Source organism: Ursus arctos, unplaced genomic scaffold (assembly GCF_023065955.2).
Source record: "Ursus arctos isolate Adak ecotype North America unplaced genomic scaffold, UrsArc2.0 scaffold_1, whole genome shotgun sequence".
Lineage (NCBI taxonomy): Eukaryota > Metazoa > Chordata > Mammalia > Carnivora > Ursidae > Ursus > Ursus arctos.
In genome coordinates this window covers 98,560,582-98,623,798 of record NW_026622763.1, presented here as the reverse complement: position 1 = coordinate 98,623,798, position 63,217 = coordinate 98,560,582, and the positions used below count along the sequence as shown (strand labels likewise).

Here is a 63,217-nt window from a genome sequence, read left to right as displayed (position 1 = left end):
TTAAAAAAAAAAAAAAAAAAGAAGATATATCCAGGCACTCAGCCTCCAGAGTCCACATACAGCTCACTTACACCCTACTAAACTCCAGATGAAAATGAAGTGAGGGTATCATCACTTCTTTTACAATCTTAAGTATCTAAACACTTATTTTTTAAGTAGCTTAAAAAATAATACTGGAGGGGCGCCTGGGTGGCTCAGCCGTTAAGCATCTGCCTTCGGCTCAAGTCATGATCCTGGGAAACAAACTGAGGGTTTCAGAGGGGAGGGGGGTGGGGGATTGGGATAGGCTGGTGATGGGTATTAAGGAGGGCACGTATTGCATGGAGCACTGGGTGTTATATGCAAACAATGAACCATGGAACACTGCATCAAAAACTTATGATGTACTGTATGGTGACTAACATAACATAATAAAAAATTTAAAAAAAGAAAAAAGGGTCCTGGAATAGAGCCCTGCATCAGGCTCCCTGCTTGGCGGGAAACCTGCTTCTCCCTCTCACACTCCCCTTGCTTGTGTTCCCTGTTTCACTGTCTCTCTCGGTCAAATAAATAAATAAAATCTTTTAAAAAAAAAGAAAAAGAAGAAAATAATACTGGAAGAAGTACAAACTTCCAGTTATAAAATAAGTCACACAGATGAAAAGTACAACATAAGGAATATAGTAAATAACATTGTAATAATGTTGTATGTGACAGATGGTGACAACACTTCTCACGGTGAGCCCTGAGTAATGTATAGGATTGTTGAATCACTATGTTGTTCATCTGAAACTAATATTACATTATATGTCAACTACACTTCAATAATAAAAGAAATACTACTGGACTGTTAAGCATCCAACTCTTGATTTTGGCCCAAGTCATGATCTCAGAGTCATGAGATCGAGCCCCACCGGGGGCTGAGAATGGTGGCTGCTTAAGATTCTCTCTCTCCTCTCCCCTGCCCCTCACCCCAGCTCATGCATGTGCACTCTCGTGCTCTCTCTTAAAAAAAAAAAAATACTATTGGAAACCTTAGTAAGTATCCTATGAAGAAAGATTTCTTCAACACATAAAAATTGGAGGAAACTTAAGAAAAATTCGAGGAACCTTTTCTGACTGAGGGGTTCCTACAGCTAAAGAGATCCGTGAGGTGCACATTGGCTCTCTCTGTTGAATGATGCGACCAAATAGGACTGCCACCTTCCCTAAAACCATCAAACAATCAGAGAGGAAGAGTCAATGTCAACTTCTTGGTTTCATAAGAAGTAACTAAATTTTGGCCCAGGTCTTCTTGGCTTCGCCATCTCTGAACATCCTCCTTCCACCAGCGGCACTGAAGTTTTTGTTTGGTTTACTCTTGATTTATTTTTCTTCTTGGGTGCTAGACATCCATAAGATCTGAGGGGAATTCTCAGCCCCAACCTTCCTACCCATACACCTGATACTCTTCTCCTATGATTGTTCATTTAAGCACAAAGTGTAATGGAGCCAGAGTCCCTAACACGTGGTGTCTTTGCTAGACTAGTTCACTTCAGTGTGACTCACCTTCCTCATTTTCAGATCAGGACTGTTACCTGCTCGGAAAGAGTTGCCGGGAGGGTTGCATGGATGATCCGCGTGGCATAGGTAGACAGTGTCTGGCAGGAGACACGCACTCAGCCACCCAGACCACTGTTGTTGTTATTAAGGAAATGACTCCATGAGATTCTCAGACATTCTCTTGCTCTGGGTTCAATCATCGCTGGTTTTATCTTGCGCTTTATCTTGTAACAATAATTTTTAATATGCATTATAGCACTTTTACATAGAAAAGCCTTTTTAAAAAATAGTTTTTAGTATTTCAGCAGCAATTGGGTTGGTGTTTGATGATTTTCCCTGGTACCTCAATTGTTTTCTATCCATATTTTTTAATTCAATAGTTCAAAGGTCTATTCTGTTTAACTTTTCTTTTGGAGAAAAACCTGCCCATATATTTTATACCCACTATGAATTCAGGATGTATTTACTAGTGAGTAAGGTCCAAATTTCGCTTTCCCTGTATTGCTGCCCTCATTTTACTCAGTGTAGGTTGTCAAGTTTTTTTCTGCAGGAAGGAGGTATAGATATACTTTTGAGTACAAGGGAAGGAAGATTAGGCCAATCTTCCCTTTCTCATTCTTAGCCACACAAAGTAAAATCACTAAAGAAGTAATACAACTTCTAGTCAAATTCTAAACCAGCACAGCCACTATGCAGCATGGAGTTTCCTCAAAAAATTGAAAACAGAACTACCATATGATTCAGCAATTCCACTTCTGGGTATTTCCCAAAGAAAATGAAAACACTGACTGGGAAAGATATAAGTGCCCTTATGTTCATTGCAACATTATTTACAATAGCCAAGATATGGAAACAACCTAAGTGTCCATTGATGGATGAATGGATAAGAACAATGTGGTATATAAATACAATGGAATATTACTCAGCTATAGAAAAGAAGGAAATCTTGCCATTTGCAACAACATGGATGGACCTTGAGGGCATTCTGCTAAGCAAAATAAGTCAGACAGAGAAACGCAAATACCATATGTTCTCACTCATACGCGGAACCTGAAAAGAAAAACAAAAAAGAAAAAAAAAACCACTGAACTCAAAGATAGAGAGAGCAGATTGGTGGCTTGTGGTTGCCAGTGGCAGGGCGTTGGGGGGATGGGCAAAACGGGTGAAGGCTGTCAACACGTACAAACTTCCAGTTAAAAAATAAATAAGCCTTGATCATGTCATGGACAATGTGGTGACTTTAGTTAATAATACTGTATTGTATATTTGAAAGTCGCTAAGAGAGTCGATCTTAAAAATTCTCATCACAAGAGAAACATACATCATAAATATAAATGTACAATTCACTAAAAACTACTTCCCAAAACTTGAGTCAACAGAAATTATAATAACCTTCAAAGTAGAATCTAGGAGACACACTGTTAAATCACTGCGGTTTCCTTAATCACTATCGTGAGACTACCAAAAATAAAAACAAAATTGAAATGACCAATGACATTTGCCAAACATTATGCTCTTTCCTGTCATTCCCACCAAATACTATCAAGAATGATAGAACTTTATGAGTTTTAATGGTCATATCTGTGAAGCTAAGGACAGTGTATAAATTGCTGGCTTGTGGAAAGAGAGAAAACGTGAAATATCAAAACAGCTTGCTTGCTCTCTGTGAAGCTCCAGGGCTCTGGTCTCCATTGCTAGCAAATTTTTCACCAACTGCCTTTTTCTTCAGTCAGCACCATATCCGACACGTATTATCCTTGCTACCTAATAAAACAAATTTCACCAAGTTATTTTTTCTTCATTTCATTTACCAATGCTCCCTTTTTACAAGTTGACCTTCTCTGCTTCACGGACAATGGTCCGTACACTCAATGTGACCAGCTGTGGAGTCTTTGAGCTGCTCCGGCATTTTGGGGGCAAGAATTTTTCTTTTTTTTAATGATTCCTGTCAGTCATCTATTGGGCAAGTTCATGTCCTACTCACATGTGTGAGATACACGGCATCTCAAAATTGGAGCCCTGAGAATGCAGCCTCCCCCACTTGTCATTCCCTCTGCCCTCCCCTCAAACAACGCGGTCAAGTGAAAAGACTGAGTTTGAACATCTTCAGACCTGGGAGGCAGCAGATTCCACTTCAGAACATTGCAAAATGTCAACAGAGTTTTCTCATCGTTGGTCAAATGTGAAATATGCATCCCTCCCCACTGCTCTGATAGACACTCTTCCAAAGCAGCTCTGATCGACTGCTGTCCAAGGGCGCCATTCACATTCGTCCTGCCTTTGGAAATGACCACCCCTATGGAGCAGTGCTGGGCACTGCTGGTTCTCTGACCCTCGGGAGCCAGGCACATAACATCAATATAAGAAGTATGCTGGTCCCATGGATTGGGAGAGCCTGTGAAAACTGTCCATTCCACCAAAAGACACCGCATCTTCTAAAAACACTGAATGACCACGCTGGCCACTTCCTTCCATGTGTGATTCCAGGCCCGACCTCAGGCAGTCCATGAAAACTCATGCAGCTAATCATACCCGGGTCCGTCCAGAAAAGGGGGTAGATCCATATGAACAAAGTGATTGCTCTAGTGATGACAAGACAGAAGTGTCACCCCCTTGTGTTAAGCTCCACCATCCAGCCAGCCAGTACTTAGCACTTTGGTGCTTTGGGAGACGCTAAATAAATCAGTAACGTCTTAAAGAGCTCAGGAGTGTAAATGCCAGCGCCAAAACAAGGCATAGACAACGTTCCTTCCCTAGAGTCTCCAGGATCTCCTGCGGCTCCGGGAAGAAGTACCACCCAGCTGGTCTAGCATGAACCATGTAGACTAGCAAAGGCTGGTCCTCTGACAAAGCAGCCCCGGCTTCCTTCTCCTTACCTGGCAGAAGCTTCCTACCTGAACTTCCGATGCCCCCATCACCATCTCCAACCTCTTTCCTCATCATGGGAAAGGATTTGACATTATGCTCACAATAAATTATGTGGGTTATTACAGTATTGTCTTAAGAGCACCTACATTTTAGTAATGCTCGCAAATCATAAACTCCAGATGGTAACCCCTAATTTTAGAAATTATCCACATTTAAATAGTAAGATGGAGTTTTTAGGGCAAAAAGGGAGATTATTCTCAGCACCCCTGAAGTTATAGGACTGGGAAGTTACTTAATCAGCCCAATATAGAAAGCCAGCCTTGCGCACGCGACATTTAACTTGTTAGACCAGTTAAGCAACTTTGAAATCGCTCAACACAGTACGAATCACTGGGAGTCAGGCAGATTCTGTCCTCTGTGCCCCCTTAGGGCGCCCCTAGCCCACAAGGTTTTACCACCCCATTGCCTGCCAGGGTCTCCTTCCAGAAGCACTGCACTATTATTATACCATACTCTTGTCACTTCCCACAATCGAAGTTAACCTAGTCTCAATCCAGTTCTTATAAAACATTTCTAATATAATTAATTCACAATAAATTGTTAACGGTTGAAAAATGCTCAATATGGGTTCTCTTCCCCCAAATACTAATGTGTTAGCAGGGGGCATCCAAGGAGAAAACAACTTAGCTCACAGAATAAATCTCTCATGGGCTGGAAGTCCAACTGTGCAGAACTTGGGTCCTAGCCTGTTTTAGTTACTAACACTTACCGACAACTGAATATTAACCATTCGGTGGGCACTGCCTGGGGAGATGTGGTAACCAGTAAGGCAGGCTACTGAATTCTTTGTCAAGAGCAACTAAAATGCAAAATCCACAAAGCCTTACAGTCAGAGCTCACCCCTGCGGTCCCACATGCAACTAAAATTAAATCGTGCGTGTGGGAAGCAGGGCATGCACCAGGGACCCTGGTAGAGGGGGAGGGGAGAGCAGTAACATCCTTTTGGTATTCAGCTTAGAAACTCTAATAGCCAATTGAAAAAAGGAACCACGTCTATGTGTCTCTCTCTCCCATACCTGTAATGATTATGTTGCCTTTATAGTTGAAAGCACATGAAAAGATCTCATCCGTGTGCCCTTCAAGAACCTGGAGGCACTGACCGGTCTGAACATCCCAGATTCTAGCTGTTTTGTCAGCGCTGCCAGTCAGAAGGCGATTCCCTTGGGGATTGAAAGAAATCTACAAGAGAGAAAGGAAAACGACAGGTTTGTGTAATTTGATTCCTGACGTATTTTTAATTGGCTAAAAGGGGACATGACTAAGCACCTGTCATCTTCCCAGCTTGGCATTTATTCTTACATAGAACAGTTCCTCCCTGAGGGGGGAAATTGTAGGGACTAATACATGAAGATTCAAGTCTAGACAGAAAAGTATAACTGGCCACCCCATCCCCACCCCACATTCTAAGAATCAAGACCAAACCTCCCCTCTAATTCAGGTATTCCCCACCTAGCTTCTTTCCAAAGACTCAAGATGCATACAAACAAATAGGCAGAGCCCTGGTGAGGATGAGTCCAGCTCCTTCAAACCCAAATCCCCATGTCGGGGCACCTGGGTGGCTCGATCGATTAAGAATCTGCCTTTGGCTCAGGTCATGATCCCAGCCAGGATCCTGGGATAGAGCCGGGAGTCAAGCTCCCTACTCAGTGGGGAGCCTGCTTCTCCCTCTCCTCCCTGCTCGTGCTCGCTCTCACTCTCTCTCTCAAATAAATGAATAAAATCTTAAAATATATATATATAATCCCTATAATCCAACTTTCTGTAATCAAAAGCATATAGATCCTCCTTCAATCTGTGAATGTCAGGGAGGACTTTTGTTCTACTGCCACGCAAAGTAAATTACGTTGTATAAATACGTCCTGAGTGCCTCCTACGTGCCAAGCATCGTCAAATGGTATCTGAGCGACTGTCAAAGGAAACAGTTCACTATTCCTTTGGGCCCCATGCTTACAACCCTCTCTAAATCATCATACGTAAGACAACAATTTGGGTCACGTCCTCTTTGACTGAAGGTTGGATGAAGGCAAGGCTCAAGGGTGTGGCTTTTTTTGTCCCTGTGTCCCTAGTACAATACCTAGCACAGGGAAAGCTCTCAAAAAGCATTTGCTGAATGAACGAATGAGTGAATGAATACCTTCACTTTGTATCCCATAGAAACGCCATTGCTGAATGGCAATTCAATAAGTAATGTATCACATAAGCCTAAAATGCAATAATGGAGTGTGCGAACTCTTTATATTCACACATACACAAAAATACGTGCGTTTGTTGCATGGACCACATCATGCATGTCAATGGTGATCAGATCCGTCACTCAGCAACATGGCCTGGGCTCTCTTCCCAGACTGTCTCCCACAGCCACACTTCCCTGTCTCCCTTCCTGCCAGGCCCTAGAGGCTCCTAGCCTACGGAAGAGAAGTGCTCTGTGTGGTCTCAGAGACCAACCTTGAAGGGCAGGGGCTCCTGACCACCAGCAGCAGGTGCAGAGGAGGGAGGGGGAGGGGGAGCACAGCAGGGGGTGGTTCCAGGGTCCAGGGCAGCCTTCCCGGACCTGAAGCCATCAAACTGTTCCTTTAAAAGCAAGGAGCAAATCTGATCTCAGGTACGAGACCAAGGAACTGGACTGCGCTGGGTGGGAGCTGAGAGTCACCAAGTCCCAGCCTTTGCGGAGCTTTTGGAGGACACAGCTAAACGTCAGATTACTGATCGGAAGGCCTGGCTCGGTGAATCAGCTTGTGGGAGGAGCTTAGCCAAAATCCTAAACTACAGCTTTGAAGTTTCAAAGTAGGTCATTTTAAGCTCTGTTAAGTGTTAAATATTTCCAGGAAATACTTTCTCAATTGCATCTAATTTACAAAACACTTGATACTTGCTGCACAGCGTGTTTTTTGCATAATATATACTTGTGTGTCTGCTAGGACCAGGAAAAGCACTTCATAAGTTTCTTAAAGAGCTTTAATAGGTATTTTCAGCTAACTCAGTCTTTTGCTGATGGCTGAGGAAAATGCTGTTTTATACTTTTTAAGAGGTTTTAGGAAGCATTTATTATGCTAAGTTTGAGGTCACACTTAAAAATATTGTTTTTAGGTAGCTGATTTCTAGAAAGAGCGAGATAATTGGACAAACCCTAGTGCCAACAGACCTATTTACACTAAGCATGCTATGTTTTTAAAACTAGATAAATTGCTCCGAATGAGAAAGCAACTCACCTTTGAAATTTCGCCTTCATGGCCTTCCAATGTGGTAATGCATTTTCTTGTGGCTGCACTGAAAACTCTTGCTGTCCCTTTTTGAAAGAGTGGAAATACATATAAATTCATCTGAAATACAGAACTTCGAGCCATGTGCCCTGAATTATGTAGTACCTATCCCTGTGACATAGGGACTCTGTGCTGCTTGTCTTCTTGCCTGCATCACCTAAAACTGCAAATGAAATCTGGCGCCACCGCGGGAGGAGAGGGGGAACAGGTGCCTCCCTAGCCCCGAGCTGATCAGAAGAAATGATGGGTTCCGAGGTAGAAAAGGTGGGGGAAAGAATCCAGAAAGAAAAAGTATTTTAGTGGGAAAAGGGAAAATCAAAACAAGTTTTGAGAGGCTGGTGATGAAATAAGCAGCCAGACCGGCATCACACACCAAATAGGAGTCTAAGGTTACAGAAGGTTCGAGAGGCCTTCCTGAAAAGGAGCAACAGCCACTACTCACTGGGCAAAGAACAGGCACCAGGGAAGCCTTTCTACAGAAAGAGCTGGTAGAACGGTTTGTTCCCCGTTGTATCTCCAGGGTCCAGAAATGCAAAGCTCCCAGGAGACACTCAATAGTGGATGATGGATGGATGGAGAGAGGGTGGGTGGAAGGAAGGAAGAAGTGGTATATGTATTTCCTTAGAATTAAGGAATGGAGGAGTTAAATAAATGTAAAAGGAGAAGAACAGCAGTAGTAAAATTGTCAGAAAAAAAGTTAAAATTTTTCTGGCCTGGTAGGGTAAAGGCTGCTCTGTTATTGCAATTACAAAATTACATAGAGGCAAAATAGCAACAATAGGGAATTTTGGTTACTTAATTTTCATTGACAAGAGCAAAACATCTTAGTAAATTTTTTACTCGCCCTTCTGACAATGTCAACTTCAGGAAGAAGTAGATGAAAATTGCTATGTTACGATTAATATGACTAAAAATATAAAACTTGTTAGTAGGACATTTCAAAAGCCTTAAAGTGACCAATGTGCTTTAAGAATGTGTTAATAGGGCGCCTGGTGCCTCAGTAGGTTAAGCGTCTTCCTTCAGCTCAGGTCATGATCCTGGGGTCCTAGGATCGAGCCCCACGTCGGGCTCCCTGCTCAGCGGGGACCTTGTTTCTCCCCCTCCCTCTGCCGCTCCCCCTGCTCATGCTCTCTCTCTCAAATAAATAAAATCTTTTTTAAAATATGTGTTAATATCAGGGTCCCTGGGTGGTTCAGTCAATTGAGCGTCCAACTCTTGATTTTGGCTCGGGTCATGATCTCAGGTCATGAGATCGAACCCCATGTTGGGCTCCATGCTCAGCAGGGAGTCTGCTTGGGATTCTCTCCCTCCGCCCCTCCCCCCACATGCTTGCTCTCTTTCTCTCTGTCTTTCAAATAAATAAATGAATCTTTAAAAAAAAATAGAATGCGTCAATACAACAAAAACAAATATCTTGCATCCTGTAATTCTCCAAATTTCTCAAAAGCATTTTGAAACTTCAGAAAACACAGAAATAATATAGCCTGAAACAATATTTTTTAAAAGATAGAAATATGAATAAGACACCAAAAAATACTTCAGCCTTGAGCGTAATTCCACTGAGGAAGTAAAAGGTGATAAATATGAAGAAACAGGTGCAGCTTCACAGCTTCAACTAACCCTGCTGAATGGATCCAACTTTAAGGGAATAAGGGCAAGAACCAGAGTTAAGTATACACGATTTCTCTAAGCAGCAAGACTTCGTAGAGGGCGCAGAATGAGACGAGGTTTATAAAACACACCAAAAGGAAAAAAAAATTTTTTTTTTGAAGTAGTGTCTTATTATACAAGGAAAGAATGGAATCACTGCTAGGGGACATAAGAGAGGATAGAGAAAAACAGAGGAATCATTGACCTTGCGGTTAATTCTCATCCATCCCTCAGGATCCTGATCCCCAACCCTGCTTGTTTCTCCCTCCATAGTGCTGACAATCTCCTAATATCTGACATTCTCTATATTCTAACATTCTATGGAAAACACATAACATGGTATTCTTCATTGTCTCCCTCTCCAAAATATAGCTCCCGGAGGAAAGGGATTCCTCTCTCTTTTGTTCATTGATATATCCCATGTTCCTAAAACAATTCCTGGCACAAAGTAGGTTCCCTATTCTCGTTGAATGGATTTCTTTTGGATAAGTGAGAATGATATTTAAAATGAAAAGGGTAGATTAATTACAGTTGAGGGATGATTTTAAAAAGCCAAGCTCTGTGAGAAGATGAAAAAGTAAGTAGTTACTTTGAAACATAGAGTTCTCCAAATTCAGGGCGTTTATATTCCAGGATATAGAAAGAACTTTATGTATGATCAAAGGATCACCTTTGAAAAGTCCTAGGCAGTAAAAGAACAGCATGCAAATGTAATTTTGAAAAGGGAGACGAAGGTGGAATAAAGACTCTGTAATTAAAATGAATCACTGGCAAAATTCTACAACTGATTATAACACAAAGGATAGGTGACTACTTAACAGTATGTTAGTCACAAGGAGCAAATTCAGGCAAACAAAGAACAAGTCATGTCTGAAAAAAGCATCCCATTTTGGCTAGAATTTCTTAAATGGCTGTTAAGAAGTTTACATGGACATTGAAAGAATTAGACATAATGAAACATCACGTGAGATTATCAAAGGTGTGACTTAGACACAGGGTAGGCTGATGTGTGCTGCCGCGGTGATGATATAATCATAGTACAGCATGATATGCACTCGTGGGGAGGTTCCGCGGATAGAATAGAGTGTCACAGGTGGTCATCACAGAGATGATGCAGACAGAGCAGAGCATGATGTGTGGTTGTCAAGGAGATGAAAACACACAGCGTAGCATCATACATGACATCAAACCGATAATGGAGATGTTGTGTAGAGTCATCTGTGGACTACGGGAAGATGGCACATACCCAGTGTAGCAACATATGGGGTCACCAACAGATGGCACAGATAGATTGTAGCATCATATAAGGCATGATGGATATGACATATACTGTATCATCACACACAGTGGTCTGGGAGATGAGGCCACATGGTGCAGCACTCCACAGGGTCATCACGGAGATGACGTAAACACAGTAGAACATATACAGCATATATCCCTAGGACGTGGTCAAAGACATGAATAATGGCACGCCAGTATGTATCAATAGAAACATTCAGCAGTAATGACATACCATGACACATACTTAAAAGTTGATACAGAATGTGGCTTCATATGTTTTTGTCAAGGATATGACGCAGACATCTTGAAGCATCCTTCACTGTCATCAGGGAGCTTACCCATAGGACAGCATCATCCCTGGCTATCAGGACAGGGGGAAGTCACAGTGTAGCATCAGATAGAGCAGGTTAAAAGATGACACATAGTGTAGCGTGATATGCGGTTGTCAGAAAGATGATCTTAGCATAGATTCACATATGATTATCAGAGGCATGGCTCAGACATGTCACATCCTGGGATTTGCAAAGACAGAAGTCTTCAGGCAGAAGATGCAAACATGCTGTGGGTCATACATGGTGTTATGCACCAGGTTGTATCCCCCACCAAACTCCTGTGTTGAATTCCTAACCCCGAGTACCTTACACGTTGACTTACTTGGAGAGTGAGGCTTTAAAGAAGAAATAGGTTAACATGAAGTCATTAGAGTGGGCCCTCACCCAACATAGCCGGTGCCCTTATAAGAAGAAGAGATGAGGATACAGACACATGTGGAGGGAAGACCACGTGAAGACACAGGGAGAAAACTGCCACCTGCAGGCCTCAGAAGAAACCAAGGCTGCCAACACCTTGATCTCAAACTCGTAGCTTCCAGAATTGTGAGAAAAGAAAGTCCTGTTGTTTAAGTCGCTTAGTCTGTTGTACTGTTATGGCAAATGAATACAGTTATCCAGGAGATGATGCAGCCACGGTATAGCATTACATGTGTTGGCCACAGACACACTGTAGCATCGTACATGGTGGACCAGATGGCACAGACACTCACAGCATCACACGTGACTGCCAGGAGACCACCCATAATAGAGCATCATACAGGATTATCAGAAAAACATGCACACATAGCATCTAGTTTCCTCCGTTGTCAGAGACACGATGAGACGTAGTATAATTTCATACGTGGTTGCCAAGGAGATGACCCAGAAAGAGTGTAGCATCACTTTGGTTGTCAGGGAAATGATGCAAATATAGCACAGTGACATACATCATCAGGGAGATGACACCTAGTGTAGTGTCACACGTGGTCATCAGAGTGATGACATAGACATAATTTGTGTCAGATGTGGATATAATGGACTTGACACAGACATATGTCATAAGTGCTTATCAGGAATATGAGACAGATTGATTTCAGCATAAAAAAATAGGAAAATAACACAGAAATAATGTGTCATCATACTGCTCCAAATGGCGCAGACATGGTGTGGAGTCCTACGTGATTATCATGGACATGACACAGAAGTCGTCTAGTCACATCGACGGCATCTCTGAAACGTCTGGAACATTTCATATAACGTAGCATGGTTTTCTAGGATATGACGCATAAATTATGTGGCCTCGTGTGTGGGAATCGAGGAAACGCTCACAGTAGAGAGCATCATACGTGGTTTCAAGAAGAGGATGTAGGTGTTGTGAAGAACACGACACAGACATGGTGTAACACCGTACGTGTTTTTAAGGAGATAACACAGAAATAGCATAGCATCCTAATGATTGTCGGGGCGAGGATGTGGTTATCAGGATATGATACACGGTGTGGCATCATGAACGGCGGCCAGTGAGGCAATCAGAGCATAGCATCATAAACGGAGGTCCGTGAAGTGACACACTTTAACATCACATGACCTCATTAATTGTGAGCACAGACAGCACAACATCTGAGCCCACCCTGGAGATGACACCCACTACAATATCACACATAGCACTCAAGGAGGTGACGTTAAAGGACTGTGGTAAGCAGACTTCAAAGATAGAATCCAGATATAATATGGAATCTTGTAGTTTCATAGATGAAGGGATCCAGACATAGCAGACCTTGAAGACGTGTTCGTCAAGGTGATGGGTTAGAAATATTACAGCGTCACACATACATTTCTAGGAAATGCTGAAGGTATGGTAGAGTATCATACATGCTTATAAAGGATTAGACGAAGGTACAGTGTAGCATCGTCCGTGATTTCAAGGAGAATGACGAGGACTGTAAATTAGAACACAGCAGTCGGGTCTATGACACAGACACAATACAGCATCATACATGGGCATTAGAGGGATAACGCAGACTCAGCGCAGCTCCGTACGTGACCATCAGGTGGATGACACGGGGCAGCCTTCAGGAAGAGGACACGCAGCATCATACTCTACCATCAAGGACAGAGCAGCATCGCACACGGTGGCGTGGTGTCGTGAGACGACACAGACTTAGGACAGCATCACCTGTGCGTGCCAAGGAGACGGGGAGATGACGCAGACATAGTATCACATGCAGTTGTCATGGATGTGACATAATGACATAATGACAGGGTGGCCGGCAAACGATGCAGAAGTTGCGTAGCACCTTACATACTTGTCAGGAATACGAGGTTCCCGTGAAGATGACCTGTTGTTTACTATCATAAATTATCATCCAGGACACAGTGTATGCGTAGTGTACCAACACAGATGGGTGTCAGTGAGATGCTACAGACATCACACAGCATCGTATGATGACCCAGAATATACCACGATATACAGTTACCAAGGGGATGTGAAGACCCAGTGTAACCTCAGGTGTGGTTGTCAAGGAGATGACGCAGACATTGTAACCTGCGGTTGCCAAGAATATGATGCCGACATAGCGTATTGACTGACATCACAGGGACGAGAAAGATGCAGCTTCTCTCACAGCGGGTCATCAGGTGGACGATCAACCCCATAGAATTATACATGTTTATCCAACCAGTTAAATGGATGAACAGGTGACCTACCATCAGCTGAAGCAGTTGCAATAAGTTTTCCAGTGTAATCAAAACAGCTGTCTAGTATTTCGTCATCGTGGCCTGTTAGCGTTGCCACACATTTTCCATTTGTGGCATCCCACAGCTACAATAAAAAAAGAAGGTGACTATGACTTCCCGTCTGAAGTGCAAAAATGGGAAGAAGTAGTCTTTATGGCATGCTATGGCTAGCTGAGTAACCGTGCAAGGCTGTGTGTATCGTTTTCACAGGTTCCGTTAAGTTTACCTGGATTCATGACAAGAGACCACAGCCAGCCCTAACACAAGGCACACTTTGGACAAAGAGAAGACCGGAGACAGACATTTAGAACAGGTACTGCAAATCTGCCACTATATTAGGAAAAATCTCAAAGTGCATGCTTCACTGATTGGAGTGGAAATGTCCTCTTTTCATAAGAAGGTCATCGAATGATAAGGAGCTTGATGTGAAACTAGAATGCTAGAGAGTGAAAAGTACATTAAGGTTATAATACAGCGGGTATGTAATCAAAGATTAATCCCAGAGCATAAGCTCGTAGCAACAGAAATTTAGAGGCAGGGAGACATTGTGTTGAGCCTCCTTGAGATTCACTCTAATCAAAGTTTAACAAACGAACAGAGAGACATTAAAGAAAAATAAAATGCCTTTTAAAAAAGATCTTGTAATAGGTTTGATTCAACTAACATGGTTTTACTCTTATCATCCTTCCTTTGAACTTGGGGGATCAGAAACTTAACATTTAAAAATACCAATTATTTATAAATTAACATCCTAATTTTACAGCACCTTTGAAATGTGGTAATGTTGCAATGAATATCTGACACAGTAAGAAGTGCACACAGGAGAACTGTAAGCAAAGATATTTCTTGAGCTCACCATGCAGGTTTTGTCCATAGAGCCAGTTAATATCAGAGAGCAATCCCAGTTGAATAAAGCACTGCTAATCTCAGCACAATGCCCAATTAGGGTATGCACCTTCCTACAAAATGGAAAGGATTCACACTGGTGAAAGGATATGTGCACAAACAATGACGTCAAGTCTATTGGTGTGAGAGTCAAAATTGCGGTTTTTACTAAATAGTATCTTTGATGACAAAACAATGATGGTTCTAGTATAGCTCAAAAACAGTCAACGAGGCTACTAATTTCATTTCTGCAAAAATATATTTACATTTGAAGCACTCAAAAATAACAGTACTTAAGACTTCAGTAAGCCATGGGTAAAAATAATACAGTTGGTCTGAAATTCTGGAAGTATTCTGACACCAGATCAGTGGACCCCTTGGTGGTTCAGAAGCTGCCCACCAAATGTCTGAAGGGCCCTTCCTTCTCCCTCCTTTGTTGGCGTATACACCTTGACCCGCTACCCCTGGTCATTAGCCCCTCTATCAAGATGCAGACAAGTCCAAGGTGGAGCTTTCCAATGCAAATAGTCTAATTTAGTTAACTTCTTAGCAACTAGAACCCAAAATAATTAGGAAGGAAATTGAAGTTGTTGGACTAAATTAAATTTGGAAAATTAGCCATGATTTTATTTACTCATGATATCCATGCCTGCCACAATGACAAGCCATTGAAATTTGATTACACAGTACAGGGAACAAATAACAGCCATACACCCAGGCTATTGTGAACATTTTCCTTCTATGTTCCAGTGTGGCATTATGTGCTCAGAATTCCAAGAAAGCATACATTTTTTTCTGGATCAGAAATATCATTAAATAATGAATTAATTCATTAGTAATTCATTAGGTTCATCCTATTCCTAGAGTCCAAAGCATAGTTTAAATAGATATGAGAGTAAACTAACGAACAGCAAAGACGATCTTACGCTGATTCAGATTTAAAAATCCTTAAAGACAGAGAATACCTTCCAGTATCAGCTTCCCACACTGCAACAGTATGGTCAAAAGACCCCGTGATGATTCTGTTTCCCGAGGTGTTAAAGGACAAAGAGATGATTTCAGCTGAATGTCCCTAGAAAGAGAGTGGATATCGTCATGCATTACCTGCAGGAAAACAATCTCAACAAATGCACAATGTCGTAGTTTAAAAGAAAATGCTAGAAAACACAAAACTCGACAGCGCGAAAACGTGGTTGGCTGGAGGGTGGGAATAGGGAGAGACTGCAAATGGGCACAGGTATCTTTGGGGGAAATTCTGAAAACTAGAGTTTGGTGAAGGTTGCACAATTCTGTAAATTTACTAAACGTTGACTTCTACACTTAAATCAAGTCCATTTAACTTAGTAAAACTAAGGAAAACTGGGTTTTGTTTGTTTGTTTAATGGGCAGGAAGAAGATATGATTTGGGAAAACGGAGGGCTTCTTTCACATTGTCTTGAAAACACTTTTTAAAAGTCTAAAGAAAAAAGAAAGAAGAAAAGAAAAGAAAGAAAAGAAAAAAAGAGGGAGGAAAAAGAAAAGTTAAAAAAAAAAAAAAGGCTGGGGCGCCTGGGTGGTTCGATCAGTTAAGGTTAAATGTCCGACTCTTGGTTTTGGCTCAGGTCATGGTCTCAGGGTCCAGGGATCCAGCCCTGCTTAGGGCTCCCGGCTCAGCAGGGAGTCTGCTTGTCACTCTCTCTCTCCTTCTCTCTGACCCTCCCTCTTCTTGCTTTCTCTCTGTCTCCCTCTCGCTCTAAAACAAATAAATAAATCTTTAAAAAAAGAAAGGCTCTATGCTTTTTGGGTTAACAATAGGTGATAGGTAAGCTTGTGAAATAAAGTTAATAACTTAAAAAAGGATATTCTTATGATGATTTTTTTAAAGATTTTATTTATTTGAGAGAGAGAGAGAAAGCAAGAGCGGGGTGGGGAGGGACAAAGAGAAAGGGAGAAGCAGGCTCCGTGCTGTGCAGGGAGTCCAACACACCGGGCTGGATCCCAAGACCCTGAAATCATGACCTGAGCCAAAGGCAGTCACTTAAATGACCGAGCCACCCAGGTGCCCCTCTTATGATGATTTAACATAAAAGAGGTTAATAAATATCTGGCCTTGGCCTGTCACTTAGTCACTGTCTAGGGCCGATGTATCAAACATTGAGACAACAGGAAGTTGCCCCTTTCTACGGCAGACCCTGCATGCTGTATACCCCTTGTTTCCCTAATTATTTTGGCAAATGAACATAGTTTTTTCAAGAGTGAAAAAGTTCATTTACAAATCAAATTACTGGTTGATTCCAAATGGCAAACATTAAATGTAGCTGAACATGAAAATTCTAGACACACAAGACAAATGTGTTGTCCGGTGCAGACAGCTGCAGGTGTGCCGAAGGAGAGGCATCCTCTCGAAGACTGTTAGGCATCGGTCTGAAAGAGGAGGTAGGGCAGAGGCAGAGACCCGTAGAGATGATGAGAATAAAGATCAAAAGAATATACTTACATTAATGTTGGCACTCTGAATTCAGAAAATCCCTTGGTGTTGGTTAAAAAGAGTGTTTTTACTCTCTCTTTCTATCCCATTTTTTAACTTTCTCGGAAAAAGCTCTCCTAGGAAAGGGGGTCCTAATTTGAAATCCATTTATAATTTGAAAGGAGAAGTATTGGATTTCCCACCCCACTGTTCCCACTGACTGGCCAGAGAATCACCCTGTGTACGGTAGTTTGGGCTCGGGTGGAGGAAGCAAAGGAAACAGGTGGGAGGAAGGTGCTGGGCGCGTGGTGGTGACGGACAGAGGCCCCCGTGGAGACACACCACCAGCTCTTGCTCTCCGGGCAGTGCCCTTTGGCCTTTCTCCTCCTGCCACTTATCCCTTGTCATTTCAGTCTTTGTAATACAGGAGGCTTCTGAGACCAGGCGGTAGTGGAGGACGGTGTGAACCGTTGTCGTTTTAAGGACTCTTCTGGCAAGTGTCTCCAGTTCTGCCTCTTCCAGAAAGTGCCATCCTCCACCTATTCAGCTTTAAGCCAGATAGATGGCGCTAGCTTTCAAGCTATTGTTGGTATGGCTTACAGACGGAAGCGAGTCAAAATTAAAAAAGCCCATGTGGCCTCCCCAGCATCACAAAGTCTTTGGGAATAGCCAGCAAACCAAATGGGACAACACTTTTCGCTACAGTCTGAAAACCAATAGCTCAAAAATATCCTCTGACGTAGAGCTCATTTTGTAATAAGAATATGAATAAGAACAAAGTCAAGTAATAGGCTCATGCTCGGCAATGGCCGAGGAAAATGCACAACCCTGGAAGCTGGTGACATGGTGCACGTACCCTTAAAGTGAACACTTCCTCTCCATTCTGAATGTCCCACAGTTTGGCTGTTGTGTCCATGCTCCCAGTAGCCACCAGCGTGCTTTGAGGATTGAATGATAAACACACCTGAATTACAGGAAATGGAAGAGATTTTAGAAAGATAGAGTTTTGAATTGTGAATTTTGTATAGAAAAGCTTCAAGATGAACCGCCTTAGTTTCAGCCTAATTCTCTGTAAAACACACCGTGAGATGCCGGGTGGCGTATGGGTGGCCTGCTTTCTGCAGGTTGAATCTTGAAGAAGAGGCTGCTTTGCTCTCAGGTGGGCAGGGGCACTGGCACACCTTGCCACCTCCAGACAACAGGAGAACAAAAATACAAGCAAACCCATCTCCTTAGAGCTTCACGCTCTCTGGCTCCCACCTTCCTTGTTAATTTCACAGTCCTTTCCAATCTGCCCCCTCACCTGCCAACGACTTTGGCTATTGGCTCACGGTCTCAATTCCAAGTCCTCAGTGGCCTTCATGTGAGCCATCAATCCAGGAGCCCAGACCCATGACCCCGCACTCCCTTTCATAATCACTCCTGTGGCCACACCCTGGACCTCAAGGTCACTTTTTCTAGAAAATTCACTACGGATACATCCATCTCTCAGGACAATTTCCCAAAGCTTCCACTTTCTTCCTTACCAAGCCACCCCCAGGATATCTTCCATCCATTGAGTCCCCTGCCTCTTGCTGCCCCCCCCATTCAACTGACACCCCGGAAGCATCACTCCTGCCAGCATCCCAGTACCTTCACTCCTTGTCTTTCCCCAGCACTGTCCATAAGACTCCTAACAACAAATCAAGCTGGCATTTCACCCACTCAGTGGCCCTCCGCCATCACTCAGCTTGAGAAAACCGCCTGGCAGATTACAGGTGCCGCTCATTCGTGCCTTCTGTCCTCAGCTGCGCCCTCAGCACCGTTGCGTCCCTACTGGAAGGTGCCTCTGGCTCCATACTTTCTCCCTTCCCCCACTCTTGTCCCCAGTGTGTCCTCATCCCTCCCCCACAGATAACCTGGCCTCCTCCTACTTCCCTGAGAAAACTCACCTATGGGGGGACCTCCCTCACCTGGCCCTCACTTCCTTTCCCTTTGTTGTCAGGTGCAGAGGGATCCCTACACCCCTCTGAGACACCCTCTTCCCTGCAATCCTAGGGGAGACGTGCCCACTAATTTTTCCCTCCGTCTAGACTGGATGTCCCCCAGTAGCCTATAAACAGGCTTGAGCTCTTCCCACGTAAAGATAAACCCTCCTTTGACTCTAGGTACCCCTTTTTTTAGCTGCCTTTTTTTTCCTTTCACAACCAAATTCCTTGGAAAAATCGTGTACCATCACCACTGCCTGTCCATCCCCCGCTACTTCAACTCCCCTGGAACCACTCTGGTTAAATCATCTGAAGGCTCTGTGGGTCACCCCATTAAGCTCCCTGACGCCTGCAGTGTTGACTCCTTTGTTCTCTGTATTTCCTTCCTTCTTAATGTTTTGACAGTGCTCTGCTTTTCTTCTTTTACCTCCTACATCTTTTTTTTTTTTTTTATCTTTTGGAGGATTCTTCTCTTCTCCAGCTCCTCAAGATGCCATCACACTTCTCCCCATGCTGACCCTCTTCCTTTCAGAAATTGCGATTCTCAGTGGTTCCCACGGCAAACCCCATTGCCAGTGACTCACACACCCACATCTCCTTCCCCGACCTTGTACTCAGTTCAGCCCCAAAGGGCCTCTGTGTGGACATCACACAGGGAGCTTGGATCAATCTAAGACACCCAAGTCATATGATCACAAACCTGCTTGTCCTTTTAGATAAAGAATTGGCGAATGGTCCTGCCATTGTTTGAAGTCAGGGAATGACCCTGGCGCCCTTCTTCTCCTTCACGCCTCACATCTGCCTGGTAACCCAGTCCTCCTCCTCCCCTCCAGCCTCTCTCGCATTCTCTTCACCTGCCTCATGACAGGCCTCCGTTGTCTTTGCTTGGACTGCAACGAGACAACCAGCTGGCCCCTACTTCTGATCGTACGTCACGCTGCCACAAGAAGGATCTTCCCAAAGAGTAAAAATGACCATGCTATCTCCCACCTAAAAAGTCTCAACAGTTATCCACAGGAAAAAGTCCAAATTCCTTAGCACAGCATATGAATCACTCCTATGGCTTTGCCAGCCTCCCGCACTCCAATCACACTCACCGTGTGACACGGCTTTGAACGGGTGCAGGTGCACAAGACATGGTGCCTTTACCCCAGGCAGCGGGGCAGCACCAGGCACCCTCGGCCGGCACCTCTGACCACGGGCAGCAGGCAGCTCCCCCCACCAGTGTGTTGACCTATTGTGCGCATGTCATCACGGGGGAAGGTTGGCAAGTGCCGCTCCGGCCACATGAAGCCCTCTGAGTCTGCAAGCACCCACCACTGTTGCACGCCTCCCCGGGCCTTGGCCAGTGCAGCTCCCGCTGCCCGGACAACGTGCTACCTCTCTGCACAGCCTTTCCTTAACACCCAACGCACCCCGCAGGGTGCGCCCCTCTATGACCGCACTAACCCTCCCAAACTGCTAGCACAGCTACAACAGCTACAACACGTGTCTGGACTTAGTTATTGATGCTTCTATTCCGTCCACTGAGCTACAGAATCCCTGCAGGACAAGAACCACGTGCGATTCTATTTGGTACGCCAAGCACACAGGCCAGGGCTTCACACACAGTCGATGTTTAGTAAATATTTATTGGATTGATGTTGTTGACTATGAAAAATGTCAAAGTCTTCCTCGGAACTATATATAAAGAGAACTTTCAAAATTCCAAGGGAGTACGAGAGTGAGGATAACGTCTTTCATACGACTTTGGACAAGTTACTTACTCTCTGCCTTGGCGTCTTCAACTGTAAAATGGGGAAAGATCTAGCTCTTAGGGTTGTGACGAGGTGCCACTAAGCTAATACATGTGAAGGGCTTATATATTAGCACAAAGTTGTCTTTTGTGCACATTGAGTGCCATTTAATGGGTCGGTTATAATTTTGCACTGCAGTATCCTCCAGTGTCTGGACAATATTAAACATAGCATGAGCCCTTATTGGATGAATACACATGAATCCAAAGGATAAATATAAATAAATTTTACTCCTAAAATAAGCAGGCTGTTTATTTTTAAAAGCTATCATTTGTCCCATGGGGTGCCAATTATCTCACTAATTGTTATAAAATGTAACACAGAATTGGCCAAGGGCAAGGTCTTCCCAATAGCAAAAGCTATTTAGAGTATCAAACTATTTATGCAAATTTTGGTTCTAATGATATCCAGAAAACGACCAGCCTAAATATTTCACATGATATAAAAAAGTTACTTTAAAAGCTATTTTAAGAATTTTATCAACCCTCTTCAAGTCAGTCCTTTAAAAGTAAGTCATTGAAAAAGAAAAAGTGAAGGTGGATATTATACTCAAATGTTTATCATATTACACATCTTCTTAATCAATGTAGGATATGGGTCTTTGACAACTGCAAGATATAAAAACTCAGTTTATAAATTACACGAATGCTTCCATATAAAATACATACAAACTAAAAATACTGGTTATAATTACAAAATTAATCATAAAGTTAGAACCACTACTTGTATAATGGACTACCAAAAAGAAATAACAATAATGTGTTGACGTAGGTCCATCGATTGCAACAAATGTACAGGTTTGGTGGGGGATGTTGATAATGGGACATGCTTGGGGCAGAGCAGGGAGTAAATGGGGAATCACTATACCTTGCACTCAGTTTTGCTATGAATCTAAAATTGCTCTAAAAAATAAAGTCTATTTAAAAAAGAGAGAAAGAGAAAAGGAGAAAGAAAGAAAGAAAGAAAGAAAGAAAGAAAGAAAGAAAGAAAGAAAGAAAGAAAGAAAGAAAAGGAAGAAAAGGAAGAAAGGAAGGAAGAAGAAAAACATAAAAATAGAATGAAATAAATATACTCACTATTTCTGCTGTATGACCCCTAAAGGTATGGTAACATTTTCCCGTTTCCACACTCCATAGCTTACAAGTCTTATCGAAGGACCCAGTGGCAATTTTGTCACTAAGATTAAAAAAAAAAAAAATGTGGACTTTGGAAACAAATTCAAGCACAGTATATGATACACTGAATTAAGACAACAGATATTAATGCCTGGGTCTACCACTCAGGACTTTACTTTGTTTTTAAAACAATAGCAAACTGACATTTGTTTCAGTGGACAACAAAATTAAGGTCTAATTTTTCAATTGTATCAGTTTTAGTGTTTAATTTAAATATTTTACATTAAAAGCATACATTTATGCCTGGGATTACAATAAGTTTTTAAATTAGCACATTGAATATGGCACAAAATTTAGTTTAGAAAATTCTTACCAAATGGAAATGAATAATGTATGAGTTGCAGGGACATAGAAAAATTCTATTAGCAGGTCTACTGACAAGGATAATGTTGAATTTAAAAGAAGAGGAATGAAAAGATATAAATCCAATTTACCATATGGCTACATAAGGTTTTGAGAACTTAGTGTCTTCTTGGAAAAATAATGCCAATATTACTCTAACTGTAAGGTCTGTGAACAAGAGGAAAGGTCTAGAGTGGAAATATGGTAAAGACCAGTCCCTTTCAAACAAGAGGCTTCCCATATATACTGTGGGTCAGGGTCACTGTCAACACTCGATAGGTAAGAGTAGGTTGGCCTGTTTAACCTTTGATCATGGAACTAAATCTTTTCCTTTACCACTGACCCCCTTTTATAGCAAGTCATCAATTACAGTTCGAGTTCATTGTTCAAAAGCGTGAGGGGTCTTAAGACCCAAAATACATTTCCTAAAGCAAATTCTATGTGCTTGGCACAGCTGCAGAATTTATATTTTCTCCAAAGTAACACTGATGCTCTGCATCTCTCCTTTGTTCTCAGGCCACCCACGGTGTTTCTGTGGTCTCTGATACTAAAGGGAGTGGGGTCCTTTCTGTCCATGTTCCAGGGGCAGTTTGTTCTGGAGAATACCCACCCACCCTCCTAGAGCTTCCTAACACTCAAGGCTGGTTGTCAACTCAGAGTCTACACTGGCTCTCTCTCCATCCAGTCTAGGCATTCCTCATCAGCTGCTGATGTCCGCCAACCTCTGCTCAGACATGCCGAGAGCCCTGTGTGCTATCTATGCCTTCTCTCCCATCCCTCCTGCCCCTCAAACATACTGTCTCAAGTTGCTGCTGTTTCTCGATTAATTCCTGTTCTATCATACACTGCTCTTTATATCCATATGCCACCACATGATAAAAGATAATACTGATTACATATTTTTTTAGAATTACTTTATTGAATCAAAGCTTACTCCTGACCTAATGTATAGAACACATAAACACTAAATTGGCTGAAGTTCATCTCTCTCCCCCGCCCCCCACCCCGCCTTTTCTCTATTTCTCCCTCTTCTCTCTCTCTTTCTCTCTCTCACTCACACATATTCCCTCTCATTCTTTTGTGGCTACCTTGAACTCATTCTGCTGAAAACCCAATGCCCCAAAATGCCATAGAAAATGCTGCTTTAATCCATACATAAATCATCAGACTATGTAATTGGACGAGTTCTTCATCGGGGGTCTTGGTAGAATCCAATAGAAGGGCCACAAGATGAAGCGTTCGTTCTTTACCTCTCTATCCTCAAAAAACTTTGCTCTCAGATAGGCATGCAAAAGTATCATATCTTTTAAGTAGACTTTATAGGATGTACTATTATAAAGAATATACTTTTAAAGTCCTTTAAATAACATTGCAATTAAAGTAGAAATTATGCTAGAAGTAAAACATTATCATTTATAATTTCAATAAAATCTTTCTCTCCCACAGGTTGGTGCAACAAGGTATTATAAAATTATCATTGTCTACCATGTAAAACTGCACACATCACAGTTAAGTTTTCGGTAACGCAATTGGAGTATTTAATCATTTTAATGTACCAATTAAGTCTGACTGTACCATCACAATTACTGCGTTTTAAAAGTGTGTTACGTTTTAAAGAGATGTAATGACATTACCAACCTACATATTGAATTTTTAATATTTATGGTATAAAATTTTGACTCTAACTGCATCAAATTTCTATAAAAATTCCCTTTATAGCACCTGCCACTATCCCACACTGCTTTCATCATCTCCTGAATCTATCACTTTCTCTGCCTCCAACTAATCTCCTTGCCTCCTGTTTCATCCCACTCGAAACCCCCTGGCTCCTTGTCTCTGCCGGAGCAGCCCTCCGAAAATAGCACTTTCATTGAGTCCCTCCTTTGTTCACAAAGCGTTCATCACAACTCGGCCCTCCAGAACGGAGTTCGAACTCACAGAAGGCTCTGATCTCGCTCACGTTGTTTCTCACCGGGAAAGGTCCACTAGAGAGCCGGGGGCGCTGAGCAATCCAGACGAAGTCCCACCTAACCTCCGGAACGACAGGGTGCCCTCACCCAGGACGTCCCCCCTTCCCTCTGTCTTCTACCTTCCACGCTTCTTCGTGAGCCTCCACCAGGAGAAATCACGTGGATCTTTCTCCTCTTAACTTTGAAACCATTTGCTGTTTTGTTCTAGTCATCAAAACACCTATATTTATTGAAACAGCTTGGCGAATGGAAAAAGTCAAAGTGAACCATCAAGAAAAAAGACACACATTAAAATTTTTTACTCAAATATGCAAGGTCAAGGCCTTTTCTTTGGCTAACCAGAGCTCATTCTTTGTCTTCCAGAAATCATATCCAACCTCTACAACTTCCAATTTTTTTCTTAAAAATGGAATGAGAACATGAACATACTTGCAGAACCATCTGAATACAAAGGTTTTCTAAATGTTTCAATGTTTTCTCTAATTTTTACATTGATCACATCTACAACTTCATTTACTAGTAATTTTTTTGAAGATTTGCCTTATCTATGTTTTCACAAAAAAACACCTTTTTTTCATACTCATATTTCATTAGTTTAAGCAATACTCAATTAAATTCCATAATTACAGTTGAAAGCACAGCCAATATAATCAGCCTGATGGACAACCACAACTAACTCTTGGTAGGTTTATGCCTAACCAGTGGGACTAGAAGTGGGGCATACCAGTGGTATGCTGGGCATAACCAGCCACTGGGACTAGAAGTGGCCCAGTTGCTACAAGCATTCAGGGAGCAGAAGGATAGCTAGAGAACTAACTTAATCTGTTGAATCATTTAACTACAGGTTGGTTGAAAAATGAGATTATACTTCGTACCATTATGTAGCATGTTACTATACACATTTTTTTCCTGCTCGAGACTGTAAATGAACTTCTAAATGAGGTAAACCACATTATGTGGGTATACCACAGTCCCTCCCAAGTGAAGGGACTCAGCTCTGCTTGAACTTGGACTCTCGCTCTCCTCTTTAGTACTGTGTGATCCTGGGAAGGGGACTTGAACTTTATGTACTTCATATGAGAACAGTAATATCTGTCCCAAAACTCCTTTAAGCATTGGAGAATGTTTTTAGAAGGCTTCCGAAGCACACATCAGGCACTTGACAAATGTTAAGTTCTCTTTTTCCTTTCCTCCCCCAATAAATGGAGGGAGACAAGAATAAACAAATTAATGGATTAATAAAGAATAAGCGAATGAGTGCATGTCTCTGTACCCATACGGATTGTTGAATGCTATGGCATAGACCACATTCCTGTGACCTTCCAGGGTGTGAAGCTCCTCTCCAGATGCGGTGTCCCAGACTTTACACGTCCGATCATAGCTCCCTGTGATAAAGCTAACACAAGGAATAGACGTGAATCACAAAGTGACAATAGCAATGCGTTAATAAAGACCTCATTTTTTTTTTTTTACCTGCAAGACTGTAAGCCCATTTATCTTGCTTTTTACAATGGAATTTGTGGATATAAAACAGTTAAATTGGAAACAATATCTAAATCCTTTGATTAGAAATTTTCCAATTTATCCTTAACCCAAAAAGTAGTCACTAAATAAAGTAATACTGCCAATATTAATTCTTATGATATAAATAATTAATAATTAAAGCATTGATCAGTAATATTTGCTGAAACTCTATCATATCTCGAAAAACAGCATCATTCTTCCCATTGGTCAGACCATAAAATCTTAACACCATCTTTGATTCCTCTCTTTCCCTCACATCCCACACACAATCTATTAGTAAATTCTGCTAGCCCAATCTCAAAACACACCCCTGGGGTGCCACTTCTCACCACGCTCCATTGCCTCCATCTCTTGCCTCAACAAATGAAACCATCTTCTAATGGGTCTTGGCTCACACAAGGTCCTTACAGATCTATTTTCCACACTGAAACTGGAGTAAATTTTTTTTTTAACATTCTTTAGATGGCTTCCTAGCAATCTAGAGAAAGATCCAAACTTCTGCTCATGGCCCACAAGGCCAGCAGCACTGGCCGTCTCTGGGACTTCAGCTTTGCCCCAAAGCACACCCTGAGCCACCACACTGACCTCTTTGCTAGTCTCTGAAGAACTCGTTTTTGTTTTTCCTTTTAATACATGCTAGTTCTTCCGCCCATCTGGTTTATCCCCATCGTCCCCAGGACCTGGAACATGACTGGCACACTAGTAAGTGGAACATTTGCTTAAGATTCACAATCCTCTTACGTGACTATCCTACTACAGGAATAATTAGTATGTTGGCCTCTTAAATTTTAAAGAAAAATAATAGTATCTTAGTTATTCCTTAAATATTCCATTCGGAAAGATACTTCCTCAACACAGAAAAAAAATGCACAAAATTAGATAGCCAGTCTCTATGTCAAGTGGTAATGATAAAAGTTGAACACAAATCCTGAAATCAAAACTCAAATAAATGAAAGCGTTGACAAGGCAGTGTATCTTTGATTCTTCTCTTCTCTTGGCATTTCCTCTGAGCTTCCTCAGGGATGTAAACTGGCACAGTCGTGATGGAAAACAGGATGGTGGTTCCAAAAAAAATTTAAAAATAGAACTACCATATGATCCAGCAATCTCACTTCTGGGTACATATCCAAAAAACGAAATCAGAATCTCACAGAGCTCTCTGCACTCCCGTGTTCTTTGGAGCACTGATCACAGCAGCCAAGATATGGAAACAACATACATGTCCATCAAGGAATGAATGGAATATTAGTCACCCGTGAGAAAGAAGAAAATGCTGCCATTTGCAACAACGTGGATGAACTTGGAGGAGACTACGCTAAGTGAAATAAGCCAGACACAGAAAGACAAATATTGTCTGATCTCACTTGTATGTGGAATCTAAAAAAAAAAAAGTCAAATTCATAGAAGCAGAGAGTAGAACAGTAGTCACCAGGGGCAGGGGGAGAAATGGAGAGACGTTGGTCAAAGAGTATAACGTTGCAGTTATGTGGGATGAGTAAGTCTAGAGATGCGATGTGCAGGCATGATGACTGTAGTTAATAATACCGAACTAAATACTGGAAATATGCTGAAAGAATACATTTCAAGTGCTTTCTTCACACAAAAAAGTGGTAACTGTGAGGAGATAATATGTAACAATTACTTTACTGTGTATACGTATGTCAAATCATGTCACCTTAAATATATACAAGTTTAATTTAAAAAAAGGAATTTTTACTCCATTGTTAAAAATTAGAAATAAAGAATAGAAATGGAAATAGAGAGATAAAGAGGCGGAGCGCAGAGGATTCTCAGGTCAGAGAAACCGCTCTGTGTGATACCTTAATGGCGGATCCCGGTCATTACACATTCATCAACCCCTAGATTGTACGGAAGCAAGAGTAACCCCTAATGTAAGCTATGAACTTTGAGTGACAATGATGTGTTTGTCAATGTAGGGCCATCAACTTTAAGAAATGCACAACTCTTTGGGGGAAGAAGACAAAGAGGGAATCTGACAGTGTTGGGGGGGAGGCCAGGTGTACATGGCAAATCTCTGTACCTTCTGCTCAATTTTGCTATAAACCTAAAACCACTATAAAAAATAAAGTCAAATAAATTTTCTAATAAATGTCTTTCATTTAAAATTTTTAAAATTTTAGGGGCACCCCAGGTGGTTTAGTCGGTTAAGTGCCTGCCTTCAGCTCAGGTCATGATCCCGGAGTCCTGGGACTGGTCCCTGCACCCAGCTCCCCTTTCCAGGGAGAGTCTGCTTCTCCCTCTCCTTCTGCCCCTCCCCACCCCTGCCCTGCTCATGCTCTCTCTCTCTCTCTCACTCTCTCAAATAAATAAATAAAATCTTTAAATAAATTAAAATTTTAAATTTTAAATAAATAAATTTGAGAATCTTACCAAGAGCCCGATTTATTAAGTGCAACATTAGTCAATGGCAGTATATGTGCTCTGAGAACCTTCAATGAAAGAAAACACAATTTGTTTTAAACTGAAAAAAATTAAGTTTAACTCATTAATTTTAACTTCAAACTAATGAAGACATTCAAGTGTGTCTTAATTATAAATAAATGGACAATAGTCACTATCTGAACAAATGAGAAAAAAATACATTGTGCCTTCAACCATTAAGACCAATAATACATTTGATAGTTACAAATAATTGCAAAAACATAAATGGATCTGTGTTTTCCATGAATTTGCTTTTAAGATAAATTACTGCTATTAAATAAGATATCAAATAACACTAATTTATAATATTTTCTTTTAAATACTGCACATGGTTTTGTACATATGCATGAATAGTATCCTAGAGCTCCTGTAGAGTCAGAATATGTCTTATTTTATTTATCTTACAATTTCTACATTGTCAAGCACATAGTGGATGCTTAATATTTATCAAATGAACATACGTAAACTGGATAGTCTGTTTATAGATAGAGTGATTGGCTAAGCTGGGGCAGTCCCTGTTATGTCTACTGTGGGAGTATAATTATTAATAGTGTCCCCTTTCACTATCAAAAATACTCCCTTTGGAGGATAAATTACAAGGTCATGGGAATTATGGAGCTCATATTTTAAGTTAAATAGTGCCACCTTCTGGAAAAAAAGAGATATTACAAGAAAATTTCTTCATCGTTGAATAATACATTGAAGGAATGACTACAAAAGATCGAATATTTTGTATCAAATAGAATATGTCAAGTATATAAATAATTATTACCTTTTCTTATAATTTTATTTAAATCATTAGAAGAAAACCAGTGTATTATGAAACAAGACTAAACTATTAAATATGGTTAAATAATTAACAAAAACTGTTTCTGAATAAGTGACTATATTTGTTATACTTTTACTTTAATCAGCAAAAACTATACAGAAAAATAGGTGTATTTACACTGCATTAAAATTATTACAGAAGTCATATCAATAAATAATTTGCTGAAATATAATTTAGTTCACCTGGAAGCAGAAAATATTAAGTATCGATGTACTGTGAAATACAACTTCTTAATATTACTCCAACTGAAAAAAATAATTTTTCAATAAATTGAGACTACCTTAATGGTCATCCCTTAAATTTAACATTGTGAAGAAGAGCCAAACTTACTACAAATCATTCTTTAACTTCTCAAGAAATGAATGTTTGAATTTCACAGTCAGTAAATAAGCAAACACTTGCTGAGACTTAGTCTCTGCAAATATATGCGGGAAAGAGGGAAGGAGAAAATATCATCTGTATTTTGTCTCAGATTGATAGGATACCAAGTATCTCACTGAAGTTCTTCTAGTTAGTTTAAAAAAAAAACCACACACACACACACACATTACCTTAAAAAGATAAAATTTGTGGTTGCTGTGCTGTCTGAGTTTATCTTGTAATCTCTGTATTAAAAGCTTTACTTGGTCTGATCGTGAAGCTGTGATTAGAGGCTCTGCTTTCTGTATCTCTTCCACCAAGGCACTGACATCGGTGCTGAAATTCATACACACACAAAAAAGTTACTTTTTTCTATGTCGAAATTTGCATACAGACGCATTGCATGAAGACTTGCATTGCATTATGAAGCACATTTGTAAAATGTCAAAACACCATCAGCTTTACTAAGAAAATACAAATCAATAAAGAAATTGAGACCGTGGCTCAGTTTCTTCAGAATGCCTCGTCATGAACCAAGACTTCTCCCATGGAAGATGTGCAAGGATTCAGATTTGCTCCCCTGAGAAGGCCAAGTGCATACTGGTTCTGAACGTGAGCTCTTTTATTTTCTTCCTCTTTCATCTCTTTCATGAACATATACAGAACGTTCCCAGTACCACTATACTTTTTATCTTACATACGCTCTCTTGTTTAATCCTGTAACAACCCACTGATTTAATGCTTTTATCATAATTACTTCAGAGATGAAGAAACTGAAGTTTGCAAAGGTGAAGTTTTATTTTTTAGGGAAAGAGAAAGTACCTAACCAAAAATGGACATTCAAAGAACAATGATGATTAATATTTCATATGGACGATCACATCGTCTTCTCCTAAAAAAATAAATCTCTTCTGAAAAGTACAGAGTCAAGGTTTCCCCCAGTATTCAACTAATCTGTAGCAATGCTGGTCAGTTTTGCTAGTCCAGAATAATGACTGTTCAAGACAGAGAATAACGTCTATAAACTAAAAGGCAGCCAACACAGGGTCATTTCGCAAACCATGTTGCAAACATGTACCAAGGATGCACTGCCCGTCCCATCCCTTCAGGAACAGACTCATGGCCCTGCAGCGAGGGGGTTGCCGAGGCAGCCGACAGCCTCCAGCAGCAGCTCCTTCAGGACCCACCTCAGCACCGGAGCGCGGGGCACGTCCTCCTCCAGCAGCCCTCAGCCCGGGGCTGAACAGGTGCACAATGCAAGGGCCTGGCCATTCCAGCCCCGAGACGGACTCTCGCCAGGAGCTCTATCGGGAGCTCCCCTGTGGCCCAGCAGAGGCTTGTCGCATCTGCATCTTCATGGTCAATAGCTCCTCATGCCGGACTCTGCTTTGCGCCCTGTCACAGATGTCACTTCTCAATAACCTGTCACCCACCTACCTCTCCTCTCTCTGTCTGAACAGCTGCTTCCCAGAAATGCACACTCTGATAAGCAAGCCTCTCCTCTTCAGAAATAAACAGTTCCTGAGCCCCAGGCTGGGGGAAGCACTGAGCTAGAAGACTCCGCGTCCCACTAACATTTACCTTATTGTTGCTTAGGCACCAGGAGGGTGAGAGATACAGTCCCAGCTCTCAAGAAATACGATCTATTGGAATAGGAATGGATATTTAGAACAGAAATGAACCAGAGACAGTTTGGAATGATGACTTTGATAAATTCCAAGAGCGTCAGTTGTAGAAGGACTTACAGTTTCCTAAGACTTAAAAAGATGATAATGCCTCTTGGAAAGGTTTCCAACCATTGTTATAAATCAAAACAGATTGCCCAGCAAGATCTAAATCCACCAGCTATTTAATCTGTACGTCCCAGCCCTGTGGTATTCTAATTGCTCTTTTCCAATACGGTAACTCCAGTATGTCCCATATCATGCAAATGTTTCTATGTGCAGAATTTTTCCAGATTCTTGTGCACAAACAAAAGTAAGATCCATGCGTTATTTTTTTTTTACTTGACATTTATAAACTACATAGTATGACTATATCTTAAGGATCCACACTTTTTAAAATATTAAATCTGTGTTTTTCTGCATCTCTAGCTGGAAGATATTCTCTCATATAAACATTCATCTGTGCCACTCATACGATGTTCTGTCTGGTATAAGTCATTTCTCAAACTAGACAACACATTCTCTGAGGTGGGGGTTAAGATTTTCTGTAGCCTCTCATCGACTCTAACCGAGAGCTCTGCGTGTCGAAGGTGCGAAAAACATCATTACGGACTCGACACATGAACGTCTAACAAAGGAACTTTCTCCATGCTGGCATCTTCAGTAATACGTGCCAGTTACAAAAACAACTGACAACGCTGACTTGATCCTAGACCTCGTCTTCACTGAAAATAAATAATACAATGACTTGTAGATGAAATCCAATGCCACTTTCTTTACCATTGTTTATTCTTTGATTAAAAAATAAACAATTGAGTACCTTCTTTTTTTAAAAGATTTTATTTATTTGAGAGAGAGAGAGCATGGGGGGGAGGAGGGTGAGAGGGAGAAGCAGACTCCCCGCTGAGCAGGGAGCCCCACACAGGACGTCCCAGGATCACGACCTGAGCTGAAGGCAGTCGCTCAATCAACTGAGCCACCCAGGTGCCCCAACTGAGTACCTTCTCTGTGTGGTCACTTGCAACAAGAAGAGGATTCAACCTTAACCACCACCATCCGAGCCACACTCTGTCCTCACCCTCAGACAAGCTCCAGACCTCTCGAGTGGCTGCAGCTCTGACGAGCCAGGAGGCTGTTGAGACTCATTCTAAAACTCGAGAGTGGCTCGTCTACTGTTTAACTGTGGTTATGTGAGAGGTCCCTTTGCTGTCAGTCTCTGCTCCCCTTCCCCCTAATCACGACAAAGGAGAAGGACAGTCACAATGGAAAGTCACTTATTTTGTTGGGTCAACAGCCCTGAAACACATATTGTAGTATTTTTGTTCAATTTTAAAACTTTCTTCCACTCAAAATACCTTTACCTTATCTGAAAATGGGCTTCTGCAGACTAATCTGATTCTGTCTCTGGAAGTGGAGCTTTGCCTAGGGTTTCTTTATTTAATTTAATTTTATTTTTTTCAGTTTTGCATAGGATTTCCTAAAGGGAATGAATTCTGGGCAGTACGATCTCACAAGAGGATTTCCTAACTCTGCCCCGTGACAATTAATGAGGAGGATGGAATGCAGTCAGCCCCATGAGGTGTTTATCTGCCAGGAAAGTAACAGGCTCAGTAGAATTCTTAAAACTCCAATAACCAGCATTCCTCAAAAATGTGAAGGTCATCAAAAAGTAGAAGTCTGAGAGCCCGTCTTCGCCACAAGGAGACGGAGGAGACTTGACAATGAACTGTAATGTGGGATCTTGGAAGAGGAAAAGATAATAGGCAAAAAACAAGGAAAATTAATAAGATACGGTCTTTCGTTAGTAAGAACGTTTCAGTACTGGTTCATTACTTAGGACCAATGTACCACACTAATCTATGATGTTAATAATAGGGGATGCAGGGCATGGAGCATGGGGAACTCCTTCTTCACAACTTTCTAGAACTATTCTAAAGTAAAAGATTAAAAACAACAACAGGTCTATTTAGGACGAAAAAAGGGCAGACTGATGATCCTTTTCCCATCTCCTCCTCACCCAGCAAGACACTTAAGCGGAACTCACTGAAGCAAGCAGGAGATAAGACAGCACAGAACGTTGTTCTAGCAACGTATCGTCTGAGTTCATGCAGCTCATCCACACGTCACCTTGTGTCAGCGTTTTCCAGTAAAAAATCCGGATATGAAACCCAGGTTGCATTGCGCAGCTAATTTTACCTGGAACTGAGGTTGAGCAAATCTATCGATTTGGTCTTCAATTCTCCACTCTTTTCATATTCCAACATAATTCCTATAAAAATAAGCAAACGTTATAAAACACTTAGGATGATAACCAATGTCAAAAGCTAATCCACTTTGCCATAATTTTTTTATTTCTGTTTCTTAATTTTTTTTAATTTCTCGGCATAAAACGTAGGCAGTGGTGTCTGATTCTAAAACAAGATTGTGTGAATTCACTTTCCCCTAGTCCTTCCTCTAAATACAGCTACATACCCTTGAAGTTATTCAACAAGCAAGGCTAAAATAATTGAAGGTTGGGTAGAGGGTAGACTGACTAGAGGCCTCAGGACTTGAGCAATGACAGTGTATTGAGTTCCCTGGGTTTTCTTTTTACCTCCCATATACCCCGAAACTGGAAACCAGAGCAACTTGCAGTCTGGAACCACCAAAAAGCATAGACAACAAAAACCAAGCAACAGCAAAGCTTGCTCTCTGTGGCCAAAGGACCAGACAAAGGAAAGTCAGACAAAGAACTAATGGAACCCTAAGCCCTGCTCCACAACTGGGGCTCCTTAGGCAGTCTGATTCCCCAGTGGAAGGAAGCCGTGGGCTGTCCCAGTCCCCCGCAAAACTGGGCCCCAGCAGTACTCTGATCTGCTTGCAGCAGCCCTGCAACAAAGCCGCAGACCTCTTCAGCACCCTCAGCTAAGGCCCCCAGGGGCCATCTAATCTGTCCACAGCAGCCACAGGGAAGTCCCAGGATCACTCAGACACCATTCCACACCCAAGTTATTGTGGGCAGCCTCATCCACCTGCAAAAGGGGCAGCAGTGAAGTCCTGGGATATCGCGGACCCCACTTCACAACCAGGCACCGAAGCAGTATCTTCCTGCCTTTCAGCCAGTGGTGTCACCAGGCCTAGAGTCATGTTCCGTACATGCCCCTCCCCCAGAAGGTCACTCACCAGAGCAGGCATACTGAGAAGATGGAGACAAAGGAAGAAAAATGATAGACCACTGAGTTCCAGGCATGTGGATATCTCGCCTGTACCTCAAACAAGTCCAGGATCTTCCCCTTGATCCTGTTTCTCCTACAGAGCTTGTTTCCCAGTGTCAGACATCACCACTCATTCAACTGCACAGCTACAATCTCGGGAGGAATTCATCTCAACCCAGTCATGTCGTGTGACACGGCCTTGGCACAACCTAAGTAGGTAAACCCAAGCAGCCGTTAGGTAACAAAGTGTAACGTTTTAGAACCAAAAAATCATTCCATCCACTTTTAATCACCAGGACACCAGGACACAGCAGGCAAATAACTGTAACTAAAAGGCTAGTTCGGTATAGTTTTATTTTGGTTCTTTTCCCCAAGAAGTGATCCTTTCATATCAAAGACTTTAAACCACACTCTAGTCTAAAAAGAAAACTTACAAAGAAAAAAAAGCAAGGATCCGTGGAGAGCCAACCACTGTAAGTACTGTTATTCCCTTAGAGTACAAATTGGCTTCTTGTTCCACATTAACCTTTTCAATAAAATATGTAAAAATCTTTTTAAAAACCTATTTAGATGCCACATGTTCTAGAAAGGATTTAAGAGGGCTTAGAAAAAGTAAATAGAATACAAAAAGCTATGATCGGAAGTAGATAAGAATTAAATACATTGACAAGGGAAGATTCAAGTAAAGGAAAGATCACTTCTATGATTGCATTGAACACCTAAATATAAAATTAACAAGAAATGTGCAAGGCCTAGCTGTACTATGGGACGAAAAAGAAAATTGTGGTAAATGGAGACACACATTTCTAGATGAGAAAATGTAATATTATAAACATGTCAAATCAATCTATGAATTGAAGTTATTATAGTTAGTTTATTTTTTGGAATTTGAAAATTCACCATATATTATAACAAACTGTAAAGCAATAAAATGTGACTTAAGTTTTAAAAATAAACTGACAGTAGGGGCGCCTGGGTGGCTCAGTCGTTGAGCGTCTACCTTCGGCTCAGGGAGTGATCCCAGCGTTCTGGGATCGAGCCCCACATCAGGCTCCTCTACTGGAAGCCTGCTTCTTCCTCTCCCACTCCCCCTGCTTGTGTTCCCTCTCTCGCTGGCTGTCTCTATCTCTGTCAAATGAATAAATAAAATCTTTTAAAAATAAATTAATTAAATAAAATAAAAATAAAAATAAACTGACAGTAGTATTTTAAATTAATGGGGAAAAATAAATTATCCAATAAATAATGATGTAATAATCAGTTGGATTTTGGAAAAATTCATAATATTGGATTTCTACCACACAATATACAAAAATATATTCTAGGTTGATTAGAGATTTTAATATTAAAATATAAAATGGTCAAAATAATAGAACATATTTACATCTTAGTGTAAGTACATGTTGTGAAACTCAACGCCTAAAAACAAAAATTGATGCATTTGTCTGAAATAAATTTGAAGCTTCTAAAAAGGAGAAGTTAGCACAGACTTAAAGACAAATGATAATCAGCAAAAAAAAAAAAAAGTTCAACTGTAAGTACAAAGCTCAAAGAACTTAATATAAAGAAGTCTAAAAAATGATTTTCAAAAAGAAAATGGACAAAAGGCAGGAATAGTCAATTTACAAACAGAGAGGGACAATGGTCAATAAACAGACCAAAATAAAATGTTCCGAACTCCACTAAAAGAAAAACAAAACACGGGGCGCCTGGGTGGCACAGCGGTTAAGTGTCTGCCTTCGGCTCAGGGCGTGATCCCCGCGTTGTGGGATCGAGCCCCACATCAGGCTCCTCTGCTATGAGCCTGCTTCTTCCTCTCCCACTCCCCCTGCTTGTGTTCCCTCTCTCGCTGGCTGTCTCTATCTCTGTCTAATAAATAAATAAAATCTTTAAAAAAAAAAGAAAAAAGAAAAACAAAACACAACAAGGATATAATTTTGACTCATCAGAATAGCAAAGATGGCAGAGACTGATAATATTAAATATTAGCAAGGTTGAGGAAATAGGCATCCTCAGTGTTGGCAGACATGCAGGTGGCTCCTTTCCAGGAGCCATCACACCTTCAGTGGGTTGAGCATGATCTTAGCTGTCCTTTTATGTATTTTTCAGAATTTTTTAAAAAAGTAAATATTACTTTTATGATAGAAAAAAGTAAGAGAAAAAGTAGAAGGTGGAGGCAAAGGAAGAAAAATGATAGAGATTAACATTATTAACATGTAAACTCCCAAAGATCAAGACCAAGATCCCCATAAGGTTATTCAAACACTCAAATGACATACAAAGTTTCTATCAGCTTAAGGTATCGCCATCATTAAGGACTGCTTCTTTCCTGTCCTATAATTTTACGTATTTTGCATTATATAAAAGAGTACGCAATACGTACTATTTATTCCTGAAGAAAATAGGCATTCGATAAATAGTTGAGTAAATAAATGATGTGTAAACAATGAGTAAATTATATCATCCTAATCTGTAACTCAGAGGAAGGTGGGAAAGAATTAGCACTTGACAGCCCACATATCATAATCTAATATCCCAAGGAAATGCGCTAAATAACTTAAGTGAATTCACCAAATTCTGTGCTCTTTTTTCATAACTACCTTGTTTCTTATAAAACAAAAAACGTTAGAAGTCTTTAAGATGACTACCAAAAATTAGTTGGGTTACTATACAAATGGATCTAGAAAACAAAGTACAAAATCTGAAACCTGTGCGTTGGACTGTTCCATTGTTACAAACATCAAGGTCCAATGCTTCCCCTTCCCATGAGCACCGAGCTGCAGTATGAGGCAGAGGCGGGGTCATGCACACGGAAGACCAGAAGCAGAAAATAGACAACGAGGCTCCCAGGAGCACATGCTGTTCTTCACTGACTCTTTCCCACAGTATCTTAATGTTCTCCATCTGCCCCGGTTGTGAATTTTTGTGCAGTAGGTATGATTCCCAAAAACACTTAAGTAAGAAGTTGCTTCCCCCCCCCCACCCCAAATTCTGCAATGTACTATAAGGCTAAGCTTCAAAAGATGTGAGTGTTCCTTACTCTGATCACATTCAACCAACAGAGACCTTTAAAGTGCTCAAAATATTAACTAGTCTAATTAATGTTTATTTCACTCCTTCTCATGGCCCAAAAACCTAGAGGCTACACATGAGAAGTAAAAGACAAAGACTGTCATGCCTGAGTCAGTTGAAAAGCATGTATGCAACACCCACTCTGCACGAAGCGAAGAGCTTATGAATTAATGAATGAGATAAAAAGAGAATGTCCATGGTTGATTGACCATATTACTGCCATGTACCTTTAGGAGGGAGAGGGACAATTCCATGGATGCCAACAGTGGAATGCTCCTTACCTATATGCTACTCAAAAGAAAGGAGGAGGACTGAAATCTGGGGATTAAGAGATTAAACAAAACTTCAGAAGGGATAAAGGCAACACAAGAATGATTCAGTGGTGAGTGATTTTTTTCCTACTTGATAATGTTATTTTGACACCCACCTGCTATTCAGTGGTACCTTGGAAACTTCCATATAATGTATGGTTCACCAAAGACTGGAATTCAGAAATTAAGCGTCTAACATGCTAAGTGATATGACTTCATTATAAGATAAACATTAAGGCAAGTGTTAAGTCTAAAGCCTTATGGAACGAGAGGTTGCCGCTGGAACCCTGGGCTTTCAGAGCTGGAGCAAATCTTACAGATCATCTGTCTGACCTATTCCAATTTCAGGAGGAGCTCTGGGCATTCTACTTAACACACATCATCTCATTAAACTCATTCATTTATTCCACAAATATCTGAGTGCCTCCTTATTGACCAGTCTGTCTACTCTAAGTGCTAAAGACAGGGTAGTAAACAAAATAGACCAAGTCCAGAACTTCATGACGCTTTTATTCTAAGTGGGGGTGACTAAGCGAAATAAGTAAGTAAAATTGTGGTACGTTGAACTGAGGTAGTGCTAGGAAAAAACAAAGCAGCAGAGAATGCTATGAAATATCTTGAGGAGAAGTTGGAAATTGTAGAAATTCTAGAAAGGGAGGCTTGACTTTACTCGCTTTACTTACCTTTAAGTACAGAGCCAGAAAACGTGAGAATGCTGGCTATGCAGATGTCCAGGGAAGATTCTTCCAGGCGAAAAGAGTAGCAAGTGCAGAGACCCTGAGCGGAGGCATGCCCAGCCCATCCAAGCAAAACCAAGAACAGCAGTGTGGCCGGAGGGGAAGCAGGGTGAAGCACCCTGTAGGGCCTTGGAGATGAGGGCCTTGGAGATCATGGCCCTTTTGTTTTAAGTGAAATGAAAAGCCCCTGGAGAGCTCAAGCGTAAGAGTGACGTGATCAGATTTACGTTCTCGCAGTCATCCTGCTGCCATGTTGAAAATATACAGAAGGGGAACAAGGGTGGAAGCTCCAGCAATAGAAATCATGGTAGCCACTGCTGTGGGGGTGAAACTGCTGAATCCTGTGAGCTGGCAGGATCTGTTACTGGACCCAATGTGGTGTATGCAAGATGGGAGAAAAGGATGAGTCCAAGGTTCGGGCTTGGGCAAGTGAAAGAATGGAGCTGCTGTTGACTGAGACGAGAGACCATAGGATGCCCCGTATGAGACGCCCATTGCATATCCAAATGAACAATCAGGCGGGCCATGAGGTACTCGGGGCTACTCCCTCGGGTTTTTAAACCTGGAGAATGGATGAGATCACCTAACCGATGAGGATAGAGAAGTCCAAGGACAGAGCTCGGGGACACTCCAATATCGAAGATCAGAAGGAAGAGAAGCCAACAAGATGGATGAAGAAGGAGTGACCATGAAGCAGGATTAAAAAACAGTGCATCCTGGGAGCCAAAGGACAGAGCAGTGAAATCCATCAAACGCTGCTGTCAGGTCAGGAGAGGAAGGCTAGAGAGGCAGCCAGTGGATTGAGTGATGTTGAAGGTCATTGAGGATCTTGAAGAGTGCAGTTTCAGTGGAGCCATGAGGGTGAAAACAGGAGTGAGTCCAAGACAGAAGAGAGAAGAGAAATGGGGACACTGTTCTTCCAAGGAGGTTTGCTCTGAAGGGAAAGAGATAAATGGGAGAGTAGCTTCAAAGGGTCAGTAGATGGGCAAGATGGGGGTTAATATCACCATGTGACCTGATGATTGAAACGCCGTGATGGATTGAAACAAAATGTGTATACGGTGAGAGCCAGTTATTATGATCCCAGAGCTCATCTTCCTAACCTACACTGCATAGCAAAGGGATGAATGAAAGCCAGTCATTCACATATCAGTCTATTTATGGGAACCAGCACCAACCTACACCAAGCACAGCCAAAGTAAAGTTGTGAATGCTTCGAGAGAACAAGCTATTTACAATTTTCTATGTGCTACGTCTCACATCTAGAGCCTTTCATGCTATTTTAACTGTAATTCTAAGAGGGAGGAAATGCGTTATAATTTTACTACAAATGTTAACTTCACATTGATGAGAGTTGCTGCCAGGCCTTCCCTTGCAGGGAGGCCCAGACTTCTCATCCTGCAAGGATACTTGGTCATCTACTGCTTTGTGGCAAGTTGTGCAGACTTTTATATTTTATATTCTTCTTATTTTTATTTATTTTTCTTGAAGATTTTTAAAATTTATTTACTTGAGAGACAGAGAGAGCACAAGCAGGGGGAGCAGCAGGCAGAGGGAGAGATAGAAGCAGGCTCCTCGCTGAGCAGGGAGCCCCAGGTGGGGCTCCATCCCAGGACCCTGGGATCACGACCTGAGCCCAAGGCAGACACTTAACCGACTGAGCCACCCAGGCGCCCCTGTTCTTCTTATTTTTAAAGTGAGTTCTAAATTGGAACCAAGAGTTCCGTCCTTATTTCTGTACCTAATGAGCTGGGCGACCAGTGGGCTTCACTCATTCTTCAAAGGGGACCCTGTCCTCACCTATGAAACGAGACAACTAGACAAGTTTACCCCACTCTAAAACCGCAGCGTTCTGTGGGCGTATTTTGAAATTCCTGAACTCATTGGAATCAAGGACTGTGACCTTCAAGCTTAGAGCCCGGGGCACAGAGCGCCTGGTGGCAGGCCCTCAATAAAGGGTGGGTCAACTGATATGCGTGGTCTGGAATGCGGACACTCAATTAATATGCTTTGTTGCATATGCATTTTCCTTTTCATACTCAACACATCTTGACGTTATCATTCTGTTATGTTTAAAATAAAAAGCAGTGTGGTCCTTGTCCTTCCGGAAACCAATCTCTTGGGACATCACCAATCACCACCTCTCCCTTCCCATCTGCCACATCCCTAACTAGTCAGAAAAGCATTATAACTCAGCAACTTCAACGTTTAAAGAATTCCTAAAAAAAAAATCACTTTGAATGTTTCGAGCAACAGTGTCCAGCAACCAAAGAAGCGAGGGCCCATGTTGGGAAGCACCCAGCTTCCTGCCCCCCACTGGATCACCCACTAGGGGACCCCCCCCCCCGCCCCGCCCACTCCGCACCTCGAGTCCCCGTACCCTCCTCCGTCCCGGAGCCTCCCAGGACCAGAGCCAAGAACCCCACGGCAGGACGGACGAGGCCCGGCCGGTACCTGGCGGGTAATACCGGAGCAGGAGGCTCTTGAGCTTCATTTTCTCCTTCCCAGACCCCTGGTCAACGCTCTTCGTAGCCATGGAAACGGCCAAACAGCAGTGGGGCTTCGGCGCGCATGCGCGGGCTTCCACGGCGCGGAGCCGGGCGTGCAGGCTTGGCAGGGGCGGTCTGCGGCGGGGGCGACCCCGGGCGGGACGGGGGGGGGGGGGGGGGCGTCGGTCCGGCGAGGCGTGCCCAGGGAGCGCGCCCTGCCCCTGCTGGCGTCCGCACCGGCCTGCTTGGTCCCAGGGGCGGACGGGGACTCCAGGGCGCGTCGCCGAAGAGAGCGCGGCCACCCCCACTCCCGCCACCCGAATCTGCCCGGTCGGTGCCTGGGCTGGGCAGGGACGGGGGGGCCCTCGCGTCCCTAAGTTGGGGTGACCTCCCAAGGGGCGAGGCGCGGCCGGGGAGCGCGAGGTGCGGGCCGCGCGTACTGTGGCCCTGGAGTTCCCAAGGAGGAGGGGCGGGAGAAAAAAACCCTCCGGGTTACCATTCCGGCCTCTCCCTGTGCCCGGTCCCTGTCCCTGTCCCCACAAAAGAATTAGGACCACAACGTCAGAGGCTGTGCAGTAGCTGAGCTTGCCGGATACACCTGTAGCCATAGAGACTAACAGAGGCTTGAGTTGTGCACCATTTCTTCCCGCCCCTCTCATGGATGAGACAACCTAGAGTCAGAACAAGTGAGAACCCCCCCAGCTAGCCCCCCAGCTAGGGAGCCACGAGGCGGGATGGGAAGGCAGGTGTGTCAGAAGCCTGTCACCTGGAGCCCACACGGTACTGTGCGCCCAGGGTTGAAGGCTTTCCCGAGCTTTTTGTGGCCTGTTCTGTTTCTTGCCAGAATCAATTCTTTGCCTGTCAAGTCCAGTTCCCACGAGGAAGACTGGCCGGGAAGAATCCGTGGGGCCAGACTGTCCATTTACTTTAAGGAATTTGGCCTAAATTCCTAAGTCGGAATTTCCCCAAAGGTAAACACTTCCTGTGTTGTCTTCGCAACTGTGGGCCACCTCTCGTCGCCTCCATGCCCCCATAAGGAAAAGTTTTCCTTAAGTTCTTACCATTTCTCCAAATCGACTCACTTATTTTACTTCACGTTTTTAAATGCAAACTTGAAAGAAAACTGTTGTTAATCTTGTATATTGGAATATTACCCAATTTTCAATGAGAAGCAGCAGGTAACTATAAAAATAAATGTGATTTTTTAAATGCTATGGAATGACCGTATGCTATTGCTTACCAGAGACTAAGAACCAAAGGCTTTACCTTTCTTTAAAAAAAAAAAAAAAAAAAAAAAAATGACAGAAAAATCATCAACTATTTGACATTTTCAAGACAGCCCAGCTGTCTTGAAAGTAGAAAGAAAGCTGAACCTTTCTACTTTATGTGCTCAGAAGGTTGGAGAGATCACTGAAATGGGAGAGCCTTTGCTACTTACTATGTGATACAATTAAGCCTAATACAAATGGGAAGCACATAAAAATCATAGCATCCCACACTTGGGAAACAGAAAGATGAAATCTAAGATTCTTTCTAGCTCAAAGTTTCCCCGAAACATTAAGCCTCTGGAAAAGGTTTAAGTAGGGAAAGGCTAAGAGGTCATCTGTAGAAACAAGGAAGACTTGGGGCACCTGGGTGTCTCAGTCAGTTAAGCGCTGGACTCTTGGTTTCCGCTCAGGTCATGATCTCAGGGTCATGGGATGGAGCCCCACCTTGGGCTCCTGCTCCGCGTGAAGTTGGCTTGAGATTCTCCCTCCCTCCCTTTGTCCCTCCCCCAGCTCCCTCACTCTCTCTCAAATAAAATAAATAAAATCTTAAAAAAAATAAATAAGGAAGTCTTTAACAGATTTTGTTCACCCATTTATTGTTTATGCTTGTGACATTTTAAGCGAAGACTTCGGAAAAATAGTAATTTTACAATGGAGAAATCTGGTAGACACCATTTACTGTGGGATCGAAGCTAACATCCCAAACGTAGGGACAAACTGACATTCCTACCTCCTATTACAGGGCAATGACGAGGACACAGCAATTCTCTGGAATTCCTGCCTGCAAAGCATTATCAGTCTCCAATCATGAGGAAACATCAGGACAACCCAAATTGAAGAAATTATACAAAATAACTGTTAAGGTCGGGGAAGTAAAAGACTGAAAACTGCTTCAGATTAAAGGACACTAAAGACAAAGAACAATTAAATGCACTGAGTGATCCTGGGTCCTGAACCAGGAAGTAAATTAGCTATGAAGGACATGATTGGGACAATTGGATGAGACATTGTGGTTTAGATTATATTGATACTAGACCAATATTAAGTTTCCTGATTTTGGTCATTGTACCGTGGTTACATATGACAATGTCCTTGTTCTTAGTAAAAATACACTGATTTATTTAGAGATAAAGGGGTATGATATCTGCAATCAACTTTCAAATGGTTTTGAAAATTTTATATTTATGTGTAGATGTGTGTGTGTGTGTGTGTGTGTGTTTGGATAGGTGGGTGGATAAGAAACAATAAAGCCAGTGAGAAAAAAATGTTGAATCCAGCTAGGCAAAGGGCTCCCTTTGAGAAGTTCCTTATCCTACTCTTGCAACTTCTCCATAAGTTTGAAATTACTACAAAATGAAAAGTGGCCTTTGTTTTCCACAGAACAAGCAAAGCTTCAGAATGTTCCAGGATACAGATAACAACCACAGAACCAACTGGCTCCATGTTTGTTAAGAGAGCCCCAAGTTCAAGTTCACTCCCTGTTTCACCCCTAAGTCCACCTCCACCTTCCTCTAGTTATGAGACCAAGAGCCTCCACCACTGTTACCTATCCTTCACCACTCCCTCCGTTTCCAAGAGTTCCTGAGCTTCCTAAGTGGCTCTTGTCCTTCTGTTCCAGGTAAAGGATTTCTCCTACTCCCTTAAACCAAACTTTAACAGGTTGTCCTTTTGCTTCTTAAAAAACAATTCCAGCTCTGCAGCTTTTGACATCGTTCCCTTGGCTAGAAGAGTTTAAGCCAAGCTCTTCCACATAAGTTAGAGAACTTCCTCACTACCTCCATGTCACATCCAGAAGCCTCTTTACCAACTCTGGGGCACAGGCACTTGGGATTGAGGTCCCACCTTCCCACAGCCCATGCCCACCCGGGGTCAGCAGCCCTCACCTCTGTCTTTGCTTGGAAATCATTTGTCTGGATATTGAAGCACCTTGACTGTTCCAAAGTTCTCTCACACTTTCTCCCTAACACCTGGATACTCTCTGCTGATAGGATTCCTAGTGTTCCGACTTGACAGCCCAGAATCCTGTCACAAGCACCCAGTGTAAGTCCCCTCTCTCCCCTTTATGGGAGGCGGTAGACTTGCATGCAAATGAAGTGGTGATCCAAAGAGAAGTAAGCAGAGTTCAGGAGTGTAGGCAGATTTCTCTTCTGGCCTTGGCTTACACTGAGGTTAAAGCTATGCTTAATTGACTCACCATTTACTCATTCCTGGAACGTGCTGCATGAATCTCTCAACCTGAGTAAGTGTCTATTTCATGCTAACCCACCCCCAGGGCAGAGCCATTAGCCATGAATGATGTACAGAGATCTGCAAAAACAAAACTCCTACATTGCCCAAGTGATGGGTGCTCATCTCAGTGTCTGGCAGACTTGGTATGACTTCCTTGCAGGGCCCCTCTAGAGACCTTCCTAAAAGTCCTATCATACTTTCCATCAGTTCCTGCCATTCTGTGTTGATTTGACCATTGACTCACTAGAGCAAACATTCGTATGTATTTGTATATATAAATGGAACATTTAACTCTGGATTTCCTCCCACTGACACTTGCCTTGAACCACCAGAAACATAAAAAAAAATCAGTAGCATTAACTTTACTCTCCCGAACTAATTCTGTCTGGTGGATTGAAGCCACACCGCGTTTCCCGTTCAGTGTGTCCCAGGACCAGGAGCATCAGTACCACCTGGGAACTTGCTAGATATGTAAATTCTTGCCCCACCCTACCGCCTACAGGATCAGAAATGCTGGTAGTGAATGCCTGACAATCCATGTTTGAACAAGCTTTTCTGGAGATTCTGGTGAACAAGAAAGTTTGAAAACCACTCAGCTGGTGTAATATGTTACAATGGCTTGGCCAGGGCTGAGTGGATGTGGGCACTTTCTCTCTACCATTAGGCCTTTCATGTATTCTGAAGTCTTCCCTGCTCATCAGGGACAGTAAGCTGCTCACTCAGCCATATCCGAGGATGTGAGTAGGACCTAGAAACAGTGTGGGAAGAAACTGGAATTCTCTACCTAATTGGGTTTAGGAGGCTCCAGTGCACGGAGAGACACCAATGGACTATCAGAGTGTGAAGGAAGGCTGGGGGTGGGGCAATCTCTACAAGTGGGAGAAGGAAAGGAGGGCAAGAAGGACCGAGGGACGGAGGCAGGAGTCAGCCTGGAGGCTCTGGCTCAGCACCGAGGCGAGACTGATGGGTAAGAATGTGGTTCCAGCTCTAACAGGACATGTGGTTCCCATAGGACCCAGGTCCTCCTGGAAAGAGCCATGGCATCAGTGGAAGACTGTAATAATCCCTAGTCTTGGGGGCACCCATTGAAAGCAGTACATAGAAAAGAGAAGCACAGTTCCCTCCTGGAAAGAAAGTACAGAGAATGAGATCTGAATGTTCAGAGACTGGTAGGAGAGGTCAGCTGTGCCTCCCAGGTCATTGGGACTCTGGCACAGCAACCCCAGAGGGGCTGCATCCGGGCTTTTGAAACGTCTTCCCATTTCTGCTGCCACATCACTGAAGGGCTTGTGGAGTACCTGATCTTATCTGGGACCAGAAAACCAGCAGCGCCAGGGGCCACTAGCTGATTCACTAAGTACATATAGAGGGCCTACCAGTACTAGGTACAAAGGTTTCAGGTACAAAGGATCTAATTCTGAAAACAGTGTTTGGGGGGAAGTCATTCCTAGAGTGTATCAGACTTCAGGTGGGTTTGAAACTATTGCGTTTATGGAGGGGATCGTGTCCCTAGGTAGAACTGCATTTACATTCAGTGAGGGACTGCTGCTGGGACAAGCAGGCCACATGAACAGGGCTGGTCCACAGTAGTTTCTGCCGCTAAGAGCAGCATGCCTGACCCGAGACCTCGCTCTGCCATCTACCAGCTGTGTGCTCTTGGGCAAGGTCCCTAACCCCTAAGGCTTCAATTCCCTCATCAGAAAGATAAGAATGATCCCAGCATCCAGTTAATGGGGTTGTTATTTCTGAGTCTGGCTTGTGCAGAAATGCTCTGTAAGTATCAGGGTTGGTGATGACCGTGATAAGCACTGATTTTCCTAAGGTTGTTTTTTTGAAATTGGGGAAGGGTGTGTGCATATGGCTCCCATTTAAATCGATAATCTAGATCAACAGCTATGAGGATAACCCCGTACATGCAATTTGGAGTCCTTTGTATAATGTCTGACAATAGATACACCTTTCTAGCTATGCTTGTATTAGTATAATTAGTCTAAATATTAAAACGAGTTTACATTCCTTAGGACATAACTACTTGGTCTATAGATCCAAATAGGTTTGTCCTCTTAAAGAAATGGCCCGTGAGGATTTAGAAGGGGAAGAAGGTCATAGATCTTAACAACTCTAGAGATTATCCAGAGAAGAATAAAGGTGTGTAGGGACCTGAGAATGTTCGAATGAGGGGAGCTGCCACGGGCATCACACCACCTTCCGTGCCTGGCACACAGTGGGTCCTCCTTTAGTGTTTGATGCTTAAGAACTTGGAGGATCCATGTGGAAGAGGAAGGAACTGAGTATGTGCAGGTCAAGAGCAGGGTTGAGAGAGGTGGGTCCCCAGAGACAGATTTCAGCTCGATACAAAGAACTTTGTGCCAGTGTGTCCAGTAATGGGCTAGGCTGTCTCAAAAAGTACTGAGGATTTCCCAGCATGGGAAGTGTTTTAGCTGAGGCCATTTGGCCAGCTGCCAGGATGAATGCAGAACACAGTGTTAACTGGAGGAAAGCCAAAACTAGATAAGAGGTCTAGTTTCCCTTGTGATGCTGCAGGTCCTTGATTTTGTGCCGCATGTGTGTTTTCACAAGAGAGTAAGTGTGGGCAGGTGAATGACGGTGGACTGGGAGTTGGAAGTTCCAATCCTGGCCCTCCCATCAGTGACCTTTGAGCAAGTCACTTGTCCTCACCCGGAGTTACTCATCTGCAAATCACCTTTCATTCCATTCGGCTCCGCAAACATGGCCAACTTATTCACGCTCTGGGCTTTCATTCTGTCATTCCTTCCACCTGCTGGGACTCCCACTTCATCTGCTCTACAGTCGTACCAGGCTCCAATCACCCTCGCCACATGCTCGGTTCAACTGTACGGGGTGGGTGTGGGTTTCGCATCAGGACTAAGGCGATTCCGGCCTCAAGCCCCCATTCACAAGACTGCACCTGGCCACTTTCTGGCAAATCCAGATGACACCAGGGTTTCCTCTGGAAGCCAATTTGTGTTTAAAACCTCATCGCATTCAGAACTGTTATTTGCTTCGTCCTCCTCAAATAGAGTGTATTCTGAACTCCTCATAGCCACTTAGCATGGCTTGTGGAGAAAGGCCCAGAATTCTCAGTCATCCTGGGTCCTGCCCTCCTACTTATGTTTTGCAACCCCTCCCCCCACTTGCCAGGTTCCTTCCTGCCACCTCGCTGCGGCCAGTGCCAAGATGTGACTGTGTCTTTCTCTGGACCCCAGCTGGACAATCTGTGCGTCACATCTGCATTTTCTCCTCTAGGCCAGCAGACCCTGGAAGGCTCTCTAGCTCTTTCTTTGTTACCTCCCATGCCCCAGTCACGGGTCCCGAGAATTTTCAAATATCTAGACTCACCAATTTGACCATGAGAAATGAGAGGCCTGTCTCTAATCCACATTGGACTGCCATTCCCACCCAATTTCCACCCATTGCAGTAACGCGGGAAGGCTCCTTTGCGAGGCTTGTTGGATTCTAGCATCATCTCAGAGAAGGGTGGTATCATTCTTCTTCTTCCTGGATCCCAAAACACTAAAGGGGTTCTCTGTCACCCTTCCACATCTTGTAACAAACGGTCTCCATCTTTCCTCCGTCTACCCAGATGAAAGGGTCACTTTCCGAACATGCAGGTGAAAGGGGTTGGTTTGGAGTCAGTGCGCTGGTTCCCTTGGCCCGCAGATTTGTGAAACTCCCACGGGCAGGAACACCCATCTGTGCTTTATGCATGACCACCACCCGTACACGTCATGCCTTTGTGCAGATTATAAAAAGGTGTCATCTCTGGGCTGGAGAACTACAAATGATGCCCCTTCGCCACCCTTGGGCTCCAGAGCCAGGCCTAACGGGGGGCCTCCCACAGCCGGCTGATCCAGGGGCTCCGTGTGCGGCCCAGACTGCCCACAGTCTCCGCACATGCCCCAGGGAGGGCTGATCCTTACAACGCTGCTCACACAAAAGCCGTGACCCACCTAAACTTTCCCGTGCGGCTCATACTCGACTGAGTGCATTTGCCAGCAAGTTGCTTTTCGATGCAGAAGTGGCAGGTGCGGGCGGAGAGATAGCGTAACCTGATTAGGTGAGACTTGCCAAAGCGTCAAACTGCTGATGCTGTGGGCGACCGTGTCCTCTTAGAGAGGCATCCTGGCCTAGAAAGGACACAAACGGAGTCACAGGAGTTTGAAGCTGAATGCCAGTGCTGACGCTTAGAACAGGATCACTTTCAGAACCTCTAGCTTCCTTCACTTACGGCGGGGACAATAATAGTATCTGTCTCGTGGGTTCTTGTGCAGAATAATGACGGAAATACACGGAGCGCACTGTAGACCCCTTTAAATCTCTAGGCACCTAAAAGCGTTTTCCCTTAAATATCATCATCCTGCAGTGATCTGCTTCTGCAACTGAGTTATCTAACTTTACAATGCTCACATGCACAGTGTATCTAACCAGGTGTTCGAAATATATATCACTTTGAGGGATTTTTACAGCCCAGTTATGGCTATTTAGCTGCCCTGCCGGCAGTAGGGGGCAGCAGTGCACACACGTGCCTTAGGGGCAGGAACTCCTGCGGCCTTTCAAAGCCCAGAGCCCATGTCCTTGGCAAAGGAGTGAGGACACACTCTTACAGAGCACGTTCCTTTCTTCTGGCTTCCAGAAACCCGTCTTTGAAGGCCATTCTCTGGATATACCAAACAGTGCACAAGACTGATTCTTGTTTATCTTTTTGTAATATTGGATTTATTTGTTGAGATTTTGTAATTGAAATGTGTTTCTCAAAAAAATAAAAAATAAAATAAATGTGTTCCTCTTTGCTTTGAAAGATGTTCAATATTGGTGAGCGACATGTGTTGTTTTCTATTGCATTTAACTTTACTTATGTGTTAGTGCTATATTCTTAGCCACAATTTAATATATTTAAGAGAAACAAAAATCAATTATTGAATATATAATAAGACAATGGTCGTGCTACCTGACATAGCTGTAAGAAATCAAAGCATGTGGTTTGCACGGCCCTGCTAATGACATGCGAATATGCTAGCTATGGTAACAATAAAAATAATGAACATTGACCGAGTGCTTTCTTTGTGCCAGACGCTGGGTTAAGTGTATTACACAGATCATGACCTGATTCAGTCTTCACAAAACCTCTAGAAAGTGAGGACCACTGTCCCCATTTTACAGATGAGAAACTGAGACTCTGAGAGGATAAGGTAGATTAAGCCTCCTTCTCCGGGTATACGGCCATTTTATTTATTTATTTTAGTGGGGGTTAGGGTAGAGGGGCAGAGGGACAAAGAGATAGCGTAACTCCCCACTGACCGGGGCTCAATCTCACGACCCTGAGATCACGACCTGAGCCAAAACCAAGAGTTGGGCTTAACCAACTGCGTCACCCAGGCACCCCTGTGTGCACCCATTTTAAATAGTTATCGTATTTAACCAACTGTTTTGCTTGTCTTTTTAGTCTACATTTTTATTTAAAAAGAAAACTGAAATTCCATTTTCTCCTGCCTTTCCTTTGAAGAATGTAGCACCTTTCCCACGAAGGAAGAGCTACTTCCTGGAGATGAGTCTGTGCGGACTCAAGAGCCACGGGACAGTGATGTCTGGCACACTCTAAGATGACAACGGTGTGGCTCTCTGTCAGCCAGGACTGTGACTTCAGGTGGGCCAACTACACTCCGTGAGTGGTCGCTGACAGGTGGTATTTCAAAATAGAGGGGGGAGAAAATCAGACTGCCCTCACTGTGTCTTGTTTGCTGTGGGAATATACACAAAAATATCTCCATCAATAAAGAACTGGAGATTCATGGTGCTATTGGCATTGCTGTTGTCATTCTCCTCGGAGCTTGAATCCCCTGGACCGCTGACATCTCCAAGTAGAAATATTTGTGGGTAATGATGGGAAGGTGTAGCGGGGCCAACCTCGCTGCTCTACCATAAGCAGGGGTCCCCCTTGTCCCCGTCCCTTCTCTTTCTGTGACCCCATCGGCACTCCCTCTTCTTTCAAAGCTGCTTCTGTTTTCTCCTGCCTTTCCCATCTACTTCGCTCTCTCGTTTCAGTCCCACACTGCTGTCTCCAACTACACCTCTGTGACAGCATCCTTCTCCCACACCAGCGCCTCTTCAGACACTTGAAAGACTCCCCTTCCTCTTCGTCCTCACGTTCAATCAGCTGATGAGCCTTTTTATTTCCCGGACTCTTACATGGCCACCTGGGCAGTGCCGGCAGGAAGGCTCACCCAGCTCTGTTTCATCCCCCTGGTGCGTGGCCTCAGCGCCTGCTGGAAACTGCAGATCACCTCCAAGGCGAGGCGGCTTCCACGGGGGGGGGCCTGACCGCCACCAAACAGGGGGCGCCTGTGGCATCTGGGAGCAGTCAGTGCCCTCCTCTGGTGCCGGGGCATGTGCTGCAGCTGCCAAGCTCAGCAAATCAGTCGCGGAAGCGGCAGAGTTCTTCTGCAGCAACTTTAACAGAGTTTCCCACACCGGGTCTCTAGCTTCATGGGTGTTGGAAAGCAGAGTACAGACCGTCCAGAATGCCCATGGTACTGTGTCCCCCGCGGCCACCGGCTGTATGCTGGTGTCCCGAGTCCCTGCTTTCTGACTATGTCACAGCTGGCCACACGCTTGCTTCGCTGGCTCTGCAATGCTGTCTTGATCGACCTACTTGAAGTCTCCGCTCAAAATCTGTTCTTCCAGCCCTCCAGTGACCTGGAAAACACATCTTATCCCCCCTTTTAATGACTTATGTTCAAAATAAAGTCCTGCCCGATCATTAATTGGTAAGAGAAGTGACTGGAGGCAACACACCCTCAAAGGTAGGCCTCTGGGAGGGGCTGTCCGACCTGGTTGGGGCCAGTAACCACCGTGGGATGAAATATTGACAGTCCATATCACGGAGGGACTTTGGCCATCCCACTGGCCCACGAAATCGTGCTGGTTCACTAGGTAATGACACCACGCTGATAAGACGGGACGAGCAAGAAGTAGCAGAATACCCTGCTATGACCCATCGATACAAGTGGTTCAAAGATAAATTCTGTTAAATGCAAGCATCTGGCACCTTACAGATGTTTGTACTGCCAGTATTCTCACCTTACAGATGTTTATAATGCCAGTATTCTCAAGCTTGTTGGGATATATGCTTCAAAGAGAAAAATAAGATGTTGCACCCTGCCCCTTACCCGATTAAAAGGCGAAGAGCCTGGTGGGACTCTTAGGACACTTTGAGTTGAAAGTCTCAACTCATTTACGGAGTAACGTCTAAAGCAGCTAACTGAGCGGGACTGAGCAAAGGAGGGTTCTCAATTCCTCCAGGCTGTACTGGAAACAGCGCCACCTCTTGGTGCATAAGGGTGAAAGCATGCTCAGGATGACCTAGAGGAAAAATAGCGGGGTTTCGAAGCCAACCATGTCCTCTTCTTTAAGGACGTCTTTAGAAAAATAGTGCTTGACTTGCTATGGAGCTCTAGTAGAGACTAAACCCCTGACCAAAAGACCAGTTGGCCTTGTACATGGAGGTGCCCATCGTGAACTGGAGGTTTTCTAGCTCATCAAGCTATAAGTTCAGGTGGAACCAGGAGCACGTTCTCAGCAAGAGGGAGCTCACTTACGGGGTCGAGCGGGAGCAGATCCTGAAGGTATAAATCAGTTGTGTGAACAACGTTTATACCCCTGGGGTGTCTATACTCCTACACGGACATCTTTTCTTCTGCCCACACCTCTAGCCACGTAAGGAGCCCATCAGTAAACCGAGGAAGACAAAAAGTTAAACATCATTTAAATGTGGCTTCATAAGTTAGAAGCGGACGGCTGCCAAGTCACAGTCCCAGTTAGAAGGAGCTCACAAGGACGGGGGAATGAAAACCCGTGCTCGGGACAGAACCTGAAACAGCACATCTCAAATCCACTTTGCAGGGAGTGGGAAGGAGGGCCTGGTGTGTAGCAACTGCTATCATCTGGGGAAATGTTCAGGGAATTGGAAAGAAAGAGCTGGAATGTGGTAACAAGGAAGTTTAGAGAAGAGGAAGGTGGAGGAGAGGGGCGTCTCAGAACAGGGTCAGAATGTGACAATACTTGTTATGTCCATGTGAGTGCTTAGCAAAGACACCGCCCATGCCCCAGAGAGAAGGTTCTCGATGATGAAGAAAGAAAAAAGTAAACGCAACCCCGGGGCTGTCAGGCAGTCTCCTGTCCACCAACCCCACTTTTTGCTTCATGGACTATAAGTGAAGTGGCTGTAGAGGCAGGGATGAGGCAAGGCATGGCCCTGACAGGATTTCTTCTCACCACTGGGCTGGCCTGCCTACGCCACTGCTGAGTGTCCAAATCGTCCACTGCAGCAACCAACCTTGAATCCCACTCTTGTACCATGCCCCGAGGACCAGGCTGACACCCTCAGAACGTTGATTATAGTGAAACTTGTTATCACAGAGGGCAGGAAATTGCCCTCAGTGGAAAAGACACTTATGCTGGATAAGCATTCTTCTCTGGCTCCCACGCTCCTTCCTGCAACGCCATGTGCCTTATGCATTGCTGTAGGTGGAACAGGAGCCTCTCCCGCCACCACCAAATTCATAGGCTGAAATCCCAATGCCCAATATGATGGTATTAGGACAGGAGACCTTTGGGAGGTGATTAGGTCATGAGGGTGGAACTCTGTGCATGAGATTAATGCACTTACAAAAAGAGGCCCGAGAGAGAGCTCCTTAACCCCTTGCCCCATGTGAGGACACAGCAAGAGGTCCTCTGTGACCTGAAAGAGGGCCCTCATCTGACCACGTAGGCACTCTGATCTCGGACTTCCAGCCTCCAGAAATAATTAATAAGAGAAATAAATGAGAAACCAATTTTTACTGGGTACGAGCTGCCCAGTTGTGGTATTTTGTTATTGTAGCCTGAACAGGCTAAGATAGCATCACAGCATCTAACAGCTTTGCTTCTGAGCCAAAAATTCATATCCATGAGCAAGAATTGAGGCAGTCAGAGCATTCCCTGCTCATACCACAACCTCACCACCTGGAAGCAACTGGCCCTTGGAGCCCTCAGTTCCAGCAACACTTGGTTAGATCAGGGTGTTTTGTTCCTGACATGGTTATTTGCTCTGAACCAACAACTATACTTGGTACTGATTCTCCCCTAGTCAGAACATATTATTCTGAGATCCAAAGGATGGAAATGAGAGTGGCATCTCCTAACTTCTCATCTAATAATTCACTCATAAAAGTTCCCTTATACTCGTTTTAACTGTTGTTCTACTGGTTTAGAAGTCTGAGACCCCAAGGACAAAATATTCCACCATTGGACAAAACTGGGTTCCCATGGCCAAGAACTGTCCTTTGCCCCTTTTGGGTTCCTTGTGTCCTTGGATAAACAGGTTAGAGAAAAAGAGGGTCACCACAATGACTGAGGGGATTAGACTGGTTATCAAGGGGAAATGGAGTTCCTGTTAAATTAGGCAAATGATGGGAGAACATCCCACAAACCAGGCAATCCTGTGGAAAGGCTCTCTATCGTGCCCTGTCAAGTGGTAACAGTCAATGGATGACCATGAGAACCCACATAACAAAGACCTCCCTAAGATTCACTCCCTTCAAGAATGAAGTTTCAGTTACCACCTGAAAAAAGGCGGAACCCTAACCTGCTGAGGGGCTGGCTGGAGGCAAAGGGAGCACAGAACTGGCAGTGGAGTTCGGAAGATAGAAATAACCAATAACGAATAAAGCCGCACGATCGGTTGCAGAAGCGCACACTGCGGCAGCTGGCGTGCTCCTGCTCTCCACACTGTGTCCTAGCTTCCCCCTCCCACCCTTTTCTGACTATTTTACATAGGGCTTGGTTATAATTTTGCCAGGAGGTGATAGTAAAACAACCAAGGCTGAAGTTGAACTAAAAGAGGAAAGACACTCACCCAGAGGTGATTGCTGTTGCTGGGTAACATTGGGGTCTCCATTTTGGGGAATGGTTTCATGACAATAATGAGGGCACTTTTTGTTGCTGTTGTTGTGGTTTGAAAGTTTACGTGTGGGAAGAAGGGTATTCATGGATGTTGAGTAGCCAAAGGTGTGGCCTGTGGCAAGCACTGGATATGGGCTTCTTCTAGTCCATTCCAAACCCTTTGAGTTGGATCAGGCCCTACTGCAAGCTGGAGGCTGTTCTAGAAACCAAGACTGCATCTCCCAGACATCCTTCTAGCGCACATTTCCCATGTGACCTTGCCACCCTAGCCCTCTCTCAAAAAGAATGGGAGAAGGAGTTTTTAAACCCTGATGTGGGCTATGTTTTCAGCTGCAATAGAAAGTTCAGGGGTGTTAGAGTCAGAGGACTGGGAGCTTGAATCCCTGCTCGACTCCCCAAACCTGACCTTCCCAGAGCTGAGCCTCAGCATCCCGTGTGTCTAATGATAACCCCTCCCTGGAAGGATTATCGTGAGAAGTAAGTGAGATCATGAGTGTAAACCACCTAATATAGTACCTGGCACACATCACCGACTATGGTTCCTCATCCCTTAACAATTGACAGATCTGTGTGGCAGTTTGGCAACTGGTCATATCTTTTCCAGAAATATGATGAGTAAAAAAATGTGCAGCATTATAGGAACGGTAAGCAAAGAATTAATGATATTATCTAACAGGGCATAGAGCCAGGGGAAATATCACAGCAATCTGATTTCTTTTTAGAGGTAGAAAGCTATCTGGGCAAAAGCCCCCTTTAGAACGCAGGGTTAATATCCCATTAAAACTTCTGGACTACATCACGGCTTCAACCAGATAGGTTCGTTAAGTAGTTTACAGATGGTAGAACTGTGTTCTTGTGTGGCCCCCTGCTTCCTCTGCCACCTTACTTTATTTCTCTCTTGGAGCAGAAAGTGCTATTTAATACTTAGCAATTGCCGAGAGTGATCTTTTTTTAGTCCTTTCCAAGTGAAAGTTCCTAAAATATGTTGTTACGTGGCCTCCACTTTCATGTTAAAGCAGAACTATTTGAAATGCTTGTTCTCGGAATTCACTCACAATGTTAACCTCCAGAGGTGAAAAGAATAAAAATTCAAACTGTGTTTCTTCACAGTGGAAACCACCTCTTTAGAGACAATGAAGTGAAGTTAGCTTTCAGGCCTGGCTGTCCCACTGATGTTATTGTTCTAGAAATGTTGGTACCTGATAAACCAGAGCAGAACAAGAAAGCTATTCATTAACGAGTAACAAAACATACAATATGTGATATATTGATGGTATAACCTGCTCAGTACTTCCCATACCCAAGGTGGAGAAAGGAAGTTCACCCTTGACAATTGGCTTAGGGGACAGAAGAAATCTATTTTCTCTTTTATTTAAATATTTTGATTCTTCTAATTTAAACAAAAATATAAAAACAATGAGCAGATATTTCGATATATGCCTATATAAACATAGTACTTAGATATTGTTTAATATAGGTACTAACTCCACCCATTTATCAGTGGGTGATAGGAAGGAGGTAAAGAGAAGGACAGCGGATAAAAGAGAAAAGTCACAGAGACCGATGGTTAATGACAAGGAAAGAGGAGGCATTAAAAATAGACAAAGAGGGGAGAATATATAGGGCATATGAACAAAGGGAGAGAAAGAAGGAAAGGGAAGGAGAGAGAGGTTGGCTCTAAAATATAAAAGGAAATATCATGCTGAGTAATCTGAATCCGAATTCTAGGTCCCAGGAGCAGTGATCATGAGTATACACAAAGCTGTCCACATCTCTTGCCTCCCTACTTGCCAAGACTGTGGGTTTACCACTGTGTCCCTCATGCCCAGCCCAAGGACAGTAGACCCTTGTTCACTAATTGAATGAGGATCAGGAATCATCACAGAAGGTCACTTGCAAAGACCTTGACAGGTACCGCTGTCCCCAGGCATGGGTCCGCCTGTCTTGGTTCTTTCCAGGGATAAAGAATTCACTTATCAAGGTGGTTAGAGATAGCTTTGTTCTAATGGGATAAACCCTTAGTCTGGACCCACCTGCAGTCCAGCCCCAGAGACCAGATTCAGCGGGCCTAATCAATCTTCTACGACACAGCCCACTGCAACTGGCCCTTGGTGCCCTTCAAGCTCACCTTGAAACGTTGCTCGTTCCTCACACCTTCTTCTCATCTCCTTTTTCAAGGATGACTCATTGTCTGCGTGTGGTGTGAACAACACAAAGGAAAGGGGCTGCTACCGCCTTCATTCTAGGGACCCCGAGTCTAATGCTGTACCTTCAATTCCAATGATTTTCTTTGGCCAGCCATGTGGTAATAGGAAGAGCTCGCCGTGGAAGAGCAGTCTAGTTCGCATGCCTTACACTACATAACAGTTTCCTTCCCCTTCTGTAGGTACAAAGCTCAGGAAAATTATTCAAACACGGTAAGGACATTTGTCTTTGTCTCAGCTTCAGCTGCCTTCATGCACCAGTTCTCTTTCCCACCGGGGATGCTCCCAAGCGTTCTCTTCCCGCCGTGTCTGCCCTTTGCAAGGGTCCCCCTGGGCTCGTGCTAGTTGCCGAGGTATTACAAACCTTGACAATAGCTGCCCTCTGTAGCCATCTTCCCCCAAACCATTTCCCTGCCGAACTTCCTCCTCCTGCAGAGCATTCTGGGGAAGAGAGCAAGTGCGGAGCCACAGGGCCTCATGACTCAGCTGCGTGCACCCAGGCAACTGAATTAACCTCATCCTCCCTCTTGTAAAATAAGGAAAATAATAGTGTCAACCTCCTGGCATCCTTGAGATATAGCAAGACATGCAAACCCCTAGAACAGGACTGGGCACTCAGGAAGTGCTCAGAAAGCATAGGCTTCTATTACAAGGCTTACTCTGGTTCTGTCTCCTAAAAAAAGCCACGTGATTTATAAAGTCACACTAAGGAGTGTCTGACTATTGGCTACAAGTGTCATGTGTGGGCTTCCTTAATTTTGGGCTCGTGAAATGGTATGCAAAACTACGTGGATACAAGCATTTTTTCCCCTGTTATTCTCAACTCTGGTTAGCACCTTGGAATCATCTGGAAGGCTTTTAAAAACTACAGATGCCCAGGCTCCCTCCTGCACTAGATACTCTGATTTAAGTAGTCTGGGGTAGGGCTCAGGCATTGCTCCCTACGTTAAGTATACTTATGGGTATCAGTGAGAACCATTGATCCCTAGTAACGTCCTTATTTAGAATGGGTACCGGATCATTTTGTGGTTTAAAAATCAACAACAAAACAAAACCGTATGTCAAACATATCCTTTCCAAAAACTTTGATCCCATGGGTCTGAAGTGGAACCAAGTGCCTGAACGTTTCTAAGACTGTAGAGGTGGTTCTGATACGCTCTGCAGAACCATTGGCCAGCAAATTTTCATCAGATTTCCAAATGTCATGAGGAAAGGTTAGCCCCCAAACAGAAGTCTGAGATGTGGTTTCTGTCGGGGATGAGGTTTTCCCCTGTCCAGACCTCTATCTGGACCCAGATGCTTGCATTCAGCTCCCTGGCAGCAAGCCTGGGGTGGAAGTGGTCACTAGGAAGGGAGGGAACCCTGGAGCGTCTGGCTTTTTCTTTCCCAAGCGGGCAAATCACCAAGCCGAGCCACTTTCATCACTGAGAATGAGAAACATCAGGAGAAATGTGTGGAGCCATGAGGTCCTTTCTTTATCTTTATCCAGGATATTTTAGACGGAGAGAAATCGCCTGAAGAAAGTTGTTTCTATTTCCGTCAACATATGCATCTGAGAACAGATTTGCAGCAATAACTGATAAACATTAAATCCAGGAAGAAGTAGGATATTGTCACCTCACTTCACACCACTTCAAATATAAATGTGCAAATTGACAAGCTTGTATAAAAGAAAAATACACTCAAATAAAGTATAAAATTTCGTGTTGTTCCTTATTTTTATGTATCTACGTGCTTTAATATATTCTCTTTTCAAAGACACATTTAGGTATTGACAGGACTTTATCCCCTGTGCTTTCTTAAGATGAGTTTACACTACTCTGGAATTATTCTGCCCATCTTTACGATGTGAAAATGTCCCTTTTAAAATGAAATTTTGGCATGTTTACTTGTTCATTAGTCTATAATGATTTTGCTTTGAAAAATAAAGAATTGGTAACTCTGTTAGTCAACACCCCTTCCCTGTGAATCCCCCACATTTTTTTAAAACCAATCTGTGAAATCCCAGAGTCTGGAGAATCAGTGGTTTCTACAAAGTGCTCCGTGCTCTTCAAAGTTCTTAAACAATATTCAAATTTACAAAGTATACAGAGTACTGAAACAATACACAAATAGTAGATATGGGGTGGGGCTCGTAACAAGTGTCCCAGATGGTTTTTGCCTATGGAAATCTGACAAACAAACAAAAGATATTGCATTTTTATTCTATTTTTCTTAAGATTTATTCATTTATTTTAGAGAAAGACAGAGAATGCCTGCTAGCTGGGGAGGTGGGGGGAGAGGGAGAGGGAATCTCAAGCAGACTCCCCACTGAGTGTGGAGCCCAACAAGGAGCTCAATTCCCACAACCCTGAGATCATGACCAGAGTCAACATCAAGAGTCAGACACTTAAGTCACCCAAGGTTCCTTGAGACATTGCATTTTTAAAAGGGAAATTTCTTTACCCAAACAGATCTATAATTAATGACACACCATACTGAAAGGAGGGACAAATGATTAAATTTGGGGGGCGGGTAGTGAGGACTAGTGAATTTGAAAAGTGCTCCTTTGGAATAATGAACCAACAAAACAGGGAAGACTATGTTGAATAAATGATAGATGGATGAATGGATGGATGGATGGATGGATGGATGGATGGATGGATGGATGATGGAGAAAAGAATGGGAGCTAGAAACAGAAGAGTAGAAAGATTTTGGAAGAGGGAGACAATGAGATGAAGAGGAGGAGGAAGAGGAGGAGAAATATAAAAGACTGTGTAGATAGTGTGGAGGAAAGAACACTGAGACTACTCTCCAAGTAAATTAAATGGTCCTCATGTCCCCAGTTTCCTCATCTGAAAACAAGCAAATTAGTCCCAGTCATCACTAATATCCTCTCCAGTGTTGGCAGTCTCTGTGTCTAAGGGGTAGACAAGGAAGGCGGAAGAGGAAGAAAAACAGAGAAAAAGAGGTTCAGTAGTTCCAAAGTGTCAGGCTACGTATTAATTCCTGTAACAAATTACCACAACCCTAGTGACTTAAAACATAAATTTGCTTCCTTGCCATTCTGGAAGCCAGAATCCTAAAATCAAAGCAGCCCGCCTGTGCAGTTCTCATGCAAGCTTTGATTCGGAGACATGGGCTCCTTTCGTGTTTTGGCTCTACCTTCTATTTGTGACTCCCAAGACTGCCTTGGGGATACGGTGGTCAGATTTAGCAAATAAAAATACAAGATGTTTTATTAATTTTGAATGTCAGATAAACAGCATATAATATTTTTAGTGTAAGTATGCTCCAAATATTGCCTGGAACATAATAATACTTAAAAAAAATATATGTTTCTTCTCCAAAATTCAAAATTAACTGGTTGGCCTCTATTTTATCTGGCAACCTTCCTTGGGCAATCAGACTGTTTCAAACAGACAGACGGGGAAATGAGCATGGATAGTCATGTTCCCGGGGGAGTTTATGGTCCAGGCCAAGATGAGTTTTTTCATCAGTGAACAACTTCCCACACCAGACCTACACTCAGACTAATTTCTTCCCCGTCATTCCACCAGAGGCTCTGGTCCCTTCTAACCTGTTTCAAATGTCAAATCTGAGCATGTCACAGTTTTGTATAATCCTCACAAACTCCGTGTTGCCCAGGAGTCCTTGCCTCCAATCCATTCTGCAGCTTCAGTTAGCACTCACTACTCCTCAATTCCCTAACTCCGGCCACACGGTCTTCCTCCAGCCCCTCATAGAAATCTCTGAGCCCAAATGAGGTTTATCTGTGCTTCCAAGATCACTCAGAGAAGGAGAAATATCACCATCGAAATGAGCTGAATGTTTTCTAAGCTAATATCCGGGACCAAGCGAGGAGGGGCTGCACGTAAGTCCTGTTACTATCTTGTGAATTTCCAGTTTCTTTCCAATTCCCTGTGTATTCAGAGTCCAGGGTCTCCATCTGGCTCAAGTGGTTTTCATGAGCATCTCCAAAAAGTTAGAAAAGAAACTGAATATGAAAAATAGTGCAAAATATGAATTCGTTGAAGGGAGGGTGGTTTTTTAGGCTTCCGCTAAAAAGAAAAAAAAAAATAGTATGACCCAGTTTTCAACTAGGTCAAGACGTGGTAGACTGAGTTAAATCATGAAAGGCACAAATTACCCTAGAGCAGAGGACGATTTTTGTGAGGTCACTTCCTAGCTGCTCCTGTAGCTCAGTGGAACCTGCCTTTCCAGTTGAGGAAGTGATTCATGCCCCCAGGAAAAGTGAACTCATGATTCTCCCACCCTCCTCCCAATGGTGACCTGACCACGATCCCATCCCCATTCCTTCTGCTTCTAATGACTTGGAGTGACCCCAAATGGTTGGCTTTGTGGTGTGTGTCATCTCTCTTCTTTTCTGTCTCCATTTTCCTTATCAAAGTAAGAAGTCAGGACACCAGAAACTTAGAAAAATCTAACTATTTTCATTCTTTTTTCCTTCTATGTCTTCTCTAGTATCATAACTTATAAATACTTTTTGTCCCGTTTGATCGTTTCCCTCAGCATCTACAAAGGAGTAAATTAATTAGACTTTTTTTTTTCTTAGATTTTATTTATTTAACAGAGAGAGACAGCCAGGGAGAGAGGGAACACAAGCAGGGGGAGTGGGAGAGGAAGAAGCAGGCTCCCAGCAGAAGAGCCTGACGTGGGGCTCGATCCCACAACGCTGGGATGACGCCCTGAGCCGAAGGCAGACGCTGAACGACTGCGCCACCCAGGCGCCCCAAATTAATTAGACTTTTATGACCATTCTTGGGGTTTTTTTCCCAAAGGCTTTTCCATTACTTGGTTTGTTTGATCTTTGAAATATGAGCCCTCTCGATTTCCTGTAAATGTTTGTTCTTTTAAAAAATAAGCCTCATTTTATTCTTGCTCTGTGAACTTTTAACTTGCTCATTCCCATTAGAGAGGTCTGATCAATTTCTCTTCTTTTCTGTTAAAACTTTGTTTCTGGATTCTCTTTCATGTATCTTTCCCCTTCCTTCAGCTGAGAGCAAATGGGGCTTAACCAACGCTCCTTCCTCTCACTGTAGCCCTCCTTATACTTATAGATTTTATTCCCTGATTTCCTCCTGACTCGTTCCCTATCCTCTTTTCTCCTCTGTGTCTATGCCTCAATTTTCCCTTCTAAGTTTTCCTTAGTTTCCTCTTTCTTTTTTCTTTAGGTCTTTCTGCTCTTGCTTCATAACAAGAATGCCCTCGCTTCAACAAATACCTCCAGTAAATCTCCTAAACACAGGCGGGACATCTGACCTCTGACCTGCCTTGCCAGCCCTTTCTTATGCTCTGACACACAAACCTGGAGTCCCGGCCCATCACTTACTCTCCAGGGCACTTTTACCTCTGTCCAGAATGCTTTCTTCTTTTCTCTAAGTATCTCCTGCCGCTCTTCCAAGACACCTTCTCCTAACCTTCCTAGCCTGGTTAGTCAAATGTCATTTCTGCTTCCATCACCATGGGTTTAACCTCTTTAGCAATAAAAATTCCAGGTGGGATTGTAAATTGATCTGTTTTTTTAAATGTCAGATATAACAACATATGAAAAGAATGCATAAAACAAATATACAGTGTACTGAATAATTATTTTTAAAAACTTGGGTCAGCACTCCCCAAAACTTTATGTATCCTTTTTGGTCACACATGGCTTCCTCCCTCCTGAAAATAACTGTTATTCTTGCCCTAAATGCTAATCACTTCCTCACTATCCGTTAGAGTTTTACCACCTATGTATGTCTCCTTAAACAACAAAGTATCATTTTTCCTGATTTCGAATTTTATAGAAATGGGATCCTCCCATGGACAGAGCATGCAGATCTCTCTCTTTTGTCTTCTTTCTTGCACTCAGGGCCGTGTTGAAGATTCCAGGCTATGGCATTTAGCTGTAGCTTGCTTATTTCCCCTTCTCTCCAGATTTCCATCACATGAGACATTTCACAATTTATTCATTACAAGTCTGATGAGCCGGTTTGGAGCTACTGTAAACACTGCTGCTGAAAACATTCTGGTGCAGGAATCCCGGCACACATGTGCACGCATTTCTCCAGGTCAGAAATGAGAAAGAATTGCTCAGTCACAGAACATGCTTGTGCTCAGCTTTGGTAGGAAATGCCAAACTCTCTTCCAAAGAGGTGGTAACAATTTACATTCCCACTGGCAATCTATGGAAATTCCTTTTGATTCAGAGCCTTGCCTTCTTTGCCCATCCGATGGGCAGGGATGGGCATTTTCATCTCTAAATGCCCGGAGCTACCCAAATGACTGATTTATAGAATGTGTTCCCATGCATGTATTAATTCATAAAACTCCCTTATGTTTATGATTCATTACAGATTTATTCTGTGTCGAAAATTTGCCAAGGATCTCCCTTAGGAGAACTTAGGTCACGTGTGCATGGATGACACCTACTCTGAAAATGTCTTTTCTTTAACATGGAACAAGCTTGGCTCCCCCAGCACTGCTGGTATGTAGGATGACGTTTGTATGAGCCTTTGCACTGAGCAGGGTGAAGGAAACTGCTGCGGTATACATCCCGGGACAATGCCTTCAGCCCTAAGATAACGGATGGACAGCACCCACTGAGTCTCCACATTCCTGAGCTCAGGAGGGGCCTTTCCATCCTGCCCTTCCCTTCCAGCAGTTCTGGGATCAAGAGATCT

General features: G+C 43.2%; 1 protein-coding gene across 1 annotated transcript; it reads right to left on the bottom strand.

Annotated features, from left to right (window-relative positions):
- Positions 1-3,075: 3,075 nt before the first annotated feature.
- Positions 3,076-40,895, bottom strand: DAW1 (dynein assembly factor with WD repeats 1). Its single transcript, XM_026491777.3, has 13 exons — positions 40,856-40,895; positions 33,284-33,356; positions 29,615-29,759; positions 28,184-28,242; positions 25,542-25,664; positions 21,858-21,957; positions 17,875-17,982; positions 15,538-15,644; positions 14,544-14,646; positions 13,658-13,772; positions 7,659-7,735; positions 5,466-5,628; positions 3,076-3,285 (listed from the first exon to the last, which is right to left on the bottom strand). Exons 1-13 carry the CDS (start codon positions 40,893-40,895, stop codon positions 3,251-3,253), a joined length of 1,248 nt encoding a protein of 415 aa, XP_026347562.1. The 3' UTR covers positions 3,076-3,250.
- Between the last annotated feature and the right edge of the window lie 22,322 nt (positions 40,896-63,217).

Bases quoted from the DNA above. Each gene is read 5' to 3' on its own strand.
- DAW1 (XM_026491777.3), bottom strand. From the start codon at position 40,895: ATGAAGCTCAAGAGCCTCCTGCTCCGGTATTACCCGCCAG. The intron at 7,736-13,657 runs GTAGGTCACCTG...TCTTTCAAAAAG, and splicing joins TGCAACTGCTTCAGCTGATG to GGACAGCAAGAGTTTTCAGT. The intron at 5,629-7,658 runs GTGAGTTGCTTT...TCTCTCTTGTAG, and splicing joins ATGAAGGCGAAATTTCAAAG to ATTTCTTTCAATCCCCAAGG.